The sequence below is a fragment of the Phodopus roborovskii genome, unplaced genomic scaffold (assembly GCF_943737965.1).
Source record: "Phodopus roborovskii unplaced genomic scaffold, PHOROB, whole genome shotgun sequence".
Taxonomy (NCBI): Eukaryota; Metazoa; Chordata; class Mammalia; order Rodentia; family Cricetidae; genus Phodopus; species Phodopus roborovskii.
In genome coordinates this window covers 34,491,488-34,563,250 of record NW_026126416.1, presented here as the reverse complement: position 1 = coordinate 34,563,250, position 71,763 = coordinate 34,491,488, and the positions used below count along the sequence as shown (strand labels likewise).

The following is a 71,763-nucleotide window of genomic DNA, read 5'->3' as shown; positions in this document are numbered from 1 at the left end:
ACACAGATATAGGTCCCTGTGCTTGTGAACACTTAGTGCTCTCTTACAGACTTTCAGTTTCATCTTTAGATTTAGGTTCATTTTTTTTCCCTTCTCTCACAGGAAGTGGCAAACGGGTGGGGCAGAGTTGGGGGGCGTAGCCCATTCTTGTAATCTCAGGACTCAGGAGGTGAAGAGAAAAGAATCAAAAGTTCAAGATCATCCTTGACTACAGTCAGCCTTGGATACATGAGACCCTGCCTCACAAACCAATCAACTAATTGGCCGATTAATTAATTAATTAATAGAAAATATCCTTTCAATGCACCAGGGCCTCCAGAATTACCACATAATCCTACCTTTCCAGCTTGGGACTGAGGAATAAAAGTAACATCAGACCTCTTGGGCTAGCCGCAGATGGCATGTTTATTGGCACAGATTCACATACACTTAGAAGAAAGCAGGAACAATGAGTTAATTAGGTCCCTTAATAATGACTGTAATCAACCTCGATATGAGAAGCTGACCGGTGGGAAGCAGGTGGCAGACCTGCAGGGCAGCGGCGCAGGCCACACACAGGTAGAAACTATTCAGGAACCCCCTGAAAGTGAGGGCCAAAGGCCCAGTGCAGAGATTCTCCCCAGATTTCTCTGCCTTCCCAACCCCTACTTCTCCCTGCTTGAGATCCTGGAGAGACCTGGCTCAGGGGCTCCCTGCCTAAGCACCAGAGGATGCTCACACAGGCACCACAAGGATCTGCACAGCACCCCAGCAGGACAGGCATCCAGAAGTATGAGTCCACGGTGTGGGGCCACGGAAGGAAATCTCCGTGAGGACAGGGAGAAGGGCAGACCTGGGAATGTGTGAGAACTTGGCCCTGATCCATTACTCCTGCTTTTAAAGTTCCATCATCAAAGTCTCATGTTGTTTTCAAGTCTGCAGAGTCTTTTGTTCTCTGGCCATTGCAGAGCAGCTTGGCTCCAGGACAAAGTCAGATTGTTCTAAATTCTGGTTTTCTACTAGCTTTCCTATCCAATGAGTTGTCACTCAGTTCTGCCCCAGAAGCCAAGCAGTGTGTGGAAGAAACCCAGGGGGACAGTGTGTGTGCCAGCATCCACAGCTGGGCTGGAATTTCTCTGGCTTAAAGGGAAGTCTGGACTGCCTTGACCTCCGACCTCAAATTCTACTCTCAAGGAACTCTTTAGCCTTTGAGTTATCCATATCCAAAGAGTCAAGCCTAACTGTAGATAAAGGCTCTGTATCCCCCATGATTCTCCGATTAGGGCCACCCAGACTGGACTTTGCTCTAGTTGTTTTCTCTCTTCATGGGATTAAGCACTGGGGTGACTTGAAAAGGGGCCCAAACACTGTGGGCCCCCGTAGCCTATGATGTTCCTACAATTACCACAACCGGAGCCCTCCTTTGAAGCTTCCACAGGGCCCTCTTAAGACACAGCTATTAAGCCAGGAATGATGGTACACACCTGTAACCCTGCACTTGAGAAGTGTTGACAAGAGGGTCAGGAGTTCAAGGCCAGTCTTAGCTACACAGTGAGTTTTATACCTGCATGGGCTACATGAGACACTAACTTAGAAAACACACACTATGGGTTGGAGGGATAGCTCAGCTGTTAAAGGCTAGGCTCACAACAATAAGTATAAGAAAACACATACAAAAAAGAAAGAAAAGCTAGCAGGGACAAAGAGAGGGGATGTATGTCTTCTATTCCTCTTGGAGAATAGAGAGCAATGAAGGCTGTTTGATTGGGTTTGGAACCAGTCTCAAAGATTCAGTCTTTTAAAGGCAGAAGGAAGAAAGGGACAGTGTGGTGGTTAGAATGTCACTGGCCCCCATAAGCTCATAGGGAGTGTCATTATTAGGAGGTGTGACTTTGTTGGAGTAGGTGTGGCCTTGTTAGAGGAAGTGTGTTATACAGGTTTTAATTAAATCTATTTCTTATTCTATTTATCAATAAGACTCAGAAGTCAAAGGCTGGAGTGAAAACCTGCTACTAAGAGAAGTTAAGAGACAAAGTAGCTGACCTTAAAGAGCACATCTTTCTAGTCGGCCAAAACAAAAGAACCCAGGATATGCTAAGTCCCTCCCTACTACTTCCTGTGCACCTCTCTAGCATCTTACAGACACCCTATGACTCTCTATGATTACTTTCTGTCAACTAGTTGCTAATTTGGCCTCCTGCCCCAAGCTTGATATTATTTAATTGATGCAAACTCAGGGTTCACTACTTGATCGAATAGCCCACAATCCCATTATATAAGAACAGAAGTCTGATTGTAACTGTAGACTTACCTTTTTCCAGTGGTTTCCCACTATAGTGTAGATGTGGTTCTTAGTGTATCTTCCGATGGTTCCTGTGTTGAAATTTAATCCACATTAAGAAGTATTAACAGGCTAGACAGTGGTGGCTCATGCCTTTAATTCCAGCACTTGGGAGGCAGAGGCAGGTGGATCTCTGAGAGTTTGAGACCAGCCTGATCTACAAAAGCTAGTTCCAGGACAGGCTCCAAAGCTACACAGAGAAACCCTATCTCAAAAGACAAAAACAAAAAAGAAGGACAGGAAGGAAGGAAGGAAGGAAAGAAAGAAAGAAAGAAAGAAAGAAAGAAAGAAAGAAAGAAAGAACAGGGTGAACATAGCTAAGGTTTTAAGATGTGATTAGGATAAGATAATGTCATTTGATCTTGAAGACAAGTGGATCCTGGTGGCTTATAAGAGGGAAAGATGCCAGAAGATACAACATACTCCCTCTCTCTGTGTGTATGTCTGTCTCTATCTCTGTCTATTTCTTCCTGTCTGTGCGTTTCTGTCTGTCTGTCTCTCTCTATGTTGGTTTTGTTGTTGCCGCTACTGCTGTTTGAGACAAGGTCTTAGGTCACTCAGGCAGATCTGGAATTTGCTGTACAGTGGAGTGGATCTTGAATTCCTAATCCTGCTTCCATTCCTAAGGGCTGGCACAGACTGATCTGTGCCAACATACCTGCTACAAATAATGGTCTTGGTTTTACTTTTTATTACCATTATTTATTCACTCAGTGTGTGTGTGTGTGTGTGTGTGTGTGTGTGTGTGTGTGTGTGCGCGCACATCTCAGTGTACATGTGGAAATCAAAGGACAACTCATGGACATCAATGAGTCATTTCTTTCCTTTGGCCTGAGGATTGAGCTAAGGTTAGTATTCCAGGTTTCATAGCAAATACCTTTACCCTCTGAGCCATCTTGTTGGCCCTTTAAAAAAATCTGGGTTTTGGTATGTGACATTGCATCATCTAGGGACTGTGCCAGCAAGAAAATAAATCCCAGATATGGCTCTTCAACCTTGGACCACCAGGAACACAGTCAAAAATACTCATATTGCCTGAGCTGATCTCACGGGCTCAAATGATCCTTCCATCTCTGCCTCCTGAATGGTTGGTGTAGCAGGCACTCAGACCTAGTTCAAATATCTTTCCCTCCTTCCCTCCCTCCTTCCTTCCCTCCTTCCTTCCTCCCCCTCCCCACTTTTTCCTTTCTTTTCCTCTCTCACTGTTTCTGTCACTCCTTTTTTTTTTTTTTTTTTTTTTTTTTAATTTCTCTCTTGGATCAAAGTTTCATGTAATCCATGCTGGCCTCTAACTCTGCATGGCCAAGGATGACCTTGAATTTGTAATCCTCCTGCCTTTATCTTATAAATACTGGGATTATGGGCAAGTGTCACCACATCTGCTTTATGAGGTGCTTCGGATCAATCCCAGGGCTTTGTGCATGCTAGTCTAACATTTTACAAACTTATCTACATCCCCAGCCCAATCTTGTTTCTTTGTAATTTGTCCAGTTTGTAGTATAATGTCATTGGCAACAATAAATGGACTAATACATACCCCCATCTGGGTCTTTGCTTCTGAAACAGCTGTATTTCCTTTTCTCTCCTTGAAGACTCATCTTCCCACCATCCCATAACGATCCTCAAGCTGGGCAGGGTGCAGTGGGTGGGGATGCAAACTTCATCCTAAGGCCGGAACATTCGTTAGGTACAAGCATGCAGACAGTGCATATCTTTGTGGTGTTCACATAGCAGTTCACCAGATCCCAGCACTCAGGAGGCAGAGGCAGGTGGATCTCTGTGAGTTCGAGGCCAGCCTAGTCTACAGAGCTAGTTCCAGGAGAGGCTCTAAACCAAACCAAACCAAAAAAAAAAAAAAAACCTGATCAGTCTCTCTGGATCTTGCTATGTGTATCAGGTTGGCCTGGAACTTAGAGATCTGCCTTCCTTTGCTTCCTGAGTGCCTGGGTAGCTCTCTCTCTCTCTCTCTCTCTCTCTCTCTCTCTCTCTCTCTCTCTCTCTCTCTCCTGCTGTCATCCCTGGGCAGGTAGCCCTGGGTTGTATTAAAAAGAAAATCATGAGAACTAGCCAGTATGCAGTGTTCCTCTATGACCTCTGCCTCCAGGTTCTTGTTTGAGTTCCTACCTCTGGCTTTCTTTTGATGATGTAATCCATAAAATGGAAGAAGATGACTCCCAACCCCCGGCCCAGTTGCTTTTGGTCAGTGTTTTATTACAGCAACAGAAAAGCAACTAGGACACTTCGCAAATGGGCATCCTGCCATTGCAGGAGAAGGCAGAGGGTTGATGTTGGGGAAGCCATACAAACAGACAGCTGCTGTGAAAATGCCATTGTCAGGGCTGAGGATGCAACCTGTGCCCAACATGACCATGAATACTGGTGCATGTGACAGTGATAACTGGTACATGGTGACAAAGAAGAATGACCTCAACTGGGGACAAGCTTGAGGGCATCTGCCTCTAAAGCTGCTTTGTGTCCAGTTCCTTACTTTGCTGAGAACTATCCAGACCACAGATGCAGAGGCAGACTACGAACACAACCAGAAGGCTCCTCTGTGAAGTCTTCCATAGCAGCAGCCCCAGGAGTTTCCTCTCCCCACTCCACGTGCCTTCAACTCTGTATGTCTGCTCTCACTGCATTGCAATGGCCTTTTCACAAGATGCTACCCTCAACGATTAGACTAGGGCCTACTTGGAGATCCTACCTAAGAAAGAAGGAAGGAAGGAAGGAAGGAAGGAAGGAAGGAAGGAAGGAAGGAAGGAAGCAAGCAGGCACCCTCACATAGACATACATGTAGGCAAAATACCAATGGACATAAAATAAAAGTAAATTATATATTAAAAAAAAGAAAGGGTGCTAAAGGAAATGTCATCATCAAAAACAGATATAATGGCATACACCCAGAATTCCAGCCCCTAAGAGGCAAGTAGGAAAATCAGAGAAAGTATAATGTCAACCTGGGATACAAAGTAAGTTCCATCCTGGGCAAGCCTGGGCTACAAATAACCAAAAAAGAAGAGAAGGAAGGTATTTTGTCACCAAAGTAATTGTTTCCCCCATTACAACTGATGGTGTTTCCACCTCTCTGGTGTGATTATATATTTCATAATACCATAAGGAACACCCTGAAAGAATCACCCAGTGCTAAAGTGCTAACGCACGGTCCCCACCTCCACCTGCTCCCGCTCCGAGCTGCTCCTTCATCCTACTCCCATCTGCTGCCCTGCTACCCATACCATGTTTTCTTTTCCTTCTTGTTTTGTTTTTCGAGACAGGGTTTCTCTGTAGTTTTGGAGCCTGTCCTGGAATTAGTTCTGTAGACCAGGCTGGTTTGGAACTCACAGAGACCTGCCTGTTTCTGTCTCCCGAGTGTTGGGACTAAAGGCACATGCCACCATCACCCGGCTTCTTTTCCTTTTCTCTCTCTCTCTTTGAGCATCAGCCTCCTTTTTAAAAAGATTTATTTATTTATTATGAATACAACATTCTGCCTCTCTGTATGCCTACAGGCCAGAAGAGGGCACAGATTTCATTACAGATGGTTGTGAGCCCCCATATGGTTGCTGGGAATTGAACTCAGAACCTCTTGAAGAGCAGTCAGTGCTCTTAACCTCTGAGCCATCTCTCTAGTTCCTCCCCCCTCCCTTTTAAGGGTGTGTGTGTGTGTGTGTGTGTGTGTGTGTGTGTTAGTTTGTTGAGATACAATCCCAGTCTGGTCTCAAATTTACAACCCCCTGCCTCAGACTCCCAAGTGCTGGAATTACAGTTATGTGCTGCCATGTCTAATACTGACACTTAAGAGGTGGGAGCTGAAGACTACATATCAAGTTTGAGGCCAGCCTGAGCTATATGAAACCTGCCTCAAAAATCACAACAAATATTTCTTAAATTAGGTAAGAGGCCAAGAATGGATATGAAGCATTTCATCTTACTGTGGTTTAACTATGATATGTGGCTGGAGTGATCGATGGCTTGGAGGTTAGAAGCATGTGTTGCTGAGGACCTGAGTTCAGTTTTTAACACTCATAACAGTCTCAAAAACAGCTGTAACTCCAGCTCCAGGGGATCCAGCACCCTCATCTGGACTCACAGGCACCTGTACACACTCCCTGCAACAAGCTAATAAAAACATAAAGTACATCTTCTAAAAATTGATGTGTGTTCTCCAAAACACATGTTGAAACTTGTGGCAGTCTTGCCAAGCACTGCCTGCAAGTGAAGAACACAGCTCTTGTTGAGAAGGGATTAGGGGATATTTATTCTGAAGCAATAGGGAACCTGGATTCGGGTTACCTTGAATAACATGCCCTACTGTGCAAGGGGTTACACGAACTTTCATACAATACAATACAGTCATGACTCAATGCATTTATCAAACACACCAGAAAGGGCATCAGGTGTGCTGGTTTGAATAAGAATCCCCCCCCACCACCACCACCCTAGGCTCCTGTATGTCAATGCTTAGTCATCAGAAAATGGCACTACTTGAATTAGGAGTTGAATTGGGTGTTGAGATTTCAAAAGCCTAGGTCAGGCCCAGAGTCTCTCTCTTCCTGCTGCCTGCCTGCAGATCCAGTTGTAGAATTCTCAGCTGTTTCTCTAGCAAGCACCCTGCATACTGCCAGATAACAGACTAAACCTCTGAACTGTAAGCAAGCACAAATTTAATGCTTTCTTTGAAGAGTTGTTTGGTCATGGTGTCTCTTTACACAATAGAACAGTGACTAAGACTGGTTATAGCAGAGTTGGGGGAAGAAGGTTTTTAGGTTTTTATATTAACAGCACTGTTAGCTTTAGGGCTGGTGGGCACCAGTGGTCTGCCAAGTCGATATATTCCAAACGGTTTATCTAATAGTCACAGACTCTAGCTCAGATAATAGAGGCCGTGGCAAATAGCTGTTAAGGGGACTGACGACAACAAACATAATTTGGCTCTTGAACAGCAGCATTCTACCTCTCCACACTCATTAATTTTTTTTTCTTGGTTTCTGAGACAGGGTTTTCCTGTGTAACAGCCATGGCTGTCCTACAGCTCACTCTGGCCTTGAACTCACAGAGATCTGTCTGCTGGGATTAAAAGCATGTGCTGCCACTGACAGAGGACAGCCATTAAATTCTAATTAGTCAGCCTGCACAGTCTTCATCTCAGATTGAGTTTCTCCAGAGAACTTTAGTTCACAGGTCGGTGTGAGATAGTTAGGTCATCAAAGGAGTTAATGTTTTCCATGCAGGACAGAACAGAGTTAATTCTTGAAGTAGTGAATGAGTTATTGGTTTTTTTGTTTTTTTTTTTTCCCCCAGGAGACTAGTTGCTGCAGGCATGGGCTGTTAGAAAGTGAAGCAGTTCCTCTCTTGCATGCATGCCCACTTGCTCTTCTGTTTTCTACCACGAATTGAAGCAGTATGAGGTCTTCAATGCTATGTCGTTTCTAGAACAGTGAGCTAAAATAGACCTCTTTCCTACCATTTGTCTGGTCTCAGGTATTTCATCATAGTACGACAAACTGACTAAGACATAATTACTGCCTCCGTTTATATTCACCAGGACCAAGAGCTTGGCTAATTTACTGATGCTCAACAGTAACTCAAGTGTGGTGGTTTGAGAGAGAATGGCCTCCAAAAGGAGTGGCATTATTAGGAGGTAAGGCTTGTTGGAGTAGGTGTGATCTTGTTAGAGGAAGTATGTCACTGTGGGGGCAGGTTTTGAAGGCTCATGTTAAATGTTCAAGATACTACCCAGTGTCTCAGACTACTTCCTGTTGCCTGCAAGTCAAGATGTAGGACTCTCAGCTCCTTCTCCAGCACCATGTCTGTCTGCATGCCACCATGTTGCACCATGATGATAATGGACTGAACCTCTGAAAATGTAAGTTACTCCATTAAATATTTTTCCTTTATAAGAATTGCTGAGCCACAGTGACTCTTCACAACAATAGAAACCCTAACTAAGACAGAAGTTGTTATCAGGAGTGGGGTATTGATGTAATAGGCCTGACCATGCATTTGTCTGAAGGAATATGGGCCTTTGGTTGGAAAAGAAGTTGAACACTTTCAGTTCTGCTTAATGGGACATCCTAGTAGGAATATGGAAGATAGTGGCTCTGAGTGTGATTTGAACTGTGGAGGCCTGGATCAAGAGGTTTCAGAGGAGAATGTTAGTGTGTGACCTAGAGACCAGTCTTGTGATGTTTTGGTGAAGAATGTGGCTACCTTTGCCCTTGTCCAAAAAGTCTGCCTGAGAGTAAAGTGGAAAGTTTTAGATTAATTCTCATAGCAGAGAAAAATTTCAAAACTGCCAAGTATAGATTCACTCTGTCATGTGGTCACTAGTGTTCATGCTTATAAAGATTTATAAAGAGCTGGGTGGTGGTAATACACACAGATTAAGAAATGAACTAAAGGCTTTTTCTCTCAAACCAGGAGATTAAGACTCTGGACCTGCCTGGTAAGAAGAAGGAGGAGCTGCTAAAACAACTAAATGATCTGAAGGTCCCAGCTTTGCGTCACCCAAGGTGACGGGCATCCAAACTCTCCAAGATATAAGTCGTCTGCAAATCCATTGCCCATGTCCTCACCATAATTAACCAGACTCAAAAAGAAAACCAGACTCAAAAGGAAATTCTACAAGGGTAAGACGTTCAAGCTTCTGGACCTTTGACCCAAGAAGACTAGAACCATGAGCCACCGGCCCACCAAGCACGAGGAGAAGCTGAAGACCAAGAAGTAGCAGAGGAAAGAGAGGCTGTACCTGCTTCGAAAATATGCAGTCAAGGCCTGATGAGAAGGCTTATAATAAAGGGCAAGGCTGGCTGAGAAAAAGAAAGAAAGAAGAGAAAAGAGAAAGAAAGAAAGAAAGAAAGGAAGGAAGGAAGGAAGGAAGGAAGGAAGGAAGGAAGAAGAGAAAAGAAAAAGAAATGGACTAAAGGGAGTGGTAACCTCAGGGCAAGATTCACTAAGCCAAATTTCTAACTTGTGAAAAGGAATTAAGGAAAAGTTTAAAGCCTGGTGTGGTGGTGCATGCCTTTAATCTCAGTACTCAGAAGGCAGAGGTTGGTAGATCTCTGAATATGAGGACAGCCTGGCCTTCAGGGCAACTTCAAGGACAGCCAAGCTTAGGCAGTGAAAGTAACCATCAAAACCAGAAAGCTGGTAAAGATGTAATTAAATATGGGGGCCATGTTCCAGCAAATGGCAAAACTTAGCAACTTTGGCCAGGTGGTTCTGGCCTTAGAGTCAAGGACAGGAAACAGGAGCTATGGAATTTGCCTCCATGCCTAAGCAAAGTTGCTGAGGCCAGGCATGTGTTGGGATGCCCCAGAGAGGTCATTGTGTGAAGCTGTGAAGGAGAAACCTGGACTGCCTTGTAGATCCCAAGATGTTAGAGATGACAGAGTCATTGGATACCTGCCAAGGAGAGCTGCTAATGGAGTGGAACCAGCCCAAGAGAGAGAAGTGTGTTGCAGTCAACGAAGCTGAATGGAGCTGGAGGTTTGAAGAGCACTTTCACATCAGACATGGATGTGCAGAGTGTGGAGTTTGCCCAGTCTTGCTTTGGCCCAGTATTTCCTCACTATGTTCCCTTCCCTACTATTTGGAATGGTAATGTATATCATGTGCCATTATATGTTGGAAATATATGATCTGCTTTTTTATTTTGATTTTTATAGGGGATTGCAGTTAAGAGAGTGCCGTGCGTCTCAGAAGAGACTTTGACAACTGAAATAAATTTGAGACTGTTATAGACTATGAGAACTTTTGAAGTTGAGATGAATGCATTTTTGCATTATGATGTTGATACAAGTTTTTGGGGGCCAGGGAGTGGAATATGGTGGTTTGAAAGAAAATGGCCCCTAACAGGAGTAGCATTATTAGAGGGTGTGGCCTTGTTGGAGGAAATGTGTCACTGTGGAGGTAGGCTTTGAGATCTCATATATGCTCAAGATACTGCCCAGGGGGCTAGAGAGATGGCTCAGTGACTAAGAGCACTGGCTGCTCTTCCAGAGGTCCTGAGTTCAATTCCCAGCAACCACACGGTGGCTCACAACCATCTATTGTAGAATCTTATGCCCTCTTCTGGCATAAATGTGTACATGCAGATAGAGCACTCATATACATTGAATAAATGAATAAATAATATATATATATGCATACATACATACATACATATCTTGCTCCTACTAGACAGGAGGAGTGTGCCTTGTCCTGCTTCAGTGAAGTGAGGGGACAGACTTAGTTGACATCCTAGGGAAGGTCTTACCCTCTCTGAAGAGTAGATGGGAGGTGGGATGGGGGAAGGTGGGGAGAGCATGAGGATTAGTGAGAGGAGGAACTGGGATTGAAACATAAACAAACAATTAAAAAAGATACTGTCCGGCCTCTCAGACCACTTTCTGTTGCCTGCCTGGTGTCTCTTCACAGCAATAGAAACCCTAACTAAGACACCAAGCCTTAGGCAATGACACATGTTTAAATCATGGCTGGAGTCCCCATCCTGTGGCGAAAGAATATGGCTCTCAAATGTTTTACATTATTTAAAATTTTCATCTCACCTGGGTTTCCCAATCTCAGCAGTATGAAGCTGATCGGGAGGAAAAGCTAGATACTCAGGTGAGGGTCCCCAGCCCTCCCCATGCCTCCTTCCATGAAGGAAAACCAGTGGTTGATATATCCAGCTGGCCCAACTGAGCTAATGAAGCGGCAGCAGTGTGGCAATGAGCACAATCTACCCCGTGGGCCTAACAGATAGTGGTTTGTAAATGAATCCAGTGGGAACTGAGTGGGGCTAAAGAACAAAGGCTACGGCAAACCCTGTCTAGGTAGAACCGTTCCTGCAAAATGAGTCTAATCTTTTCGGTTAATGAGATTTGGGGGCGGTGATCACAGATAATTGTGTCCTTTTGACATATCTGGGCTTTAAGTAGACCAGAGAACAATCAAATCTCTCCAAGTGCTTGGAAAGAGGAGAAACAAGGGAAGGCTTTTGAGATCCTTAATATAAGGCCTTCCTGGGGCTTCCCAGTTTTCTTTCACTCTGAGTGTTCGAGTTGTCTTTTTGTTTTATTTGTTTTTATTAACTAATTGTGGCAGTTTAAATAAGGATGGCTCCCATAGGCCCATGTGTTTGAAGGCTTGGCCCCCACTTAGTGGAACTCTTTGGGTAGGATTAGGAGGTGTGGCCTTATCGGAGGAGGTATGATGCGGGATTTAGCCTCTTAATAGCCATCTCTCCTACTACTCTCTTAGATACTAACATACTGGTAACTTTCCATAACCCTATGTTAAGCATATGATGCAGCCCGACCCTTAAAGAATCCCAGCTGCAGGCTTATCATATAACAACTTATCTTATAGCAGGAAACCTGCATGCTGCTTAGAAGGACATTCTGCTTCTCTCACATCCTCCCTTTGGCCCATTCCCTCATTTCTCCACTACTTAAACCCTGCAGTTACATTCAATAAACAAGACTTGATCAGGACACTGTCTTGTCTCCATCTCTAGAGTCTCTTGTCCCCTCACTTTCACTCCCTCCCTCGGGGTCCCTGTCCACTGACCCTTTGGGCTGGGGCATTTGGCACCCAATGCCGGGCTTGAGTATGAGGGCTTCAGTGAAGAACGCTGCAGGGAAGAGCTGGCTGAATCAAAAGAAGACAAAGAGAAAGGGGAAGTCATAGATGGGGATCCTGCCACCTCGACAAGACCTCAGTGAGTGGCGCAAATGGGACAAGAAATAAGTCAACATGAATTAATTGTTGAAGGCCTCAGGAAGGCACTCAAGGCACGAGGGGTTAGGCTTAAAATGCAAGATCTCCTCAAATTTTCTACTTTTATTACAGAGGTTTGTCCATGGTTTCCCACCGAGAGAACAACAGATGAGAAAAAATAGAAAAGAGTAGGAGACGTATTAAAAGATTATTATAGGACTTTTGGACCTGAAAAATTCCCCATAACAGCGTTTTCCTACTGGAATTTAATTGAAGAAATAATTTCTCACAAACCAATTGACCCTCTTGTTGCCAATATAGAAGAGGAATAAAAATGTCTTAAACCTTGTGGCTTTGACCTTGAAAAATATTTTGAACCTCAGAAAAAAGATTCAGCGGAACAGCCTAATGAGGAAAATGACTTCATGTCCTTTGAGAGTGGTACTGAAGATATTAAAAAGACTAACCCGCAGACCCAAGATAAAAGTGTAAAAGAGACCCACTCTAAAAAGGATTTGGGAGCTAAGCCCAAGACTAGAGATTTAGGCTCTAAACCAAAAATAAACAAAATATATCCATCACTAAAAAATTTCACTAGGGACAAATCATCCACGGATGACAACCTTAGTGATGGGGATTGGGAGGACTCGGAGGAGGAAGCAGCAGTATCTCGTGAGTCGGACTGGCCTTCGTTAAAACAACGGCCTCCGCCCTATACACCTCCTCCCACAGTTCCTCCTCTAGCTTGCTCAGTCTTAAACCCCCAGAAAGAATACAGGACAAAATTCAATATCTTAAGGGACAAATTTGCTTAGAAAAAGAACACCAAAAATTAACTGCCCAATTAGAAAGACTGGCAAATCCTCTGAGACTTCTCAAAAGACCACCACCAGGCCACCCCTTAAAGGGGCTGTCCCCAGGATGTCTCTTACCCATCAGCAACAGCCAGAGAATATAACTGCCTTCCAGTCTCCGAAACTACAGATGGGGTGGGAGGGTGCATGGCCACATCTTACGGGTTTTGACTTTAATGTAATCAAAGAGGTTAAAACTGCAGTTTCCCAGTATGGGGCCACAGTTCCTTATACCGCTGTCATCATAGAATCTGTGGCTAATACTTGACTTACTCCTTCAGACTGGTATACCTTAACCAGAGCAACTCTGGCAGGAGAAGACTACCTCTTATGGAAATTTGCAGAGGCTTGTAAGGAAATTGCAAAAAAGGAACACACAAGCCAGCAACAGCTGGAATGCTGATATGCTGATTGGAGAAGGAAATTTTGAGGCCAAAGATGTTCAAGGCAATATGAACCTGGGCTCTATGCCCAAATTCAAACAGCTGCCACCAGAGCATGGAAGAGGCTACCCGCTAAAGGGGATATGAACTCTTCCCCTTACCAATATTAAGCAACAGCCCGATGAACCCTTTTCAGACTTTGTTCACCATTTACTAACAGCATCAGGAAGGATTTTCAGAAGCACAGATTCAGGAACTGAATTCATTAAACAATTAGCATTCGAGAACACAAATACTGGCCTCAAACTCACAAACCTCTTGTCTCTTCACATTGTGGGTGGTGACCTATTCATCAATATCTCCAGACTCTAATCACTAGAAATCTAATCACTAGAAATTGCACCCCAATTTCACTGACTTCTGCAGATGAAATGTCTCCCTGAAAGAAAATACATGCCAAAGGACTTTGCTCAGCAAAGTCTGCTCTGTAGGCTCAAAATCTGTAGGATACCAAAAGCTTGTCAGAAATCCTGAATCTCATGCCACACTTCAATACCAAGATCTGGATCTTTAAAACTGCCCTCAGATGATTCATCAATGCAATAAGGTTGGGAAGCACAGACATAGTGTTATTTTGTTTGTTTGTTTGTTTGTTTGCAAGATTTACTTATTTTATGCATGAGAGCTCTATCTGCATGTACAACTTTATGCCAGAAGAGGGCATTGGATTCCACTGTAGATGGTTGTGAGCCAGCATGTGATTGCTAGGAATTGAACTCAAGACCTGTGAAGAGCAGCCAGTGCTCTTAACTTCGGGAGCCTTCTTTCCAGCTGCTACAGCTGCAATGTTTATTAAAATTACCGTTCTTCGAAAAACGTGGGGCCACATGTAGTGTTCCGAAGTGATTGTGGCAGGGAGATGCTGACATTTTGGGTGGGACACTCTGGTATTGTATAGAATTATCCCCCACTTTGCAAGACATCCTGTGAAAGTCCAGTGAGCTTCTCTTGCCCCATAACAAATAGAAACATCCTTTAGCAAATACTCTCTAACACCCTTAGGGACAAATCTACAGATGGACCCAGGAATCGAAGAAGGGCACAGTAGCTAAAACACCATGGTTCTCTTTATTGCATCCTCTCCCTCCCAGCTTGGTAGGGGCAGGAGATAGAGCACAATGCAGGCCTGAGCCTGGACTTCCTCAGCGGTGTCCACACTGTGAGCTGCAGAGCAATGGGACAAGAGAGACCCAGGAGCCCTCCAACCAGTCAGACCAGCTGGGCCAGTTCTCCTTGGCCCTGGCACTCTCAGTAAAGCAAACAAACATGAACAACTTGACATCAGAGAGTTTTGTCTGGGGTGAGGAAGGGAATACATCTTTGGCGTGGGGGCAGTGCCCATCCTGTGCCCTGCCTGTTTCTGCCCCATGGCAGAACTAGGGGATTATCAGGCCCTTTGTCAGTGGGAGGATTATGTGGCTCCAAAGCAAAGCCTGTGAACTCAGGGGAAGAACTCAGTCTGTAGCTAGACACCCTCTTCTTCAACCTAAGCCAAAGGGGCTGGGTTTGCTCTCCAACCTAAAAAAGGGACCAGGTTTGCCAGGCAAGGTTTGTCCTTTGACCTCGTGCTCACCAGGCTGTGGGCCAGGACAGTTCCTGCCAGGACTTTACAACAGAGCTTCCAGAGTCCTACCATTATGACTGCCTGATGTCCCCCAATGGCCAGTGTGCTCTCATTTTGTTTCCTTTAGAATCCGCCTTAGCCACTCACTTTCCAGGGACAAATGGGGAAGAGCTGCAGCCTCTTCTGTGCTCCTAGCTGGAGGCATGTTACAGGTTGTTTCTCTTGGTCACAGGACTTATGCTTTCTTCACAGTTAGATCTCTAGCACCTAGCATAGCAGCTGACACAAAATATTCAAGAAATATGTGAACATATGTTGTTTTCATGATCTAACAAGGCCACATGCTATTTCCCTGTGTTTGTACCTGTTACTCAGCTAACTAATAGTTATTGAGCTCCTGCCTTAGGGCAGGAGCTGAGCAAAACCTGCCACGCCCTGTCGCGTGGTTCATACATTGCTGTCAGGAGACACTGTAGTCTAGAGCATCTGCATGCTAGGACTCTTCTGTTCTATTTATTTGTTTATAATTGTGGAGGAAACCATGGTCCATGGGCTTGCCACTGTGGAGAAGTTTTCCTCATGTTAGCAGTCATAAGTAATTGTGTTCAGCATGAAATCTGCTCCCAGGGTACATCTCATCACTGACGGAAGCCAGCCTACATATTGCACAGTCCCCAGCTAGAAACATAGACCAGAGTTGCCAAACATCTCCACCTCTCTCTTTGAATGCCCACAGCTGTCTCTAACTCCTTCCGGTGGGAGGAATGGTGGGTACTCAATACTCTGAGTAAATTTGTAGTGATTTGTAGTGATTGGGATGTGGTGATTTGAATGAGAATGTCCCTTGGGTTCAGGTATTTGAGCCTAGCCCTAGTAGGTGGCGCTGTTTGTGGAGGGTATGAAACCTGCCCTGCTACAGGGATCCTGGCACTGGGGCAGGCTTTAGGGGGGTCTATAGTTTCACTCCACTTCTAGTTTTCTCTCTCTCCCTGTCCTGCTCCTCCCCCCCCCCACTTCTCTTCTCCTCCCCCCATCCCCTGCTTTCTGTGTGTGGATGGAGATGTGATCTCTCAACATCCTGCTCTATGTAGCTGACCGATGCCAAGCCACCCCCACCATTATTCTGCTCCCTCTGGAACCATAGGCCAAAATAAACTCTTCCTTCTATAAATTGCCTGTGGTCATGGTGTTTTATCATAGCTGCAGAAAAGTAAATGATAACAGAGGTCAAAGCCAAATCCTGGATAGAAAGCCAGAAATAGGCCCAGCTTGGTTCGGCGGGGGGGGGGGGGGGGTGTCTGTGCCTCTCCCCATGCCTTTGGCTGACAGGGGAGGGTGGTTTGGTAACCTGCCTCTGGGTTATCTTCTCCCTGCTCTGGCCTGGAGAATGCTGAAAGGAAGGCAATGACATGATCCAGAAGCAACACACCCCAGAGACCGTGGAGAAGGGAGACTGCTGTGCTTCCTCGCTGGCTCTTGAGTCTAGGTCATCACCTGTGGAGGATCAAGGGCACAGTGGGCCAGGGATCTCCTGAACTGCCCACAAATGCTCTGCATTCAGCGTCTCCAATGGTACTCAATCCCTTAAGGTTATTTCAATGGAAGTTCAATGTCAGACAATTCTAGCTGGGGCCTACCTTCCAATCAAAAGGGGGGGGGGCGGTCGCGGGGTGTGTGTGGACAGGACACCTTTGGGAACAAAGGGTCATATTAGCTTATCTTCTCAACCCTCTGAATCAGTTTCACTCCTACACCCAGCCTATGTTGTTTGTAATAGTATAGGACCTCTGACCTTTCCTCTAGAAAAGCAATCAGGAGCCCAGATTGCCAGGAATGCACCTCTCCCCATAGCCCCTCAGAATGTCAGAGGCAAGCTTTGTACAATGTGCACCAAGCCTCAAGAGTCAATGCCTGAGAAAGCTGAAGCAAGGAAGCCTGCCTAGCAGAAAAGTAGAGAGAGCCTGGATAGATCCATTCTACAAGATTCCTCAACATCCTGTCAGACCCCATGTTGGTCGGTTCTGCCAGGAGTCATCCAGACCAGGTAGTTTATCATTGTCAGCTTCTGGATTAGGGACTGAATAGTATGGTAGGAGTCCTCAGCTATGGAATCACAGGAACACTCCATTGGCTCTTCCCCGGGACCTCTGTGTCCAGGGCCAGGTCTGGCACAGTGTTTCGGGTAAATTAGGGAATCAAGGCTCCTTTGTTGATGGATTTGCAGTGTTGGGGATAGAACCCAGGGCATTTCATATGCTGGGCAAGCATTCTACTCCTTAATTGCATCCACAGCCCCTGGTATTTTGAGACATGATCTTATTGTGCAACCCAGGTTGGCTGAAGCTTACAACTGCAGCCCTCTTGCTTTGGTGCCGGGACCCTGACTAGGGGTGTTGAGGGGATGAGGGAAAGAACAGACTCTAAAGAAGCGACAGGCATGTACAGAGGAGTGGGGTGCTGGAAAACTAAGATTCTGCAAGATCTGCTAAGAGCACAAAAGCGGCTGGGCTGGTGCGATGGAGAAGCGGCCTGACTCCTCCATTTCCTGCCAGTTCCCTGACTTATTTAGCCCTACATCTTGTTTTGTTTCTTTTTCAGTTATGGTGGGGAGGGGCTACTTTGTTTGTTCCATAAAGGGTCATTTGTAGCCCAGGCTAGCCTGGAACTCACTATGTATCTGAGGACGGCCTTGAACATCTGGTCCTCCCACCTCTACTTCCCAAGTGCTCAGATTCAAGGTAGCTGTCTCCTGACAGCTCTGCCCTATGGTTTTGTACGTTCTCAGCCTGTGGTCTGTTCTGACATTTTGATCCCTTTTTGCCAGCTGTCTGACAGTTGAAAACTGATACCTCCCCATTCTGCACAGATAGTTATTGCATGTATCAGTGGAAATTTGGGGTCAAGCGATTTCCAATGTTTTTAAGACAATCGTGAAAGTAGGGCACTTCTGCAGAAAAGCAGAAGTATAACCCAGAAAGGAGTTTCCACCCAACTGAAGAGAAAACCCCAGCTTTTTTGGAGAGTTCCCTAGCATCCTGTCAGCAACAGCTACCAGGGGATACAACAGGGAAGCAGCCAGCAGCCCTCACTCTAGGGCCAATATGCCTTTCCACTTTGTCCCTTCTTGTCAATGATTGGTTGGCTCATAACACCTCTGGCTTATTGGTTCTCTAACTTCGAGACACCTAATCATTGATAAATTCAACCAGTTCCTGTGGTTCTGATTGACCGACCTGCTGCCAGGGTAAAGGCCCCAGAGTGATATTGCTTTCCCAGATGTAGTGTCCTCTGATCCTGAACACTTCCTCTTTACCCCTAATTCTGTTCTCCTTGACCTTACTCCTACCCCCAGGGAGACTCTCCTTGTGCGATTGCACAATTAACATCAATCCAGAGGTGTTCCAGAGACCCCAAGCTTCCCATCTTTGGACTTTCGCCATGCCAAAGCTGGGTTTTATACAACCCAAGAAGGCAAGGCAAAACTAGGGCAACCTGCCATGCAGAGTCAAGAACACACACCCTCACCACACTGTATAAGAGACCATACATAACCACTAGGTCCATCTAAGAGTTACTCAGGAAGGTCCAGCTTTAATTAGAGTAAATGCAAAAAATGGGGGAGCTTGCTAGAACAATTCCAGACTGTTAAAAGTTGCCATTCTGCCTGAAATCCACCAGTTAAAATTTTATTTATTTATTTATTTGTGACAGACAGGGCTTCACTATGCAGCCTGGAACTCTCTGTGTAGACCAGACTAGTCCCAAACTCTACTTGCCTCTGCTCTCCAGATGCTAGGACTAAAGGCAAACACCATTATGCCCCATCAGTAAAATGTATTCCTTTATACATTTTCTTCTCAAAGCTCTGTTAGCCAGGCAGCACAAGCCTGTAATCTCAGCCCTCAGGAGGCAGAGGCAGGCAGATTTAAAGTGAGTTAAAGTTCAGTCTGGTCTACAGAGGGAGTTCCAGGACAGTCAGAGCTACAGAGAATCCCTGTCTCAAAAAACCAAAACAACAACAACAACAACCCCCAAATCCTAAACATCTTATCACCATTTAACGCCTGATTTCTAGATGATGATTAGGTGAGGTAATGGAACATAAGTCAGGTCCAGTGGGAAACTGCCTGAACAGCAGTGACAGAAAGGAGGTGGGAATCAAGCACAGGAACTCCAGCTCTTACAGACTTGGTGTGCCCTGATCAGTAGATAGTGCAGACTCATCCATTCCCTTCAGGTTCACTGTCTTCTGTAGAGACATTCCCACGGGTTCCCTTTCTACCCCAGAGCCTACCAAAGCCTAGTTGCAAGCTCCTCTATGCTTCTGTGACCCCCCTCCCCCTTTATCTGCTTCTGGCCTGGGTATCAATGCACTGAAACTGCTCATTTGTTCCCACTAAAGTTCTTTTTTTAAAGATTTATTTATTTATTATGTATAGTGTTCTGTCTGCATGTAACCCTTCAAGGCCAGGAGAGAGCACCAGAAAAGAGCACCAGAGATCTCATTTCAGTTCCCATGTGGTTGCTGGGAATTGAACTCAGGACCTCTGGAAGACCAGCTAGTATTCTTAACCACTGAGCCATCTCTCCAGTCCCCCACCCCCTACTAAAGTTCTTAGATGGCAAAACATCTGCCTAGTTCACCGAGCTCATCTTCTCTGTCCCAGGCATTGCTCAGCACTTTGGGGCTCTCCAGCTGAGACTTTGTCTTATCCAATTTTCACTAAAAAGGTGTAAAATGGGCTTTGGAAACCTCAAAGCCTCCCCCTAGCAATCCAGCTCCTCCAAAAAGGCCACACCTCCTAATCCTTCCCACACAGTTCCAGAAACTGGGGACCAAGTGTTCAAGCATATGAGCCTGTGGGGTCATTGTCATTCAGACCCCCACAGGTCCTATCCAACTATTGAGCAACATGCCCAGACTTCCATGTTCCAAGAAATTTTCACTGTTATTCTTATTCTCTCTCTCCCTCCCTTTCTCCTCCTCCTGTGTGTGTGTGTGTGTGTGTGTGTGTGTGTGTGTGTGTGTGTGTGCACGCTCACAGGGATTAGACTCAGGGCCTAGACGTGGGCTTTCCATCAAGCCACTCTAACCTCACCACCCTTAAAAGAAACCAAACAAAAAACAAAACAAAGAGACAAAAAACAAAAAAACAACTTTTTATTTTGAAATAAGGTCTTCCTGGAATGGTCTTGAACTCCTGACCCTTGTATCTCATTCAGTCTCTTGAGTAGCTCAGATACAGACTTGTGTCAAGCCTGATCTTTAGCCTCAGGGAAACAAGCAAGAAGCTTACCCTTGTTGTATTGTGTGTTATACGGTAGTTTACAGGACATCTGGCTAGGCTGTTTGAAAGAACAAATGGGGCACTTCCAGGATACCTTAAAGGAAGTTGGTTGAAGTTGAGAAGTTGTGCAGGTGAAAGGGCTTGCTGGGGGAAAGGATGTGAGTGCTAAACGAGTTCTGCTGAAAGAGAAAATGAGAACTAGAACCTAAATTTTTAAAATTCCAGGGTTTGACGGGAAACATCTGGGTGAGAGTGGCCTAAGGACCCTTGGACAGATGTGAGACCTAAGGCAGACAGCAAGACCTAGGGGAGCACAATTACTTGGTCTGAGCAACCCAGAAGAGTCAGGCCAGACACATGTACTCAAAGACATAACACTCAAAGCATCAAAGAAACCCTTGTTCTTATGGTGTCTCTTGCTGGATTCGAATACTTGCCTTGAATCAGAAACTCAGAGCGAACCCACAGACAATTTTAGTGCCAGAGCCTGCAGCAGCACCTCGATCCCGGAACTACAACTCCCATGTGCACAGTGCAGCACGAGCTTTAACCCGGGATAAACTACAGTCCCCAGAATGCTTTGGTAGAGGCGGCGGGGGCGTGGCAACGTCTGCGGCGAGGGAACGTTAAATTTGAAATTTGGCGGTTTAGGCGTGATGGGGCGTGAGGTGGCTGCTTTGCTACCGAGTTGGATGCACGCTTTTGTCTAGGAGCACGGAGAGAAGTCTCTGCAACTCCAGGGCCAGCTGAAGGTTGAGGAAGGAAGGCCAGATAGTCGGCACCTAGGGGAGAAAGTTTTGCGGACGGGCGTGAGCAAGAACCGGGAATGCAGGATGGCGGCGGCGCGGAAGGAAGGGCTTGCAGCGAGGTGAGGACCGGAGTCAAGCTGCTGCAGCTGGGTGCTTGCTTGGTGGGCGACGGGAGGATCGCAGAAGTCGGGAAAGAGCAGGCCCTCCCGAGGCACCTACCTGATGGCATGGAGCCCTACATCCAGCCGCGGGGCAAAAGTGGGAGAGCTTGGAATTTGCCTTGAGATCTGAGTCTGCAACTCCTTTCAGCTGTTTTGTTTGACCTTGAACGTACCTTATATGGGAGTCATGTAGATCCTAACGCTGCTGTAAAGTAACTGCTTTCAATTAATAGGTGTTTCATTATGCCAGTCGCACAGGGACCTAAAAAGCAGAACATTTGCTGTTTTCCCTCGTATATAAAAATACAGAGTAGGTTTTCTAGGTTAGAACTTAATATGCATTTTAATTATGGAATCCATGATAGCTGAGTCATTGCCGGGTCATAAGTTTTTCATTCATGTAACATAAAGTATTGACCACCACATGAACACTGAAGGTTGACAGTAAAAGACACAACATCCAGCCCTTGTGAAGTTCTGGGGAGGAATGGAGATGGGGGAAACAATGAATAAGATACATTTAAAATGAGAAAAGTAGATAGCAATCAGTATTAAAAGATATATATGGTTGTGAGCCTAGCCTTTAACGGCTGAGCTATCCCTCCAGCCAGCCCTGTATTAAAAGGTGTGCAAGAGGTGACAGGAATTTTGCAGTTTCTGAAAAGTTTGGCTCTAAGGTCCTGGGTTTGTTCCCTAGCACTGATAGGGAAAAAAAGATTTGAACAGATGAGATGGTATTTGGATCAAAACTAGAACTAGTCATGGACATGGCTCTGCAGATGGAGTTGATTACTACCAAGACTGAGGACCTCAGTTTGGTCCCTAGGACCTCCACATCCACATGGTGAAAGGAGAGAACGACTTCGAAAAGTTGTGCTCTGACCTCCATTTGCTGTCTGCCATGCCTGCGCTCACACACACACACACCATTTTTTTTTTTTTTTTCAAAGAGCTAATTATGTACATGTTATAGAAATGTAGCAGGGGAAGCTGCTACTGGCATGCTGGTTGTCACTGGAGCTCCATGAACCTAGACATAGACAATAGGAGTTAAGGTGAGTGTGGGCTGCAGAAATGGTTCAGCCATGAAAGGTTAGGCTGACGACCAAAATGTCAAGGTGAGTATGCAAGCACAGTAATGACTGGGCTTTCCATTTGATGGTGATGGAAAATCACAAGGAGGTATTGGCACAGCAATGATCTGACCTCCATTTAAGAGGGATTTATCGGTGTGTAGTCTTGATGGAGACCCACAGACCAGTGAAGACTTCGTTGCACTAACCTAGGCCAGAGAAAGGGGTAGTTGAGCAAGACTGAAGACAGTGCTGACATTGAGAAGTGGGTTCTGGATTTTTTTTTTTTTTTTTTTTTTTTTTTTTTTTTTTAAAGACAGGGTTTCACAACACACTACACAGCACTAGCTGGCCTCAATCTCCTAAGTGCTGGAACTAAAGGCTTGGGCCATCGTGCCTGGTTTCTATTTCTCTGTTCTATTTATTTATTTATCTTTGGTTTTTTGAGAGAGGTAACCCTGGCTGTCCTGAAACTCTCGCTTTGTAGACCAAGCTGACCTGGAACTCGCAGAGATCTGCCTGCCTCTGCCTCCTGAGTGCTGGGATTAAAGGCATTCACCACCACTGCCCAGGTTATTTTGTTTTAAATTGAAAGTTAATACATGGCATATTAGTCTGACTAACACTAATTTCAGATTACACCATATTGTGCCTGTTAGATATAAAACTGCCAGCTTAAAAAAATTCTACTTTGCTAAATTTATGATGCTTTTAAAAAATTATTTTTTCTGGCTTTAACTTTATTCACATAATATTGTCAACAATGCCCTTGCCAAGTTCTCTCTTCTGTTAGGCACAAACTTGGAAACTAAGTAGTAAGCTCAGAAGCTCAAGAGAATAATAATGCTACCAGTGTTCCAGCCCTCTGCATCCAACCCGAAGGTCACAGAAACGCACCTGTTGGAAGGTGGTGACAGCCTAGTACTATAACACCGTTGGTGTCAGGTCACTTCCGTTTCTTGTTTGCAGTGAAGCCATGTCCCTGGAGGGAGATGAGTGGGAGCTGAGTAAAGAAAACGTACAACCCTTACGTCATGGGCGGATCATGTCCACGCTTCAAGGGGCTTTGGCACAACAGGAATCAGCCTGTAACACTACTCTTCAGCAGCAGAAAAGGTATGTGGTATAACTATCAGGGTCCAACTTGTTGCTGTGGTAGAGAGCATGGGTGTGAAACTGTAGAAAGCCCCAAGGAATTCTCTGATTGCAAACTTTTTAAAAGATTTATTTATTTATTTATTTAGGTTTTTGAGACATGGTTTCTTTATAGCACTGGCTGTCTTGGAACTCACTTTGTAGACCAGTCTGCCTTCAAATTCACAGATATCAGCCCCTTCTGAATCCCAAATGCTGGGATTAAAGGCGTGTGCCACCAACGCCTGGTGATTGTAAGCTTTTTAATTGGATGAGACCTTGTTTATTTCAGGATAAAATGGAATGTGTAGTCATACTCCATTCCTTAGATCTTTGAAAGCGGTGATTTTGCTGTGGAGGCATAGTATTCTGTTCTTATTTTAGACTTGTTTTGTTTTGAGACAGGGTTACTTTGTAGCCCTGGCTGGCCTAGAACTCACTGTGTAGGTTGAGACAGGCTTTGAACTCACAAGGGCTGAGATTACAGCATGTGCCCAGTGGTATTTTATTTCTTCCTAATGATTGTTCCTGGCGCCTGCATTGATCCTGTACATAGTTCTCTACTTGTCTGACTGGTGTTGGCCCTGATGTGTTTCATCCCAGTCTCTGCACTCAGCTGTACTTTCATAGCTACATTGACAACTCTTGCCTTTTCAATGTCTATTCGCTGTAACTGCAGACAGTCCCAAGCTTGAGAAAATTCAGCTAATGATACTCATTTGATAGAAGCCATACTTTGAATTTTGATCTTTTCAAGGATGAGGAATATGCAGTAGGACTGCTTTGAGATAGATGCCTGGTGGTTGTAAAGTGACCCATGTCTGAGGCTGAGCCATATGCAAGTTGTGGTATCTAGCAGGATAAATGTATTATTTATTGTACTTTAACCTAGGGTATTTTCTTTTTCTCTTCCTTTTGAGTTTGTTTTATTTATTAATTATTGTGGTTGAATCTTTTCATCAGGACCCCCTGGTCCTCACTAATGACACAGAGACTTATTAATTACAAAAATCTCAGCTGTAGGTTAGTCTTTACTAACTAGCTCTTACCACTTTAACTCATCTCTATTACTCTACTACATATTGCCTTGTGACTCCTGACTCCTGGCTTTACCTGTCCTTCAGCATGTCTTGCTCCTGGTGACTCCTCCTTTCCTCTTCCCAGTGTCCTGTGTCTGATTGTCCCGTCTGCCTATCCCTCCTGCCTAGCTAGTGGCAGTTTAGCTTTTTATTAAACCAATAAGGAGGAACCTTGGCAAAGACACATCTTCACAAAAAGATTATTACACAAGTATTTATTTATTTGTGACAGGCTATTTCTGTGTACCCCTAGCTGTCCTAGGCACTCACTCTGTAGACCAGGCTGGCCTCAAATTCACAGATCCTCTTGCCTTTGCCTCCTGAGTGCTGGAATTAAAGGCTTGGGCCACCACCGCCTGCCTACCTAGGGTATTTTCAACAGTGACAAGTTTAACTGGATTAGTTTTCTGTCAAGATAAGCCACTTTGCCTACTCTGGAGTTTTGTTTGTTTGTGGCAGGGCCTCGCTCTGTAGCCTGGGCTGGCCTTAACTTGTGGTCACCTCCTGCAGTCTCCCAGGTGATGGGCTTGCAGGTGTGTCGGCACGCCCAGCTTATTGTATATACATATTTTATATAAATAAAATTTTATATAAATAAAATCGATAGGTCTTTGTTTTGTTTTGTTTTTTAACTCTTTTGGCTCTTTACTCTTTGGGGGCCCACCACTCAGCCCCACACATGAAGATTTATTCTTTCATGTGAATGCCTGGCCTTAGCTTGGCTTGTTTCTAGCTAGCTCTTCTTAATTATCCCATTTACCTTTTGCCTCTGGGCTTTTATCTTTCTCTATTCTATATACCTTTACTTCTTGCGCATTCCATGGCTTGCTGGGTGGCTCAGTGCCTGGACCCTGATGCCCTCCTCTCCTCCTTTTCTCTGCTCCTTGATCTTTTCATCTCAATTTCTCCTCCTGTTTATTCTCTCTGCCTGCAGCCCCGCCTCCGTCTCTGGCCTGCTTGACTATTGGCCAGTCAGCTATTTATTAGACAATCAGGTGTTTTAGGCAGATAAATTAACACAGCTTCACAGAGTTAAACAAATGGGACATAAAAGAATGCAGCACATCTTTGCATCATTAAAACAAATATTCCACAGCATAAACAATGTAACACATCTTCAAGTAATATCCCACAACATAGAATCACATGGATCTTTCATTTAGTGTAATTTTGAGTACTTTTCATGTTGCATATATCAGTAGGCTATCCCTTTTTACAGCTCTGTTTGATGTTCACCAGTTGTTGGACATTTTGGTTCGTTCTTCAGTGCTTTGTAAATCAAGCTGGCCTGGGTATTTGACAAGGCTTTTTTCAGACATATTCCTCACCCCTCCCCTTTGGATGGAATTGTTGGATCATAGAGTCTCTTAAACCCAGGACCACAAAGGCAGGTGATCTACTGGAAATCTTTCTTTGATGTATTGTGGTTGTTTCCTAGTTCCTACCCTGATTTTCACCTCTTAAAACCTTTACTGGCGCCCAGCCTGGTCCTTTGAAACAACAAAATGTAACAATTATCCCAATTATTCTATTATTAATAAAAACTTGGGAGTCAGCTAGTAGGGTGTGAACCTAGTAGATCCAAAAAGTGACAGAGAAGAGTCCAGCTGACCGTCTGTGCTTTTCCAAGATCAAGAAAGGCTGATGAAACTTCTAAACCCCGCTTCCTTCCTCCCTGTGTCTCTCCCCGTCTGAGTCTACCAGAAAGCCTCTGGTTGGTTTTGTTCAGCTGAGCATGAACTCTGTCCTCTGAGTCAAGGTTCAGTTTATTGACGGCTTTTGGGGACAGTGAACAAATCTCTTGCAACAATAAAACACCTTTACTGTCTGTCCTTGGCAAGTACCACACCTGTTTTGTATTGTTGTTTTTCCCCCCACTTTGGCTTTTTTATGAGGAGTATAATTATTTTGTATCAGAAACTGTTTTGTTTGTTTATTTCTTGTTTTTAGGCAGAACTTCCCCAAATATCCTAAGCCGTTCTTGAACTTACTCTGGTAGCCCAGACTGACCCTGAACTTGTAGGATTTTGGCCTCAGCCTGTATTGTGTTATCATAGACATATGACACTTTGGCTATTTTATGTCACTGGGCCTCATCTTGGTTTTACTTTGTTTTGTTTTTTATGATTTATTTATTTCTTGAATGTGTGGAGGTCAGATGTCAACATGTAGGAATCTGTTCTCTTTTTCTACCATGTGGGTTCTAGGAACCCAGCTCATGTCCTCAGGCTCAGCGGTGAGTGTGCTTGTCCACTGAGCTTTTCTCCAGCCAGTGGGCTCGCTCTTGTGTGTGTCTTGTGCAAGCAACCACAGCTGCTGTGCATGGTCATGTCCAGGACACTGTTTTATGATGCTTCCCTCCATCCGCCATCTCTTAGAATCTTGCCACCCCCTCATCTGTGTTGTCCCTGAGCCTGGGAGAGGGTGATGCATATATTTCCCTAATTAGGCTGAGCACTCGATGGTGACTGGTTCTTAGCACTTTGATCAGTTAGGAATCTACCTTCATTGTCCCACCACAAAAACAAGCATCACTAACCAAGACTGATACATAGTCCCTCTTGGGCACCTATACTTATATGCATATATCCACACATACACAAACACAACTAAAAATAACTTTAAAAAATATAAACAAACCTAATAGGTAGTATTCATTTTACATGTGAAGAAACTGAAAACAGAGAAGTAACTGTCGTTGTCTAAACTAACGACTGCTAGAGTTGGGTTTTGTTTTACTTTTAATAAGCTCTCATGGAGCACCCCTGGCTGGCCTGGAACTCACTATGTAAATCAAGCTAGCCTCAAACTGAGTGCTGGGATTAGAGGAGGCCTACAACACCACACCTGGCTTAGAATTATTCTATTCTTTTTTTCTATTCTTTTTTTGTGTGTTTAAGTTTTAAATTAGTTTTAATTGAGTTATGTGTATATGTGGGTACAGGTGCCTGCTAAGGCCAGAGGCATCAGATCCCTGTAACCTGGAGTTCAAGGTGATTGTGATACACCCTATTTGTGTGCTCTGAAAGATTCTATTTTTGGAAGGGTGGGACTGGAGAGATAGCTCAGTGGTTAAGAGCACTCCCTATTCTTGTAGAGGATTCAGCTTTGTCTCCCAGCACTCATGGCTGTAAGCCATCTGTGCTCCTCTCATATTCCCTTCCAGCCTCCTTGGGCACTGTGCACATGTAGCACACATACATTCAGGCAAACACTTAGATACATAAAATAAAGCTGTAATTGTTGAGAGCCACCTGATGTGGGTGCTTGGAAACTTGGGTAGTCTGTAAGAGCAAGAGGTACACACTTGGTCTCCAATTGCTAAAACCATTTGGGAAGGATTAGGAGGCGCGTTCTTGTTGGAGGAACAGTATCAGTGGGTGTGTGCTTTGAGGTTTCTAAAGCTCACGCCAGGCCCAGTTAGCTCTCCTGGTACTTGTGGGTCAACATCATAAGCTCTTGGTCATGCGCTAGGTTATGCCTGCCTGCTGCCACGCTCCCTGCCATGATGGCCATGGACTCTAATCACCTGAAACTGTTAGCTACCAATAAACTCTTTCTTCTATTAGTTCATTTGGTCATGGTGTCTTATCACAACAGAAAAGTAACTGAGACAGCATTCAACTGCTGAGCCAGCTCTCTAATCTAAACAATATTGCATAATTGGTGTGATTTTTGTCTTCTTTTGGGTTTTTTGTTCTTTTTGTTTTTTGATCTGGCAAAGGAATCTAGGGTCTTGAGCACTGTACCACTGAGCTAAACCCCCAATCTGTTCCTTTTTTATTTAACAAATTCTCAAACTCAATTTGAAGCACTCAAGGAGTGACTAGAAGTGAGTGAGGCCTGTCCCGGCTACCGTCAGAGCTGTATGTGCTAATGTGGTCTGTTTCAATCCCAGGGCTTTTGAATCTGAAATTCGATTTTACTCTGGAAATGACCCCCTGGATGTTTGGGACAGGTGAGTACTGTATATGGAGGGAACAATAGACATGTTCACAGATGAATCTTCTGGGCCTTGTTTCTCAAGTTGAAGGTGTGGAGTGGTGAAAAGAGCAGAAAGTGTTGTGTCTTGGCGAGACAGACTTCCAGAACAGCCACAGTGGTTTTCTGAGGTGTTTGTCTTGCAGGGCTGTAGATAGAGCACAGGAATTTACACATGCCAAGGAAGGGCTGTTCTACTGAGTTAAACTCCAGTTGCCCTGAGGTGTTTGTATGTATGACATAGCTTTGAGGTGCATCTTTCAATCCTTTTCCCAGAACATCTGTTGCAAGTACTTCAAGAGAGTTTGAGAGATGGAGGCTTAGGATATGTCACTGAGGACTGCTAAAGAAACATACTTTGAATATATTAAATATTTTCTGTTGAAAACTCTAGAATAGAGGGCTAGAACAATGGCTCATCTGTTAAGAGCCCTGGCTGCACTTGTAGAGAATTGGGTTGGGTTCCCAGCTCACACTTCTGTGTAACTCTAATCCCAAGGGGGGGGTCTGATGCCCTCTTCTGGCCTCTGATGGCACTGCACACATGTGGCACATAGACACAGGCAGACAAAACCCATATACACAAATAATAAAATAAGCAAATCCAGAATGGGTCGGGTGTGGTTGCATGTGCCTTTAATCCCAGCATTCAGGAGGCAGAGGCAGGCTGATTTCTGTGAGTTGAGTGCAGCCTGGTCTACATAGCTGAATACAGGCCAGCCAGGGCTATATAATAAGACTCTATCTCAAAACAAAAGCAAAATACCCATTCAGAATGAAACTTAGAGCTAGAGCAAAAGTATATATCATTTTAAAATGTATTCTTTTCCTTTTCCTGTTCAGGTATATTAACTGGACAGAGCAGAACTATCCTCAAGGGGGGAAGGAAAGTAACATGGCAACGTTACTAGAGCGCGCTGTAGAAGCCCTACAGGGAGAGAAGCGCTATTATAGTGATCCCCGCTTCCTCAGTCTCTGGCTCAAATTGGTAAGTGGCATCTGAATTCAAATAGCAAATTGGCTTTTTCCTGTAGAGGTATTAAGAGTGAACATTTGGAAACATTTGAACCATTAAATGTACCACTGTGCATATAATCTCTTCACTTGAGAGGCTGAGGCTGGAGGGTCACAAGTTTGATGTCATTCTGGGCTACATAGTCAGATCCTGTTTTATAAAACTAACCAAAAGCCTTGAAAAAACAAAACAGATGTTAAGATTGGTAGAACATCTAAATGTACTATCATTCTTTAGTAGCTTCTATGTTTATTGTTTACAAGATTTTGTTCATTTTTATTTTATGTGAATGAGTATTTTCTTCCATGTATGTACGTGTGTTCTTGGGGAGCACTGGATCCCTTTGGAACTAGAGTTACAGATGTTTGTGAGCTCCCCTGTTGGTACTGGGAACTGAACCTGCGTCCTCTGCAAGAACAAATTCTCTTAACCACTGAGCTCACTCTGCAGCCCTGACTTCTGTGTTCAGTGAATACCTTAAATCCAGACCTGTTAGTAGAGGCCTGTAACGAACTCCTTCAGAGGATGAAGCAGGAGGATCACAGAGCAAAGGCCTGCCTGGATGATACAATGTACTTAAGGCCAACCCAGGGAAGTAAGGAAGAGAGGAATGGGGATTCTCTTATTGGTGGAGTGCTTTTGTAGTGGAAGACACCTGTTTCTGGCCCCCATGTGCACCTATACGCACTGGTACATCAGAACACATATAACACACAGGAAGAGGGAGAGCCAGCCAGACACACAGATACAGGTGGAGGCATGGTCTCACTCATAGCCCAGGCTGGCCTTGAACTCACTATTTAGACTTGAGTCCTAGGGATTATGTTGCTTCTCTCAAGCGCTAGCATTCACTGAGCAGTCACGGAAGCAGGGGAAGTGAAGTGCTGTGTGTTGTAATGGCTGTGGGGCTGTCAGGCTTGTGTAGTCCTTGGAGATACCTCTCCACCCATATACTTTTAACTGTCAGCACAGAGAGCCTGGCTTCCAACTGCCTGAAGGGCTGCTTCCTGGTTCCCAGATGTCAGTGCTCTTTGGGTATTTTCCCCATTGAAGGGTCCTGACTCACCCTAGGTCGTGTCCCCTTTCTGGGGCCTGCAACCTTGGGCTGCTTTATGTGGCAATGGAAAGGCCAGGCCTCCCCGTCTTAACTGGCAGAACCCCTTTAGGTCCTCTAGCCCTTGTGCCCTCCCTGTGGGTTGTACTTCCTGTCCTCCTGTTCCTCCTACTTTCATGCACTGCGCGCTTTAACAAGACTGACTCACAGCTCTGGTAGTTCAGGCTTAACTCTGATTTGCATTCTTTTCTAGTAGTTTATTGGTGTCGCCGTAATATCAGTCACAATAATACAAACTTTATTCTGAATGTGAATTAACTACCTATTCTAACTATTGACTTTATGTGTTAAATGACATTGAGTTATTGCTCGACAAAAATTTGAGGCCAGATGTGGTAGCTCTGTCTGTAATGCTAGCACTTAAGAGCAGAAGCAAGATATCCTGGTCCAAATGGTGAGTTCCAGGCCAGCTTGGGCTATGAATGAGACCTTCCCCCCCACACCAAATAAATAAATAAATATTATGCTTATATGTATATATATAAAGAATACAGTAAAATCAATTTTTCTTATGGCCAGGAAATGTAGAAATATGTTAAAACATTTATAGTATGAAATTTCTATTTTTCCTCTTTTGCTGTTAAAATTTTCTTCACTATACCTGATTACATAGTTCCTTAAATACAGCCTTCACCAAATCTTGCCTTTGCTTTTAACTCTCGGCACAGAATATATTTACTGTCAGGGAGAAGCAGAATCAATTGAATTTACTTTTTAAGACCTGTCATGGCCTTTACTCCAGACTCCCCATCTTACCTTGCCCTGGTAGTCTGTCTTTTCTTCACTTATGCCAGACGTAAAGGGAATATTGTACTCTTCCATCCTATATCTGTTGAAAGTCCAGCTCCCTTTCCAGTCAGTTACATGTTACCTGTGTGAAGCCTTCCCTCCCCTCCCCTCCCCTCCCCTCCCCTCCCCTCCCCTCCCCTCCCCTCCCCTCCCCTCCCCCTCCCCTCCCCTCCCCTCCCCTTCCCTTCCCTTCCCTTTTTCTTGCAAATTAATCTTACTCTACTCCCTCCCTGTCTTGGGTTTTTATTCCATCCAGTATATTTTAATACCAGGATAATTATGTATAAAAAATATAATTAAATTATAAGGCCAGGCACATATTCCTCAGTGCAGGAGTTGCGTATAGTTCCCCTCGTGGTTGTTGGTGCACAGTAGGCTTTGACAAGCAAAGGAAGTTGGCTGACTGTTTCCACTCTTACTATGTTACAGGGGCATCTGTGCAATGAGCCTTTGGATTTGTACAGCTATTTACACAGCCAGGGGATTGGCGTTTCCCTTGCCCAGTTCTACATTTCATGGGCTGAAGAATACGAAGCTAGAGAAAACTTCAAGAGAGCAGACGCAGTGTTCCAGGAAGGGATTGAACGCAAGGCAGAGCCCCTGGAAAGACTGCAGTCCCAGCACAGGTGGGGCTTCCCTGGAGCCTGTCTAACCTTATCGTTGTCTTAGGCAACTCAGTTCCAGAAATCACAAATTCTTCCTCCTAATGGCCATGGTTGTTCCCGGGTCAGTTCAGCCTGGAGTCCTTTGTGGTGCTGTTTTAGTCTGTCTCCTACGTGTCCTGCTGGGCTAGTGTGAGACTTGAGCAGTGGATTGGGTCATAGTTCAGTTCTCATAGCATTTTCTGTGTGCATAGCTCAGGAGTGAGTTTAGGGGCATTACGAGTTCCCAGTCTTCAGTACTCCTCTCTAGGATTCTTCTAGTAGTTTTTGGCCCTCAGAATCCCCTGTTCCCGTTCCTTTAGACAAGAAGATAAGGGTTTCTCAAAGAGTTGTAGGTTTCCCAAATCGCCATCATAGGAGTTCACAGCATAAGAGAAACAGAAGAAACAGAACAGAAAACAGCCAGCACAGGATGTCTGCTCCACACTCCCACAGTTCTTTGCCTTTGTTAACCCTCTGGAGGCATGGGTTTCTCTTTTTATGTGTTTAGTTTTAAATTGAAGTGAAGGAGGGGAGAGAGACTGCGACGCTTTGCTGTGTCCTAGCGAGCATCTACAATCTATTTACTTTTTTGTTCTTCCAGTGTACTTTAAAATTGTAGCAGGAACCACAGAGAAGTTTTGTTTTCAAGGTTTCTGCCAGCCGTACTAAAGTCAGATGCTGTGCTGAATGTAAACTCATTTCATATGTGTAAGAAAAAAACTGCATGGGGTGGATGTGTCAGGGTACTAGGGGTAGGTGAAGGGCATTTGGGTATTTATTCACTCTATACAATTCTGCAATTTTCATTTTTAATTTTCTAATACAAGTTGCTGAGAAACTATGAATTCTACCAATTTTCTAGTCTTAGCTGATGCTCGGGTCAACCTGATGAGGGTATTTACATATTTTTCAACAGACACTGAGTCACCCTGGCCCGGATGTCCTTGTGTCTAGAGTTGCTCCCCTTATTCCTAGAGAACGTGTTTCCTGAGGATACTTGTGTGCTGTGTTGTCTAGTCTGGGTTTTGTTGTGTGAGAACTGGTCATGGTCACTTCAGTTAAAGCCGATTGTTCTTTGTCATGCTTCAGACAATTCCAGGCTCGAGCATCTCGACAAGCTCTCTTGGCACTTGAGAATGAGGAGGAGGAGGTCTTGGGGTCTTCTGTACCACAGAGAAGCACACTAGCTGAACTGAAGAGCAGAGGGAAAAAGATGGCCAAAGCACCCATCAACCGCGTCGGAGGTGCCCTGAAGGGTGAGCTTGTTTTATTATTTTGGATCGACCGTAGTCTCTTGTGGTGGGCAGATTATGTAAGAAGGCAACACATAAGTATACATGTGGGCGCTGCCCTAGTTTTCTGAATACTAGGTAGCAAAAGAAAAACCAGCTAATGTCACAGGATGCAGGTAAGCCAAAGGTGGCAGTTTTGTGTTGTGACTGTGAGTAAACCTGATATTTGAGATATGTCATTTTCCAAGTGTTGTTTTTGAAAGAAGATATGTAGCAATATAGTAGGTATTCTCAAAATAAAGCTTAAATGCATTAAAGCCTTAGAGAATACCGTTAATGTAGTTAAGAATATCTTACTGGTAGTGCATTGCCTTTAGTTCCAGCACTTGGGAGGCAGAAGCAGGTGGATCTCTGAGTTCGAGGCCAGCCTGATCTACAGAGGGAGTTTCAGGACAGCTGCCAGAGCTACACAGAGAAACCCTGTATTAAAGCAAAACAAAACAAAAACCAGCTAAACAAAACTGAAGTATTAGGCAGTGTTGTAACAATGACTGAAAGAAGTTATAGGACTTCTTCTTACGTTATGAACAGAAGACTGGATGGACGTGAGTCATGCGCAGTGATGGGCTCCTTAATACAGTGCTTGGGAGACAGGCAAGCAGATCTGAGTTTGAGACCAGCTTCATCTATATAGTGAATTCCAACCCAGCCAGGGCTTATAGCAATACCCTGTCTCAAAAATAAAGACAAAAAACGGAAGTGGGGGCTGGAGAAAAGGCTCAGGGGTTAAGTGCACTCACTGATCTTCCTGAGGACCTGAGTTCTGTGGGCAGCACCCACATCAGGCAGATCACAGCCATGTGGAAGTCAGGCTACAGGGGACCCGGTGCCTTTGGCCTCCGTAAACACCTGCACTTGCATGTGGATACCCACATACACCCCCTACACATAACTAAAAATAGTAAAAATAAGACTGGAAGTGTTAGGACAAAGGGGAAAGGAAAGAGAAAGTAAAATACATAAAAATGTTACTAGTTGGATCATTGAGAATGTACTACTGCCTTTTATAAAGATTTATTTTATTTTTAGTTATTAGTATGTGGGTCTATTGCAAGCATGTGCAAGTGACTGCAGGTACCAGTGGAGGCCAGGGAAGGATTCTTTTTTGTTTGTTTGTTCGTTTGTTTTATTTTTCAAGACAGGGATTCTCTGGGATTAAAGACATGCGCCACCAGCGCCCAGCCAGGGGAGGGTTTCTAGAGTTGCAGTTATTATGAGCCACCCCATCTGGGTGCTAGGAATTTAGCTCAGGTTTTCTGTAAGAACACTGTGTGTGCTCTTAACTGCTGAGCCATCTCTTTACCCCAACTTAAGGTTTTAAAAGAAAAAAAATCTCTTCAATCTCATTTTGACTCTGTGGTAGAGGGAATATCCTCCTTAATTGGAGCAGACCATGTATATCTTATATCCATGTAAGTTCATAATGACATGCTCATATATGTCTCCTAGCTTCGGGTCAGAGCAGAGGATTCCAGAATGCAGCTCCTCAGCAGACACACAGTAACCGTAGGATCACTGTTTTTGATGAAAATGCTGATAGCACTTCTAGGGCAGAGTTACCTAAGCCTGTGGTCCAGCCATGGATGGCACCCCCTGTCCCTAGGGACAAAGAGAATGAGCTACAACCAGGCCCGTGGAACACAGACAGACCCTTGGAATATAGGGTAAGGTCTCATAGTATTTGCCAATCTAATGAAGATTTCATTTTGGTCTGTCTTGGCTTCTTGTTGTTTGCTTTGTTTGTTTGTTTGTTTGGGACGGGCTCTATTTAGCTTAGGCTTGAACTTGCTGTGAAGCCCAGGCTGGACTTGAACTTCCCAAGCTCGTGCCTCAGCTTTCCATGTACTTGGATTTTAGTCACACACCATCCTGCCTGGCTCTATTTTAATATCTCTTAACTCCTTCACTATTTTATTTTATTTATTTATTTTGGTTTTTCAAGACAGGGTTTCTCTGTATTGCTTTTGGAGCCTGTCCTGGAACTCGCTCTGTAGATCATGCTGGCCTTGAACTCACAGAGATCCACCTGCCTCTGCTTCCCGAGTGCTGGGACTAAAGGTTTGCACCACCAACGCCCTGCAACTCCTTCACTATTTAGGGATTGTCTGCATAAATTATGACAGAATGTAAAATAATCTTTTTAACTCTTTCTTCATTTTTAGTCTCATGGCGGTAATTCCGTCCCTGTAACAGCTGTGCCCGCTTCGCTTCCCAGCTTTACGCCCTATGTGGAAGAGAGCGCTCAACAGTCAGTCATGTGAGTGTCTTACAGATCATTCGCAGTGGGAATTACTAAGGCTGGCACAGGTCCCAGTGGCATCTTCTGGTGGGAGGGACAACAGATGAGCTCTGTGTCTCTGTTGTATTCACTGTCCATGCTAGAGCCGAACAACTGCAATGAACTTAATAAGTGGGTTTATGGTTACATTGATGCAGCAGACGCCACTGCTATTCAAGTGTGACATGCTGCTTAATTATTGAGTATAATTAGAAAGGGGTCTCTTTTCTCCTTCCTAACCCTTACCACTTTAAAACATTTTATGTTTCTTAGATTTAAATGTTCTTTAGTGTGTATGAGTGTCTTGCCTGCACGTATGTATGTGTTGCACATGCATGCCTGGAGTCCACAGAGGTCAGAAGAGGGCATTGCATTCTCTGGGACTGCAGTTACAGGCAGTTGTGAACTACCATGTGGGTGCTGGGAATCAAACCTGGGTCCTCTGCAACAAGTGCTCTTAACTGCTGAAACAACTCTAGCCCCCTAATATTTTTGTTATAAGAAAAATTAAGGCAAATGATAGATAACCAGCTTAAACTTTAGTCCAGCCTTTAAAGATTGTGAGTTCTAATACCAGGTTCAATTCTGTGCTTCAGTGTAAGAGTTTCCTCATAGCTAATATGTGTATTTATTTACTTTTTTCTGAAAGACAGTCTCTGTGTAGACCATGCTAGCCTTGAACTCAGAGAGCCACCCATGTCTACTTTCTGAATGCTGAGGTTAACGGCCCACAATACCATGCCTGAATCTTATGGCTAATTTATCACTCACACTATATGATAGGTACCATAGGAAGGCAAAACCAGTGTGGTTCTGAGCAAAAAAAAATAAAATAAAAAATCTTTCTGAACCAAACATAAAACAAGGGAAGCCATTGGAACCTTTATAGAATTGTTGAGCTTTATACCAAGTCTGTTTTTTTTTTTTTTTTAAATCAAATTTAATTTAATTTAATTTTTTTTTTAAGACAGTTCTCACTATGTACCATGGAACTCTTTCTGTAGACCAGACTAGTCTTGAACTCACAGAGATCCTCCTGCCTCTGCCTCCTTAACGCTAAGATTCTAGGCATATGTCACTACTCTGGCTCCTTTTTAAAAATTTATATTTGACTCTGTGTGTGTGTGTGTGTTTGAGAGAGAGAGAGAGAGAGAGAGAGAGAGAGAGAGAGAGAGAGCGAGAGAGAGAGAGAGCTGTAGGGCACATGTGGATGTCAGGGGACAACTCAATTGCTGGGATTATACTCCAGCTCCCTCACGCGCTCTCAGGTAGTTTTTCTTAACGAATTATAGTTGTTCTTCATAAATTAAGAGGATCATTCTTTGCACCAGAGACAACCAGTGTGTAAAAAGAAAAGGTTTATTTTGGCTTAAGTTTTGGCATATGGTCTTTTGAATTTGACGGCCTGAGTTGCTACTAATTTTCTTCAAAGCAGAGGTAGTTCTGAGAACTCACCCCTCCCGCCCTCGTGCTGGGACCAGAGTCTGCCTTGATACTGAAGGCACTGATATGCCACTGGGCTCTGCAACATAGCTACTGGCTATTCTTGTGGGTTATTTTTAGCCCCATCTTAAAATCTTAACTTTTTTGTTTGTTTTAGAAATAAATCACATGTAGACACAAGGTTGGCATTGTCTGTCTATTCAAGCAAAACTTCTAAGAAATAACTCATTTTGACTTTGGAGTGAATGGTAATTGTTTGGCTTTCTTAGGACACCCTGTAAAATTGAACCTAGTATCAACCACGTTCTCAGCACCAGAAAGCCAGGAAAGGAAGAAGGAGACCCCCTGCAGAGGGTGCAGAGTCATCAGCAAGGGTCCGAGGAGAGGAAGGAGAGGATGATGTACTGTAAGGAGAAGATTTATGCTGGAGTCGGGGAGTTCTCCTTCGAGGAGATCCGAGCTGAAGTGTTCCGGAAGAAGCTGAAAGAGCAAAGGGAAGGTGTGTCTTTTCTGTTCTAAGAGAGATTGCCTCCGCTATTTGTACCTTTGTGTGGTGTTTCTATGCTGGACAGTTTTTCTCTGTGTGTACATGTATATACTGTATGTATGCTGAGCTCTTATTGCCACTGCAGGGGCACCTATTTACAATAGAAGAAGCAGCCGGGACCCTAGCATGCATGCAGGTGCACTCCCCTTAAGTACCTCCCTTGATGTTGCCTGAAGTATGAGGCCTCAATTTCTCTGGCCGTTTATTTATAATAGCATATTCAGTCATATCTCAGGCACTTAGAACAGTTATTTATATTATCATTCTGAACGTAAGGGAAGATTTGGAAACTGAGGGGAATAAGAAGCAGTTCCTGTTCTGGAACTGTCTGTTCTGGGTTAAGAGGGACAAAAGGGACTGATAAAAAAATAGGAAAATGAATATTGGAGACTTCAGGGCATTAATTAGACTTTAGGGATAAAATAAATTTCAAATGGCATATTGAAAAATGGGCTCTGTGTCCAATGTGGGAAGGAGCCATGATTGCAAAAGCAAGGGGCCCGCTGAGTGAGGCCTTTTGTTTTTTGTTGTTGTTTTTGAGATGGGGTCCCATCTCACTGTGTAGACTAGGTTGGCTTCAGCCTCTCAGGTGGTGAGATGAAAGTTATGTGCCACTACACCAGACTGAGTGTGACCTTCTGAAATCAGGAACTGAAGGGATGGGGGATGGGGGGATGGCTCAGCAGTTAAGGGCTTTAGCTGTTCTTACAGAGGACCCAGGTTCTCTATCTACCTAGCATGTACATCAGAACTCACTGCCATCTTAACTATTATCTGGGGATCTGATGCCCTCTCCTGGCCTCTGTGGCACCAGGTATACAAGTAGACAGGCAAAGTCGGTACATGTTACTGGGTAAAGGAACTTGCTGCACAAGCCTGATGACCTGGGTTTGACCCCTAGGACCTGTATAAAATGTGGAAGGAGGGAATTGACTCCATAGAGTTGTCTCCTGTGGCAGGCACATTGCACACATCATTCACACAAAATAACAATACAGAGGTTTTCAAATAGGAACTGAGCTGGAAGGTAAAGCTCGATGCTAAGAGTACTTGTCTTGCATGTGAAGACCTGGAGTCAGTCAGTCCATGGCACAGAAGACACCACCAAAACCCCCAAAGAGCCTGTCAACAAAGATTAAATGAGGTACTTAATTAAAAAGGGAAATTTCTAGTTCATACCTCCTATACAAAAGTGATGGAATGCATTTTATTCTCAGTCAAAGAAATCCCGGTGCTGAGGTTTTGTGGGATTTGTGTGGATAAATTCAGTCTTGTCTCACATGCATTTTAGTTGGGACTGGCTGACCGTTTCAGAGGGTTAGTCCATGGTCATCATGGGGGGAAGCATCACTGCACACAGGCAGACTTGGTGCTATAGAAGTAGTGAGAATTCTACATCCTCACCCACAGGCAGTATGACGAGACACTGGGCCTGGCTTAAGCTTTTGAAACCCCCAAGCCTTACCCTCAATGACATATTTCCCCCACAGGGTCACATCTACTCCATCCAACAAGGCCACATTTCCTAACCCTTCTGAAGTAGTGTCACTCCCTGCACACCTTTACGTATGTGTGTGTGCTCACATTTGTACATTGGTGTGCAGACCCGAGGTTGACACTGCGCTTTTTTCTCGATCACTTTCCACCTCTTCATTGAGGTGGGTCTTGATGGAAGCCAGCGCTCACCCATACACTGGTCTGCTCTGGGAACTCCCTTCTCCCCACATTCCACGTATTGGAATTACAAGTGGGCCAGCATACTCACCCAGCATTTATTTGGGTAGTAGGAATCTAAACTCCAGTCTTTGTGCTTGCAAAGGCCAGCACTCTAACACTGACACCCTTCAAAGTATAGTCAGTCTTCTTTGCCCAGTGTACTCTTAGGCATTCCCTTTATTCTTGTCAACAGCTCTGGTCATGGTCATCTTCGGTGCTACCAGCAAGCTGGCTGTCCTTTGCATTCTTCAGTACAGTGGTCTTCCTGTATTAATGAGCTTTCCCCAGATCTTTGCTTGACTGGTCTTCATCATCCAGGTTTTAGCTTTATCACAACACTTTATCAAAATGATTACTGGTCACTGGTCTTTAATAGCCATGACCTTCATACCTTCATCCACTGTACACAGTACTGAGTATTGAGCTTCACTATAAGCCGAGTGTGCTCTGTCAGTGGCTAGAGCCTCAGTCCTGCGTGCATGCCCCCTACTTTGGAGGTTTCTTGGTGTTTGCTTGCTTATTTGTTTGAGAAATAGTGTAGTGTCTTGTGTAACTCAGGCTGGCCTTGAACTCACTATATTTGAGGACGACACTGACTTTTGGAGCTTCTGTCTCTGCCTCTTAAGTACTGCAGTCCTGGGGTTTCATGATAGGCAAGCACTCTTCCAACTAAGCTATGTGCCCTGTCCTGCTTTATGTATGGATACTTTGGGTGCTTTTGAGAAAGTCTTGCTTTGTAGCCCAAGCTTGCTTAGAATTCTAAATGATTTTCTTATTTCTTTGTGCATTTCTGCCATATTTGGATGTTAGCATCGTATGGCCAAGGAGTTGGTACCATTGGAACCTGTTTTCACTACTTGTGCATGATAGGTATTGCTTTTTTCCTGATCACATACACAAAAGAATAGAGACACAGACGGCAAACTGAGGCCTCATTCTCCCTTTCCCATTTTCATCAGTGTTAACATGAGGCTATGAACCACAGGCAATCTTTCCAGGAGGAACTGTTGTGAGGGGCGAATGCCTCAACTTACTTCATTGTTTGCAGCTGAATTGCTGACCAGTGCAAAGAAGAGGGAAGAAATGCAGAAGCAGATTGAGGAGATGGAGAGAAAGCTGAAGGAAATCCAGACTGTCCAGCAAGAAAGAACTGGCGACCAGGTAAAACATTTTTCTTTTCTTTTCCTTTTTTTTTTTTTTTTTTAAATACAGCAAACTCAGGCATGCCTGGCAAGAGTTCTAGCTTTGATCTACATGCCCAATCTAAAAAAGACCTTTTTTGATAGTTTTTTAGTTGCGACTAGCAGGAAAGTAATTTAACAAGTGATTTCAAATGGGATTTATGACATGTGAGATAAGTAATATAATTCACTGACTTCTAGATTATATTTTTATTAATTCTGATATTGACTTTCTATTTTAGTTATGGTCCGTTAAAATGGAGTTAATTTTTAAAATTTGATATATAGTTGCCACTGCTCAGTTGAGTACAACAGTACCAATTTGACTAGGAACCTAGATTATTGGAGAGACCTTTTGTGGTACTGACATTGTATTTTTGTATGGGGGACATTGGTTTTCTTTATGTTAACATAAGCAGCAAGAAGAGAAGGGGCCTACAGAGGAAACAGCCAGACTGCAGATTGCTTCAGAGTCTCAGGAAATGCTGGGAACATCTCTGTCCCGTTCTGTCTGCCCACTAAGCTCAAATCCCAGGTAAGACCACTTTGGTGGAAGGTGTGGTATTCACAGGTCAGAACAAACTTTTAGCTCTGGTGACTTGAAGTCTCCTTAATTTTTTGACAGTACTAAGTCACGAGTTTTACAAATTTTAATATAAGGTTTCACTAATAAGGGAATATATGATATGTCTTTTTCCTTGGTGAAAATAAAAATAAATGCTTCTAGAGCCTTGTACATGTACAGTGACACATCCTGTAACCCTAACACTTAGGAGATGATGTCAAGGGGGACAGGAATTCAAGGCTAGTAGCTTTTGAGACTGGCCTGGGATACATAAAACCCTGTTGTCGTCCGTTGCCTGTTCCCCCCCAACCCCCCCTCACACACAAAATATAAATGGTAGTACTCAGGTGGTTAAGGCAGTAAATTATCAAAGCCAGTCTAGCCTACACGGTAAGACCTTATCTCAGAAATGTACTTAAATTTCATTACATACGTGTATGGAATGTCCTTATGTAACCCAGTGCTGTGTACAATGAGCATATACTAACTAAAATCAAAGCTCAAGAAATTACCACACAAGATAACTACTGCTATTCACACCAATAGGTGTCTTCTTTGGTACTGTTATTTTTGTCTTATAAAATTGGTGGCTTACCATTTTGTAATCTGCTTTAACGGTTCTGGTGTTAATCAAATTTATTTAGAGCATTTTCAATGCTTGGATTAGTAGTGGTAGAATAATTTGTTTCTCTTAGAATGAAGATCATGTTTAATGGAGAATCCCCAAACTTTAAAAACATTCTGACTGAGTATATGGCAGATGCTTATAATCCCATCTCTTGGGTGTCAGGTCAGGATCACCACTCACTGTAGTTAGTTAAGGCTGCCCTGGACAGTGTTTGGTCTAGCTTCTAGAACAGAAGGCTCATCCTGTGGGTATTGAGCACACTTATATTTTTTAAAACAAATTTCTTCACAGGGAAACTTTACCAACTAAAAACATTTTGCAAGAACAGCCTGACTCTAAAGGTAAGTTGTATTTGACAGCATTGGGAGGAGCCCTAACAACAAATGTACTATGTAACAGTAAATGCTTTTCTTCGTTACAGTAAAAATGAACAAAAGAGGACAGGGGACATAGAGTTTTGTTTTGCCTTTATATAATGGAACTCATTGTATGTGATTTGAGAGAATATTGTCATAAGATTTCTCACTACTTTGAAATACTTAGTTTAGGGACAGCAGAATGACAGGTAAAGGTGCTTGCTGTTCAACAACCTGAGTTTGACCCTCAGAACCTACTGGCCTGCATGTAACAGGCCTTTGGACTGCCAGCTCCCAAATAATGACACAGAGACTTTCTTCTTAATCTTGAAAGCTTGACCTTAGCTTAGGCTTTCCCCAAACTAGCTCTTAAAACTTAAATCAACCTGTTTATATTAAGCTATGTTCTGCCATGGGGCTCATTACTTTTCTTCTGTACCATATGTCTGACTTTCTTGCATCTGGCTGGTGAATCTCCTGCCTCAGATTCTTCTTTTTTTTCTTACATATCGATCCTAGTTCCCTCTCCCTCCCTCCCAAGCCCCTCTACCCACATCCTATCCCATCCTACCTCCCACTCCACAGGGAGAGTGATGCCTTCCAAGAGGGATCAACAAAATCTGTCAAGTCATTTGGAGTAGGGACTAGGCCTCCCTCCTGCCTCTAGGCTAAGGGAGTATCCCTCCATGAGGAATGTGCTCCCAAAGTCCTTTCGTGCACCAGGGATACATCCTGGTTCTATTGTCAGAGGTCCCTTAGACTGCTCAGGCCTTCTAACTGAGACCCATGTTCAGGGGTCTGAGTCGGTCCAATGCTAGTTTCCCAGCTATCAGTCTGGGGGTCCATTAGCTCTCCCTTGTTTAAGTCAGCTGTCTCTGTGGGTTTCTGTAGCTTGGTCTTACCCCCATTTTCTTATCACTCCTCCCTCTCTGCATCTGGATTCCAGGAGTTCCGTTCAATGTTTAGCTGTGGGTGTCTGCTTCTGTTTCCATCAGCTACTAGATGAGGGTTCTAAGTTCTGCCTCAGATTCTTTTCCAGAGTTCCTATCTCTGTCTGGAAGTCCTGCCTAGCTATTGGCCATTCAGCTCTTTATTAAATAAGAAGGTGCCTTAGGCAGGTGAGGCTAAACAGACTTATCTTCACAGTGTATAGAAAGATTATCCCAACACCTTCATCCCAGTCGTCAAGACATGTGATTGCCCAGATATATATGCTAAATAAACAATTATTTTTCAAATCTTCCACTTTATTACTCTGCACTTAGACAAGCATTAACAAGAGTACCAGCAGCCAGCCCTGTAATGAAAGTAGCTCTTGGAAAGGGGGAGGTCTTGAACATTCAGATTTTTTTGTTTGTTTTATTTTTTGGTTTTTTGAGACAGGGTTTCTCGGTGTAGCTTTGGAGCCTGTCCTGGAATTAGCTCTGTAGACTAGGCTGGCCTCAAACTCACAGAGATTTGTCTGCCTCTATCTCCTGAGAGCTGAAATAAAGATGTGTGCTGCCACCACCTGGCTTTTTTTTTTTTTTTTTTTTTTAAACCCATTAATTTTTTACTGTGTATTGGTCTTTTGCCTGCATGTATGAGAATGTCTGAACTGAAACTTCAGAGAGTTGTGAGTTACCATGTGGGTGCTGGGAATTGAACCCAGCTTAACCAGGCTTCTTTGGAAGAACAGCCAGTGCTTTTAACCACTGAGCCATCTCCCCAGCTCCAGATCGGTTTCTTTTCTGATAAGAATATAATATGTTAAAAATATTCAGCTTCCCATCTGTTGAGTTGAAAAAGATTGCACATTTTCCCTCTTGGTTTCTTTTTGCATCAATGATTATTTTTGTATAAAAGCTATCAGAGAAAAAAATGTAAGGTATGAAAAATATAAGTAAAATGAGACCTCAGAGCCAGTTAAAGGCCCTTGCCACCCAGCCTGGTGACCCACATGGTGGGAGGAATGAACTGACTGCCACATGCTTGGCCACGCATAGACACACAAAAATATGTATTAAACAAACAGACAGACAGACAGACTTAAAGCATCCTAAAATGTTCTATGTGCTAAAAGCATAAATATCTACTTAGAAGTAGTTTTGTTCTGATTGTAGCCAAGATAATAGGGAACATAAAGCAGAGAGATGTATCTTGAACAACAGAGGGAAAATAACTGGCAAAATCTAGTATGAAGTGACCAGAAATAAATGAATAAATAAAAGATTTAAGGTTTTGTTTGTTTATTTTATCTGTGTATGTGTGTGTGCATTCGTGTCCTGGCACATAGGCAGAGGTCAGGACAACGTGCAGGAGTAGATTCCCTCTGCCAGCTCAGTTCAGGGATCAAACTTAGGTAGTGAGCTTTTGTGGTGGGCAAGAGCCTTTTATCTGAGCCATCTCGGTAGCTCCAGAGGAATAGCTTTAGAGGCATTTGGATCATTGACAATTTATGGATCTCATTATGCATTTCCAGTTCAAATACATTTAAGACATTGTAAATAATCACTGAAATTATTAGTTACATAGATATTATATCTTAAATAATAATAACAAAAAGAACCTTCTGAAAGGCTTACAAAGACACTGAAATATTTGTAGTTCAAGTGTTCTGGTTCTGCTTCAGGGCCGTGTTGGGTTGGATCTGGGGGACACAGATGAAGTAAGATCATGCATGTTTAAATAATTAGGAAATGATCTCACTTTTATGAGTCTTTTTCCTTATAAAAACAAATCAGGGTGGAAAGATGCCTTAGTGGTTTGGAGTGCAGCTTGCAGAGGACCCAGGTTTGATTCCCAGCACGTGTCATGCGTTTTCAGGGGACAGGATGCTCCTTTCCATCCTCCTCAGACATCTGAGCTCACTGAATTGCATGAACTGTACCACACACAAGATGCACACACATGTACATAATTATCAATGTCTTTTTTTCAATTGTGCCTTCTCTCTCAAACAACACAGCATTAATTACTTCCTATGGTTTTCTTGAAGAATCAAACACCCCTGAACCCCTTTCTCTTTCTATAGGTCCCAGCATGCCTTTCTCAATTTTTGATGAGTTTCTTTCAGACGAAAAGGACAAAAGGTGTGGTTTTACTGTTTTTTGGATTTTTTAGGAGTAGATTTTACTATATATGTACATTTTTTTAATTTAAAATTTTAGATTACTAAAAATTAAAGTATTTTTTATTTGTATGGTTGTTTTGCCTGCATGTATATCTCTACACAAGCTGTGTGCCCAAGGTGGCCAGTAAAGGGTATTGGATCAAGCAGTTGTGAGCTGCCATGTGGATATTAGTGACTGAACCCAGGCCCTCTGCAAGAACAGTCAGTACTCTTAACTACTAAGTCATTTCTCCAGACCCTTATCTTAAATTCTTTGAAAAATTTTGTAAATTTTCTCATATGAAAACTTTTATAAATTGGTTATCTCTTTATTACATTGGGTCTCTGGGATGGAACTCATTAGCAGGCTTGAACTATAAATTGTTACCTACTGAGCCATATTGTCCCTAGGATTTGAGTCTGTGAGTGAGGGTAACTGGATGCTGTGGTGTACACAGGACTGGGAAGAATGGTAGAGATAGGGAGATCGTGAGTTCAAGGCCAAACTGGGCTACCTAATACAGCTCTATCTCAACAAACAACCAAAAAGGCATGAGTTAGGGTTGCTGTTATTTCTGCAGATGGTAACAGAGAGTGCTAACTGGAATATGCCTTTTCCCAGTCCTGCAGATTCTCCACAGGGTCTCAGAGCCCAGCGAAGACCCCTTGCAGTTCTCAAAACTACAGAAATCATTGCCTCAAATGAGGACATGTCTCCTGATGTTTGTGTAAGTTAACATAAGTGGGCTTAGTGAATTAGTGCACGAAAGTCTCTCAGAAGTTTAGCATTTGCCTGCTTAGATGACTCAGCAGGGAAAGGCACCTCCTGCCAAGCCTGAGCCTGAGATTGATTCCCACTGGGTCGCACGTGGTAAAGGAGAAAACTGACTTGCACAGTTGTGCCTCTGATCCCCACCGCCATCCCCACACGGGCACAAATACAAATAAATGTATTTAAGTTTAAAACAAAAATTTAGGGTTAAGTGCTGAGCAAGCGTGTAGTGGTATCAGTGGGCGGTGCACGCAGAGGGTCCAGAGTTCACCATCAGCCCAGGCTACGTGAGTGTGAGTGAGTCCAGCTTGAATACATAGCTAGACCTTGTTCAAAAGAAGTGTAGGGTTAAAATCAAAATCACTAATTTGAACTAAGCACATGAAAAGATATTCATTGTACCCACTAGAATGTCTATAATCAAGAGAGAAGTAATAACAAGTGTTTGAGGGTAAGCATGCTGGAAGAGTCATTTTGGAACACTTGTTGGCCATTCTTTAAAGTGTTAAACCTAGGGCAGTTAAGTGCAAGCATGTGCTCAGAAGCATGTGCTCAGCCGGGCGGTGGTGGCTCACCTTTATTCCCAGCACTCAGGAGGCAGAGACAGGCGGATCTCTGTGAGGCCAGCCTGGTCTACAGAGTGAGTTCTGGGACAGCCATGGCTACATAGAGAAATTCTGTCCCGAAAAGCCAAAAATAAATAAATAAAAATAAAAATAAATTATTTTCCATTTACACGAAGTGTCCAGGATAGAGCAGAGTAGTTGGGAACAATGGGGAAGGCAGTGGGAAGGGGCTGCTTGCACTGTGGTTCCTTTCTGAGGGATGAAAATCTGAAATAGCACGCTGGTATAAACACTAGAACACTGAGAGATGCACACTGTAGAGTGATGAATTAGATCCCAAAGTTGTAAAAGGTGGGGGGGGGGAGTCAATAATTTGACAGCTTTTTCATACTTCCAATTATTTCTTTTTTAATCCAACATACATGGTTTTGGGTTTTTTGTTTGTTTGTTTCCTTTTGGTGTTTTGAGACAGGGTTTCTCTGTGGCTTTGGAGCCTGTCCTGGAACTTCCTCTTGTAGACCAGGCTGGTCTCAAACTCATAGAGATCCTCCTGCCTCTGCCTCCCGAGTGCTGGGATCAAAGGCATGCACCACCACTGCCTGGCTTATCCAACATATATGTAAAATGCATTTTGTGGCAATGGAGAAACATTATGCAGACCAACCATTTTTCCTTCCTGTTGTAGTTTATTTATTTACATTTGTTTTGTTTTTGCATGTGTGAGAGTGCTTGTATGTAGAGGTTAGAAGCTCTCTCTTTACACCATGCGAAAGTCCTCAGGTTTGGCTGTAGGTGCCTTTATTTATTCACTGATCCATCTTATGGTCCCCTTTCTGTTGTTTTAAGTGCTGTCATGATAGGGTCACTACCTGATGATACCCGGGTGTACAAAGGTACTTTATAGGCTTTCAATTCAAACTTTAAAAATAAAGGGCCTAGGCATTGGCATTTTGTTGAAACTTTAGGGAAAAAGAAGGGTGCTTCTCGGCAAACGGCACCCAGGCACTTGGGAGGTTGAGGAGGACTGATGTGTTTAATTTGAAGACTTTTCTGGGGACGTGATGAGCAGTGTCTGTGACAGTAGTTACTCCACATCCAAGGAAATGAGCAGAGTCATTGGGAGACATTTTTTAAAATACAGTTTTCTTATTATTTACTTTTTTGAGATATATTTGCTATCTAATAAAGTTCACAGGATTGTATAGCTGGATAGATTTTTCACACGTGGCTATCAATGCTATTATATATCCAAAAGATAGAGATTTCCAATGATTCAGAAGTGCCATAGGGGATTTTGATTGAAAGAAGACACTCAGGCCCCATTCCAGTTTTATGTGATTTAAATTTCTGGAGAAGGAATCTACGAATTATTTCCCCTTTGTTTTAACTAATTTGGGAAAGTTACTCTGTAGTTCTGATGCAGTTAGTTTCCTGGTTGCTATGAAGCGCAGTGGTTGAAAAGAGTAACTAATGCATACTTTGTTCTGAAGAACCCCAGCCAGTATGTGGTGGATTGGGTAGGGTGGGTTAGGCCAGTTTCTAGGTTCAGCTACTCGCTGACAGCTTGGATATTAAAGGGCTCTCCTTCTCACCCATAGTCTGTCTTTCTCTTTCCCTCCCCCTCCTCTCTCCCTTTCTCCCTTGCTTTCCCCTTTCCCTTGCAATCACTTGCTTGCATTTGTTAAGAAATATCTACCTGAATTTTTTAGCTTCCCTTCCAGTCATATTTAAAATTTCTAAACTAATAGATAGATCCATAAACAGTAGTTTATTTTAATTTTTTTGTTTTTGTTTTTCCAGACAAGTTTTCTTTGTGTATCCTTGGTTGACTGGAACTTTTTCTGTAAACCAGGCTTGCTGCCCAGTTAAGCACTTTATCATATTTATCGTATCAATTTATGATCATTTCTTTTGCACCTGGCGGTGGTGAGGCACACCTTAAATCCCAGTCCTATTCTAGGGAGGCAGATCTTTGTCAGTTCAAGGCAGCTTGGTCAACTGATCGGGTTCTAAGAAAGTCACCAAAACTACAGAGAAACCCTGTCTCAAAAAAAACAATGAAATTTTGTTTTTTCTTTTGCTTTTTGAGACAAGCCTGGCTAGGCTAGTGTAAATCTACGCACTGTCTCTTTGAGGTGTATCTCTATTTTTTACTTCCTTAATTTATTTGAGTCAGAAAAAGTGTCAAGTATGTCAAATTGTAGATAGTCTAGCAAATTAGTATCTATGGGTTTGAATAAAGTGGCTATTTCTTATATTGTAGGTAAATATATAAAATGGTTTAATCTTTAGGGCAGCTAAACAATACATGTTAGGAAAAAAACCTTAGTGTTTTTAACCTTTCAACTAGCTAATTATTTCAGGAATATTTAGCCTAGGGATATTTAAATATTCATAAAAATTGTATATATTTTAAAATAGCTTCATGTCGTAAGAAATAGGGAATAACGCGGAAGCCTTGACGAAGTTTTCTTACATTTTCCTTCTAGTCCTCAGGTCACTGAATTACAGCCCTAGCCCCTTGACTAATTTCTAATCAATAGACATTGTGGGGCCAGCTAGATGGCTTAGTGCCCTTTGCTGCCAATTCTGAAACCTGAGTTCAGTCCCTAGGACCCATAAGGTAGAAGGAGAAAAATGACTTAAACAAATTGTCCTCTGACCTCCATATGCCTGCCATGGTTCACATGTGCTCACACACATGCCCAATTTAATTATTTAATTAAACAATACAACCAGTATTGTGACCGTCCTGGAATTGGTTGTTTTTCTTTTTTCTTTTCTTTTCTTTTTTTTTTTTAAGCTTGGTTTTTCAAAATAGGGTCTCACTATGTAGCTCTAGCCATCCTGGAACTCACTACGTAGACCAGGCTGGCCCCGAATCAGAGATCCACCTGCCTTCTGAGTGCTGGGCTTAAAGTTGTATGCCACCACATCTGAATTCAAAGGCTGTTTTTAAAAGAAGTATTTTTATCTGTGTGTACATGTGGTTCTGTAACTGAATGCCATGTGTGTGGTGGGTACCTGTGGAAGCCAAAAGAGGGTGTCAAAGCCCTTGGAGCTGAGCTGAGCTGCCCTGCATAGGTGCTAGGAACTGAACCCATGTCGTCTGGAAAGGTGTCCAGTTCTCTTTGAGCCATCTCTCTAGCCCCCAGAATGCTCTTTAAGGGAGAAAAGTAGTATCAGTGCTTCTTCAGCTTTCAGGTAAGATTGTTTGGAAGACGACGTTAAATAGTTTTTTCACATGTGGAGAGGCCTCACAGTCTATTTTTTGGTGAAGTACAAAATTGCTTTCCCTGAAGCTGTACTATACTTTTAAAATTGTCTTTAACTAGACATCTTGGTATGTTATTTCTAAATCTCATTTCAAAGATTTAATGTCTAAGCATACATATATTCCATTTACATGTTGGTTGACTATCTCAGCTAAACTATGTTTTGTTTTATTTTTAATTTTAGGATGAACTTACAGGAATTGATCCTTTGAATGAGGATGCCACCATCCCAAGTTTCAGGAATGTAACCATTTGTCCTAACCCTGAGGACACTTGTTACTTTGCTAGAGGGCCTCGTTTTGCATCTACCCCTTTCCATGAGATACCGTCCTTGCAGAGCATCCCTTCCGATCCTGAGAGACTATTGCAGGAAGAGGATCTAGATGGGAAGACCACTGAGGGCCATCACATTGCGCTGGCCACTATTTATAACCAGACCCTCAGCGTCAAGAAACTGAGGTGATTACAGCGTTTGTTCTCTTGGTCTGTGAGCTTGTCAGTTACAGTGAGCAGTCATCAGGCTCTTACTTCTGCCAGATGCTTAAAAAGAAAGTCAGTCTGTCCCAGGTATAATGTCTGGAGTGTACAGATTGTTCTGGGTTTGAGGATTAGAAGATGTAAATTTTGGTGGTAATAAGACTCAAAGGTATAGGAGAGATGGCTTAGCAGTTAAGAGACTTGTTCTTTTAGAGAACCTGGGTTTGATTCCCAGAACCCACATGGTGATCACAACTCCTAACTCCAGTTCTGGGGTGTCCATTGTCTTCTGACTTCTCCAGGCATATACATTGTGCATAAACATGTGAGCAGAACACTCATATATAGGCAATAAGTGAATAGTGTTTTTCTATCTATTTCCTGTTTTGGGAAAATGATATGCTTTAAAAATGAGACTAATAAAAATCAGAGCAACTATAAATTATTTTAAAATAAATTTTTTGTAAAATTTATAAATTAAAAAAGTTGGGGGCTAAAACGATGGCTCGGTTGTTGAAAACACTACTCTTGCAGAGGCCCCAGGTTCAGTTCCCAACAGTCAGAGCTCACAACCCCCTGCAACTCCAATTCTAGGGGACCTGGCCTGCTCTCTTGGCTTCTCCCTGCTCTCACATCGGTGCACTTCATATATGCAGGCGAACACTGAAAAGAAATGCATCTTCATTTAGACATTTTTTAAAGTTCTAACGTAAGTTGGTGTATACTATCCCTAAGGACAGTTGCACTTTCATTTCTTGCAGCCCAATTATTGAAGACAGCCGTGAAGCCACACACTCATCCGGCTTCTCTGGATCCTCTGCTTCAGTTACCAGTACCTCCTCCATCAAAGGCCTTCAGCTTCCTGAGAAGCTGGAGCTAACTAATGACGCCACAGGTAGATCCATCCAGCCTGTGGGCAAGCTTCTAGATCTGCATGGTGGGCATTTACATCCCTCAGCAGACTGACCTGTTGACTAGTGAGGTTGCCACAAACTGATATTTCTCAGATAAACCAGCAGTAACACAACATAATTCATAAGTATGTAAGGCAACTGAATGTGGGCAGATGAGCGGTGCTGATTTTGTAATCTTGTTGGGGTCTTTTCCCTGCTAGTCTTTTGTTTGTTTTTCTGAGACAGGGTTTCTCTCTCTATGTATCCCTAGAACTCACTCTGTAGACCAGTCTGGCCTCAAATTCAGATCCACCTTCCTCTTCCTCCTGAGTGCTGGGATTAAAGGCATGCACCACCACTGCCCAGCATTTTGTAGGGGTGGGGTAGGGGTTGAGACAAAGTTGAGATAGTTTCTCTGTGTGGCCTTGGCTTCCCGAAACTTCCTCTGTACACCAGGCTGGCTTCAAGCTCACAGAGGTCCACCTGCCTCTTCCCACGTGGTAGGATTAAAGGCATGTGCCACCACTGCTCAGGTTTGTTTTTGTGTGTTTGAGGGGGTGGAACAGGGCTTCTCTGTGTGGACCAGGCTATGCTGGAACTTGCTCTGTAGTCCAGTGTTTCTCAACCTTCCTAATGCTGTGACCCTTTAATACAGGGTTCCTGGATGTTGTGGTGACCCCCAATCATAAAATTGTGTTGTTCCTTCATAACTTTTAGCTACTATTGTGAGTCATAATGTGAATATCTGATATGAGACCCCTGCAGGTTGAGAACCATTGCTGTAGACCAAGTTGGCCCTGAACTCACAGAGATCGGCCTGCCTCAGCCTCCCAAGTGCTGGGATTAAAGGAATGTGCCATCACACATCTCGCCTTAAGCATTAGTTTCTATGTGATGCTTATTTCAACTTATTTTCTCCACAGAAAATGCTAGTCAGTCACCCTGGTGTTCACAGTATCGACTACAACTACTAAAGGCCCTCCCAGAGTCAAGTGCTTTTGCAGAGTTTTCTATGGAAGATAGACCATTGCCTACCCTGGAAACGGGGAAGGAAATTGAATTAGGTAAGTACTGTTGAATACCTGCCTTTTGCATATGACAGCATACAAATAAGTGATTTGAACACCACAAACCCTTGAACACTATAAACATTCCTAGGTTGTAATAAATAGCATTATAGAGGTTAACACATTGGTAATTTCATGCCAAAGTAACAGCAGCCTCCTTTTGTTTTTAAATATCTTTTAAGATTTATTTATTTACTTTATGAATGTTTATTGCCTGCATGTATGTGATACCTATTGGTTCTCCTAGAACTAGGTTTCTATATATGATTGTGCACTATCGTATGGGTGCTGGGGATCAAACCCAGGTCCTCTGTAAGAACTAGTGCCCTTAACTACTGCACCATCTGTCTAGCTCTCCTTTTGATTCTGAAAAGTGTAATAGATGCTACTCACTGGCAAATACACTAGCACCTCTCATCCTTAGCCGGGAGGTAAAGTGTACAGACTTATATATGTTCACCGTGACTTTTAAAGTAGAATCTAACTTGTCAACAGGTAACGAAGACTACTGCATTAAACAGGAATACCTAATATGTGACGATTACAAGTTATTCTGGGTGGCACCAAGAAACTCAGCAGAGTTAACCATGATCAAGGTGAGACTGACTCTGTAATTTCATTACTTTGTAAATACCTATCTACTGGCTTCTTACTGGGAAATCGGTGAACCATTCTATGTCAAGACGGGGATCAGAAAGGAGGGACTATTGTGTAAAGACTGTCGTATTCTAGTCTTGACATACATTAGTGTCACCTTAAAATCTCCATTTCCTTCCCTGTAGGGTTCTGTCATTACTTTGCTTATATTGGACATGCAGAAACCCATTTCTTTCTTAGCTTCAATCCTCTTATTTTGGAAGAGTACTTAGTAGCTTTCTGAGAAAAAGGAGGCAATAACATGTTTTTTTTAAAATCCTCTGGGTCAGAAAATTCCTTACTCTACATCTTTTCTTGATTGGTGGTTTGACTGGATATAGAATTCTTTGTTAATTTTTTTTTTCTTTAGAATTTTAAGCCAGGTTCTGGTGGCTGCACACCTTTAATTCCAGCACTTTCTAGCACTTGAGAGGCAGAGGCAGATGGATCTCTGAGTTCAAGGACAGCTAGGGCTGTTACACAGAGAAACCTTGTCTCAAAAAAAGAGAAGAAAAAAAAAAAACAAAACAAAACAAAAAGAATTTTAAAGCCTTCTTTTGTAACCTTGCTTGTTACAAGGCTTCTGTTATTGTTTGATTGACTGGTTTTGGTGTTTGGTTTTTCTTCTGCTGTTCTAGAAACATTATATAGGCCTGTTTTCCACACCACTGAGCCACACAAACCCCAACCTTACTTCTGAAGTCTTTTGCAGTCCTAATCTTTTTTCATTGTTTTAATGCTCAGCAAAACGATTTTGTGTGCAAAAAAGGGTGTGCTAGAACCCAAACCACGCTCACCTGGGCATGGACACTTAGTTGGTTTTCATTCTAAAGCATGTGATGACTTTTGTTTTTTCCCTGTTGGCAGGGCTCCAACCTCACAGTCTTTGCTTTTACCTAGTTTTAAAAGACCCAGCAGGTCTCCCCAGCTGTCCTTTTAATTCCAGTACTTTGTGTGAAGTCTCTCCCTATCTCTGGATCCTATAGTCTTGTTTGTCAACCCACTTTGATATAAGTAATATTGCCTACCTGCTGGGCAGATATCACTCAAGTCAGTGAACATTTCTGCCTGGAGACTCAGACTTGACATTTTCTTTGGAAAAAACTGGTTTCTTTCAATTTTCTGTTTTCTCAATTTATAATTTCTCATACTAGATATAGGTCTTTCCTAGACAATCATTTGTTTAGCATTTATTTATTGTATGTGTGTCTTTGTGGCCTGTGTGTGTATATGTGTGGTGTGTGTGTGTATGTCTGGTGTGGGTGTGTCTGGTGTGTGTGTGTAGGTCCAACAACAAGTTGTGGGCCTCACTTCTGTCTCATCATATGGTTCTGGCTTGATGAAAACAAACACCTGTACCCACTGAGCCATCTCACCACCCTGTATTTCCTCTATGTCCCTCCCTCCCTTTCTCCCTCCCTCCCCCTCCTCCCCTCCCCACTACCTTCCCCCTCCCTTCCTCTCCCTCTGATGGGGCTAGAGAGATGGAGTTTGATTCCCGGCGCCTACAGCCGCCTGTGAGCTCCAGGGGTGTGTGGTCCTTTTCTGAGGACACCTGCACTTGAGTGTCCACCACATAAGAGACAGACAAAACTAAAATGTTACCATTCTCCCTCTAGCTTCTCCTTTGTCTTTCTCTCTGTAGTGCAGTCTCTCTCTGTAGCTGCAGGGGATTAATTCTAAGACACCTCCCTCCCATTTGAGATAACCAAACCTGAGAATACTGAAGTCCTTTATACAGACTGACATAGTATTGCAAATAACCTGCACATACTCACTTTAAGCTCTAAATCCTCACCGGATCACTAACATAATGTGCATACTATGTTATTTATTGTGTCTTACTCTCCCCCACACACACACCTCAAGTATTTCCAATCTGTGGTTGGTTGAACCCTGCAATGTACAACCTATGGATTCAAAATGACTATTTTATCAACCATATTTTCAGTCTCTTTATAAGTTTTATTATTTCTTTCAAAGGGGGAATGCTCTTTATCTTATTGAAATATTAATTGTTTTTCTTTTGTTTGTTTTATTGGTCTTTGTTTTAAGACAGGGTTTCTCTGTGTAACCTTGGCTGTCCTGGGACTCACTCTGTAGACCAGGCTGCCCTTAAATAATGTGTTTTTCTTGGATCAGCAAGCTGGCCCAGTGGATAAAGGTGCTTGCCACCGAGCCTGACAACCTCTGAAACTGGCATGGTTGGACATTGCCAACTCTCCCAAGTTGTCTTGTCTCTTTCACACCCATGCCATGGCACGCTCATGAGCGTGCACACACACACACACACACACACACACACACACACACAAAATAAATGTTTTCTTTAAAGAGAAGAAAAAGGTGTTGTTCTACATCCCCCTCCCCTGCCTCCCCCCTCCCCCAACCTGTCTTCTTTTTGTCTATTTAAAGTTCTGTCTTTTCATATTAGCAACTTGGAGTGTTTTGCTCTCTTTGGAGTTAGGTGTATAAAAGCTAGTTGGAAGCTGTGTGTACATAGAGAGACCTTGGCAGTGTGAGCATCACTGTAGATGATGTAGTTTTGACATTTTATTGGAAACCCACCAACATCTTTTCTCTTGAGCTGATTGGCTCACTGAAAGAAGGCTTCTCGTTCCCTGCCCAGAGAATGTGAGCCTGACTGCTGGAGCGAGCATAGTGTGGAAGAGAAGTGACATGGATGGTGTAACCTCTGATGTATAAACTTCCTAGTTTCCGCCCCACCTCACAGTGCCTGGCTTCTTCTAGGCCAGTCCTTCTGGAGAGGGAGGGAGGGGAGGAGTCATTGTCCCGCTGGCCTACAGGGTCAGGAAGGAGAATTTGGAGACTGAATTCCTCTGAAGTGTGGTTCAGGCACTCTTGTGGCTGCATCCAGACCCTACCTAGCTGGTGCTTCAGGGTTCCTGCAGTAGGATCTGTGTACCAAGGCTGCTCTGTTCCTGTGAATCTTCTAAGTCGTTAACTCTATTCTCCTCCCAGCTTTTAGAACTGTATTTATTGCTCCTGTGTCCTCTTGTATAGCTTATGCTTTGGTTTTTGTTGGTTTGTTTTGGTGTTTTATTCTGAACTCACAGAAGAGTGCTGGCATTAAAAAGGTGTGCTGTGTCTGGCCAGATTGCGCTTTTTTAAAAAAAGATTTATTTATTTTTTCAATGTATAAGAGTGCTCTATCTGCATGTATGCCTTTATGCCAAACGGGGGCATCAGATTCCCCTATAGATGTCTGTGAGCCACCATTGGATACTGGGAATTGAACTCAGGATCTCCAGAAGAGCAGCCAGTGCTCTAACCAGTGAGCCATCTCTCTAGCCCCCAAAAGTATGCTTTTTAAAATTACTTTTTACTTTATATTTTCTGGACTATCAGAAGGTCTGTATAGTGATTTGAATAAGGACGGGACCCCATAGTTTTATATATTTGAATGCTTAGTCACCAGGGGGTGTAATTCTTTGATAGGATTAGAAGGACTAATAGGTGTGGCCTTGATGGAGGAAATATGTCACTGGGGGTGGGCTTTTAGCTTTCAAAAAGCCCATGCCAGGCCCAGAGTCATTCTCTCTCTGCCTAAGCATCAGGTTGTAGAACTCTTAACTACTTCTCCACCAGCATGCCTGTCTGCATGCAGCCACGCTCCCTGCCATGATGATAGTGGACTAAATTTCTGAAACTGTAAGCCAGTCCCCCAATTGAATGCTTTCTTTTTATAAGAGTTGCCTTGGTCATGGTGTCTTTTCCTAGCAATACAACCGGGACTAAGACAGGCAGTAAGAAAGGGTTTTGTTGATTTTGTTTGTTTTAGACAGGGTCTCGCACTGAAGTCCTAGCTGTTCTGGAACTCAATATGTAGACCAGGCTAGCCTAAGTTTATGTTAGTCCTCCTACCTCTGCCTTCTGAGTCTGCAGTTTTTGTTGTTATTGTGTTTTGGGTTGGTTGGTTGGTTGGTTTTAGCATAAAAAATAATGTGTAGGAGTGTGTGCGTGCATGCATGTGTGTGTGTGTGTGTGTACACGCGCGTGTAAACAATTGTACTTTACTTATACTTATAACGTGTAGGGGTGTGGGTGCATGCGTGTGTGCGTGCGTGCGTGTGTGCGTGCGTGTGTCTGTGTGTGTGTGTGTGTGTGTGTAAACAATTGTACTTACTCATACTTGCTCCCCTTCTGCCACCCTCTCCCCATTGCTGCCCCCTCATAGTCTCCTCCTGCTTTCGTGCATGTATAGTTAAATAGAAAACAGGGCATTTGTCTTTCTATGTCTGGCTTGCTTCACTTAACATAATCTTCATTTCTATTTTCTTACAAATAATATGATTTTGTTCTTTATGACTAAGACATGTATTTTCCAGCCTAGCATGGTATAGAATACACTTTTTATCCTAGGAGGCAAGAGTCAGGTAGATCTCTCTGAGTTCAAGGCCAACCTGGTCTGTATGAGAGTTCTAGGCCATGGATAGGTAGTGAGAGCTTGTATTTTCAATCTGTCAGCCATCACCACGTATTCTAATTGCCCTTACATGTTAAATATTATGTCTTACAGGCATCTTTTCAACCTGTCCCATGGGATTTGTATATCACCCTCAAGTTAAAGGAGCGTCTAAAGGAGGACCGTGACCAGCTTTGCAGCTATTTTCAGTACCAAGATGGCCATATCGTTTGGTTCCAGTATATAAAGTGTTCCACCCTTCAGGTTTGTGATGATACTCAAAACATACAACTTAAGATGTAAAGAAGAAGTTTACACTAGATTTATGAAAGACATTTCATATAGGGCTGGTGTGGTGCCTCAGCAGGTGGGGAACTTGCTGCCAAGTCCAATGACCTAAGTTTGATCCCCAGGACCCAAATTGTGATGAGAGAGAATTAAATCCTGTAAATTATTCTCTAGTTTTCACTCTCATATCATGGCATGTGCAAACACACACATAAATGCAATTAAATTTTTAAGATATTTAACACAAAATTCCTTTCAATCATCTAGAAATAAGCCAGTTTTTAATTTTATTTTTTTAACATTTAGTGTCTGTGTATGTGTGCGTGCGTGCTTTGGTGTACATGTGGATACTGAGGATAATTGCAAGTTAGTTCTCTCTGTGGGTTCCTTGGATCAGCATGCTTGGTGGCAAGTGCACTGACCTGGCTGGCCTTGAACTCACAAAAGTGCTCCCAATTGCTGTGATTACAGGTGAACACCAACACATCATCTCTAGAGAAAGAAAATTTAATTGCAATTTAAAAGTATTAATGATTCTTTTCTCAGGTGATACTTTGTTGGCTGGTTGAGTCATTTGTTTTTGTTTTAGTTTGTTTTGGTTTTGTGAGACAGGGTTTCTTTGTGTAGCCTTGGCTGTCCCAGAACTCACTTTGTAGACCAGGCTGGTCTCAAACTCACAGATTCTCCTGCCTCTGCCTCCTGAGTACTGGGATTAATGGGGGACACCACCACACCTGGCATCTTTTTTTTTTTGAGGGTTCTGGTTGGTGTTTAGTGCTGAGGATTGACCAGAGCCCTGTATATCTAGGCATTTGCTCTACACTGAGCTGCCTCCCCAGCCACCTTCTCCAATTGTTTTGACAAAGTGTCTGTTGGGTATTTTTTTTAACATTTTTCCCTAGGGGTTCCAGGGGATGAATGAATCACCTAACTAGAATAATTATTAACTTATTTAAGGCAAAAAAAAAAAAAAAAAAATTGTCTTGATTATTCTGCCTCCCCTGCATCCTTTTTAAAATACAGGCATGCAATATATCAAGTTTTTTTCTTTGCTTTGTTCTTTAGTTCTCACTGCCAAAATTAAAAAACAAGTTTTGCTTTATGTGTGTGTGTGTGTGTGTGTATGTGTGTGTGTTCACATGTAGGTAAGCTTGCACATGCATGTGGCTTGCAGGAGTCAGTTCTCTGTCCACTGTGTAGATTGCAGGGATCAAAAGGGTCTCTTGGCTTGGCAGCAGGTACCTCTCCCTTTTCTGCATGCTCTTCATCCAGTCTCATCAAACCCTTCCAGTCTGCAGGGGCCTCACTTAAAGCTGGGGCCAGGGTCCAGCCTGCATTCTGGCGGGGAATGGAAAGAAATGCACACAGCATTGGTCATCAGGGGGCGGTGTTGCAGGTGGACCAGCTGGAGAAACAGTTTTCTGTCTGTCTGTTTCCAGGATCTTCTCCAACACAGTGAGTTTGTGACTCATGAAATAATAGTCCTGATTATTTATAACCTCTTGACAATAGTGGAGAAGCTCCACAAGGCTGAAATAGTTCATGGAGACTTGAGTCCAAGGAGTCTGATTCTAAGAAACAGGTGGGTCCTTTTTATTTTCTTACATTGGCCACTTTTTTTTTTTAAAAACATGGATAATTATCATATTTATGCCTAAAATAATTCGAGGAAGTGTCTTGCCCGCTTGTTTGTCTGTGCACCACTTGCATGCCTGGTGCCCACTGAGGCCAGAAGGAGGGTCAGGCCCTCTGGAACTGGAGTTACAGATGTTTGCAAGCTGCCGAGTGGGTGTTGATAGTGGATCCTGTGTCTGTGCATGTGTACGTGATAGGGTCCTTGCCTTGCATGCATGAGGCCCTGGGCATGCCAGGAGAAAAATAAAAGGACTTTATCTTATTTAACAAATTTGACAGGATACATTTTATAGTCATAAGATATTAAAAGCAAGAAAACCTTTTTATTTTATATATGTACATATTGTGTACATATATATATATATGTATATATGTTTTTCAAGACAGGGTTTCTCTGTGTAGTCCTGGCTGACCCTGGAACTCACTTTATAAACCAGGGTGGCCTTGAACTCAGAGATCCGACTGCCTCTACCTCCTGAGTACTGGGATTAAGGCCTGTGCCCGGAAGTAAAGTTATGAATGGTTTTTTTTTTTTTTTTAAATTGAACTCAGGACCTCTGGAAGAGCAGCCAAAGCTCTTAACCTCTGAGCCATCTCTCCAGCCCCAAGAAAGAGTCTTTTGAAGTCACTCTGTTTATTGTTTACAAAACTTGTGAGGAAGATGAGATGGAGGGGTGAGAATCTTGCTTGGTAGTAATGAGATTGCTAACCTGGGTTTGATCCCCAGGGAGAGGAGGAGGAAGAGAGGTTTTGCCCTTTGCAATGTAAGTAGCTGAGTAGAAACAGAACTAGAGGGCAGTCATGCTCTTCATTAATCTGGAAACTCTAGCGCACAAAAAATGTTTTAAGTGACCACAGTTTTAGAAAACAAAATTAAGTTGGTCTATGCCAAGGAAAATGGGAGCTGCTGTAAACTCAAAAACCCTGCTGTAGAGTTGTGTGAGCCAGGTCTCGGGAAGCCTGGATTTAAGTAAGACCTGCGCCTCTTCCAGTTAGCAACTGGAGGAACTAATAGAGAAAAGAAATGTGAAAAGAGTTTTTTTTGTTTGTTTGTTTTGTTTTTGTTTTTCCTCTGGAGCAAATTGTTACAGTAACAGTAAGGGCAGTGTCACCTGCATGGGGCAGAGCCTACTTCTAACTTCAGTACTTACTGCATAGTACAAAGGTTGAGAATGTCCTGAGGTGGCCATACACTGTGGTTTACATTTAGGTAGCTTCTGTGTGGCCAAAACCAACTTAACCCTTTGGGCAGGCACTGCCATTACTTCTACATGTGCATTTTCATAACTAACCACTGGAGGGCACTGTTGGCAAGGATAAGACTCACCTGTAGTTCTGAAAGGGGGAAAAAAAAAAAACTGAGCAGCCGAGCAGCTGCTTTCATAGCATGTTTCTATTATCTCCTCTTGTATCTGGCCTCAGAATCCACGATCCCTACGATTGCAATAAGAATGATCATGCTGTGAAGATCGTGGACTTTTCCTACAGTGTTGACCTGAGGATGCAACTGGATGCTTTTTCCCTCAGTGGCTTTCCTACTGTACAGACCCTAGAAGGACAAAAGATCCTGGAGAACTGTACTCCCTACCAGGTAAGTGGAAAAGCCCGTGCAAATACGGAGAGCATTTCTTAGCCTCTTCCGTATCTGGATAAGCTATGAAAGCTAGTATTACTGCCATTGACTTGCCTAGAAAAGATGACCTCATTTCCAAACATTGTATCACCATGCAGCTTAGATAACAGTCTTTCTGTCACAACATTCAATACTGTCACAACATTCAATACTATAAATGTACACATGCAAATACATAACTCAGTAACTAAGTGCTCGGGACATTTCTTTTACTCACCGAACGTGCCAAAACGTGCCATTTCTTATGAATTATTCTCTTTACCTTTTCACTCTACAGTAAAGATAGTAGCGACTTGGAAAGACTAAATGCAATGATGTATATGAACAGAACATTACAACAAATGTGAGGTGTCTTATATGATTGTATTATATGCAAACATATCCTCTAGACATGAGATACTTGCTGATTGGACAGGTAGCATGTACCTGAAGTGGCCACATGGGCCACAGTAGATCACAGCTGGAGTCCATGAAGAATGGATGGAGTAGGTATGCTGGTGTGATTTGGTAATCCAGGTCATTTGTTGTCTTTAGCTTTTAAAAATAATTCTTTAGCCAGGTGGTAATGACACAGGCCTTTAATCCTTGGCAGGCAGAGGCAGGAGGATCTCTGTTAGTCTGAGGGCAGCCTGGTCTTCAGAGTGAGTTCCAGGACAGCCAAGGCTACACAGAGAAACCCTATCTTGGAAAAACAAATAATAATAATAATAATAATAATAATAATAATAATAATCCCTTAGGTTATCTCTGGTCATTTCTTTGAGGGGCTTCTCCCCGTAAAGATAAGAACATCTACTAAAATATGTTATAAAATACACAGTTAAGCTTTGGTATGCTTTTCAACTTTTATATAAATAAGTTTATAATAGAAGCATTAATGACTTTAGCTCATGGTATGTTTTGTGATTTCAGGTAGATCTATTGGGTATAGCAGACCTAGCACACTTACTGTTGTTCAAGGAACACCTACATGTCTTCCAAGATGGACTCCTCTGGAAACTTAGCCAGAGTACTTCAGAGTAAGTACCAGATCCTGCAGGGTTCCCACCCATCCCTGTACTTAGTTCCCTCTTTCCTCAGTGCCCCTGCTGTGGAGTAACCTTAGTTTCCTAAACCAGGTACTGTGATTCCAGTGATCTCTCTGTGTTTGCTAGAGAGGGGGAAAGAATTACCAACTGAAACTAAGTCATAGACTCTTCCGACTTTAGAGAATTCTGAACCTTCGTATATTATGTAGTAGTATGGGAGCTTCTTGTTTTAGAAATATTAGAAACCTTTTAGAAGAATAATTTTCTAACCATTGGGGTTAGTCTTTTTAACAGCTATGCTTATCAAAAGTTGTCTTTTGAAGAGAGTTAAGTTCCCACGTTAGGTACTAATTTTAGACTTGTTTATTTACGGAGTAGGTAGAACCAAACCATAGAGCAGACTCTCCTGGTACGGAAATAAATGATCTCCCAGACCCAGGGCTCCCCGGGCCTGCTTGTGAACCGCTCAGATGCCAAGTGCTGTTTAAAGTCACCTCCACCAATGGCTTCCCAGCGGAAGTTCAGGAAGTCATGCTTTACTGCCTTTTCTTGAGTTTGTCTTCATTTTAAATCGGTGTTGAAGATTTAGTGCCCCTTTCCCACTTTCCTCTCCAAAACATTAAGTTGCACATTCTTCTTCATTTGATTATAACTTGGCCAATCACATTTGTCTCTCTATAGGTGTAAGCCTGAGATAGTGGCTCATGCCTTTCATCCCAGCACTTAGGAGGAAGAGGCTCAGGGCCAGCCAGGGTACACAGTTAGACCTTGTCTCAAACAGCAGCAAAAATAAATAAGTTAATGAAATGGCTTGAAGCATACTTTAAGATGTAGAAGACTAATAGGCATCTCCAGTTGGCTGTGGACCAGCTACGTGTAGCTAACATAAGCGGAGACAGATGGGGTGACTTGGCTTTTCCTAACACCCCTGTCCTCTACAGTAGTGGATGTTTTCAGATAAAGGGCAAAGAGAATAAGCAAACAAGTTCCTTTAGTCAAGTTGGATCCAGAGACCTATGAGGGTGACAGACCCCTGAGGTGGGAGTGGGGAAGGCTAGAGGGGAGACAGCTTCTTTGTGCCATTTGTAGAGGAGAGACACTAGGAGACATTACTGTGTGGAGAGATCTGCAGGCTCAGGTGAGAGCGTGGCTCTCCCTTTATATACATTTCACACCACCATGGTAGACTTGTTTTGTAGTTTTCAAAAGAGTGAGTGATCTCCAGCCCTAGATCTCGGAGTATTATCCTACATCACTTTAGCACATTCATGTACAGTTAACCTGAGATGGAATTCTAGTCTTCATCTGCCTAATTTTGGTAAAAATGATTTTCATATTTCCTTAGGCTAAAGGATGGTGACTTATGGAATCAATTCTTTGTGCGGATTCTGAATGCCCGTGAAGAGTCCACAGTGTCTGTTCTGAGGGAACTTGCAGCAGAAATGAATGGGGTTTTTGACACCACGTTCCACAGTCAACTGGACAAAGCCTTGTGGAAGGTGGGGAAGGTAATTAGTCCTGGAGCCTTGCTCCTTCAGCAAGACCGGCAGTCAAGCCTCTCCCAGAGCCCTGCCTGAGCTGTGCTGTAGTTGCTCTCATTTAATTGGAGCATATTTATACACACTACCAGTCTTTTTCTACCGGAACTTTTCTCTCAGTGGCAGTTTTTAACAGAATGCTGTTCCCTGTCAGCCTCACCTGTTTGATTCAAAACGAATTCCATACAAATGGGTACTTTTTAACCCCTTTGTTTCTACTTTCCCCTCTGCTTTTCTCTTTTGTAATTTTATAACATGTACTCTTGCACTCACCATGTATTTTATAATAAAATGGTTTTTTTTTTTTTTTTTTTGTTAAATCTGTGCTTCTGACATTTCATCTACATTTGCAAACTAAGGTGGTAAATGGTTTAATTTTAGAGAGGAATTATTTTACCATGGAAACTTATGTGTCCTAGATTTAGAACAGCTGCCATTGGATTATGACAGGCCAGCTGGCCGGCCATTTCTTCAGGTTCTCTGGCCTTTTAGCAGGTGTTCAGATGGAGAGCAGGTTAAATGATGTACACAACACCAACTTTTCTGAAGTTTCCAAGTTGTGTTTTGTGCATGGCTCACATCTGAGTTTTTGTAGTTGCTGAACGCATTTACCAACCTTTTGGAATAGAATACTCACCTTCCTGTCATTTTGTGTAGAAGGAAACAAGGATTGCTGAGGGGATAGAAGATGGTTTTGCCTGACTTGAGGAAGCAGGGGTCAGAACATAAAGTGTGGACTGATTTGGAAGAGAATAGTCTGATGAGCCACTGGGTACCCAGAGGGCAGTGCCAGCTGCACTTGGCCCTGAGGGTTTTGTTTTTTCAGTAAGGGTATGAGAACCATCTAGTCGTTTATTTCATATTAAAACATCAAAGTTATCTGATGTTCCTCATGCTAATACCTGATTTTCCCCTTACAGCTGTCACTATTGTTGCTCTAAGAAAGCAGAAAATCCTGAGTAAATGTTTCAATTAAAAATATTAAGCCATAAAACATGATTTGGATCCGAACGATAATTAAAGTAGTACTTTCTCTCAACCAAAATACAACTCTTCAGAGATGTTTAATTTGCTTCTTATGAAGATATAAAATGATGAAACTCTATCTGACACTCTGTAATCAGGCTCCTCTCTGCCCTCCTCGGTTCTGTTCCCTACACTGACCAGGAAATTTAGAGCCTTTGGCATAATCGTCCGTCTAGTGAATTCTTCAGCAGGCTAGACACCCAGTTGCTGCATATGGACAGACATTTGTTTCTAAAAGTGCACTTCTCCTCCAGTCCTGTGGGTGGCTGACTGACTTCCTTCACTGGCGCCTTCTCAAATCTCTGGACTAGAGTGGGCCTCCCTGACCCCCTTGAGCAACCCTGTCACTTCCTGTCACTTTTGCCCTTTGTGTTTCCATAGCACCTTTTGTCTTCATGTGCACACAGGGGTGACCCTCAGACGGTCCTGTATACACACACCCCCTTTTCTGTATCCCACTACTACAATTTTAACTCTTTGAGGTTAGGAACTTACCTAGTTCTTAACTCTAATACCCAGAACAGCACCTAAATAAAAACCTTTTACCAAAGTACAAAAAAATGAAAGAAAACCCGGAGACAGGAAACAAATGACCTATTAAGACATATAAGTGAGCCAGGCGATGGTGGCACACGCCTTTAATCTCAGCACTTGGGAGGCAGAGGCAGGAGGATCTTTGTGAGTCGAGACCAGCCTGGTCTTCAGAGTAAGTGCTAGGACAGGCTCCAAAACTACATAAACAGAGAAACCTTGTTTTAAAAGAAAAGACGTATAGATGAGAACTTCAACATATGAAATACATCATCATTCCCAAGGATGAAGATAGTGTTGGTGAGAGGCTGGGGACATGACTCAGGTTGAGAATACTTGTTGCTTTTCCGGAGGACCTGGGTTTGGTCCCAGGACCCATATGGTGGCTCACAAACCATCTGTTTCTCCATTTCCAGGTGATCTAGCACCCTCTTCTGACCTCTGAGCTCATCAGGCACTCATGTGGTGTGCATACATACATGCAAGCAAAACCCTGAAAGTCTAATATGTATATTTTAAGTATGTAAATTATATATATTAGAGAAAAACACTAGTGAGATTAAGGAAACAGTCGCTCATTAGCAGGTTCATTCTTAGAAGCCAATTTGACAATCTTTTCTAAATGTAAATATTCTCTAAGCTAAGAAATTACTCTTAAGAATTTATATCACTCAAACATTGGTATGGTGAGCTGACACTGACCTCATTGCTTTCAAGACTCATTTTCCCCAGTGGGGTGACCCGTGTGACCAAGACATCTTGCCTTTAGGACCAGTTTGCCCTGTCAGAACCTGAGGCAAGCTTGTGTTTAAAAGAAAAGAGGGTGCCAGCCATAGTGGCACACACCTTTAATTCCCAGCACTGGAGGCAGAAGCAGGCAGATCTCTGTGAGTTCAAGGCCAGTCTGGTCTACAGATCGAGTTCCAGGATAGCCAGGACCCCATCTCACAAACGAATGAATGAATGCCTGGGAAATTTAGGAAGCTTTATCATTTTTATTTCTTTATTCTTAGAGATTTGTTTATTTTACAAGTATGAATTTTGCATGTATCTCTACTCATCACATTGATTCAGTGCTCGTGGAGGTGTTAGACTTTTCAGAACTGGAGTTCCAGTCACTAGCTGCCATGTGGGTGCCGGAAATCAAACCCAGGTACTCATTATTTGTTTTTTTTTAAGATGTATTTTATTTTGATCTGGGTGGTGATGGCGCACGCCTTTAATCCCAGGAGGCATAGGCAGGTGGATCTCTGAGTTAGAGGCCAGCCTGGTCTGTACTACAAAGCTACACAGAAAAACCCGTCTCAAAAACAAACAAGATTTATTTTATTTTATGTGTTTGAGTGTTTTGCCTGAATGTATGTCTGTGCACGACATGTGTTCCTGGTGCCTATGGGAGTCAGGACACCAGGAGCTGAATTGAATCCCTTGGAACTGGAGTTAATGGATGGATATGAGCCATTATGTGGGTAGTTTCTAGAAACTGAACTCAGGTCTCTACAAAAGCAGGAAGTGTTCTTCACCACTGAGCCAGCTGGTCCTCAGTTCTTAATCTTAAAGTCACTAAAGATAATGCAGCCAAACTTGTAAATGTAGCATGCTGAAAATTCGTTTTTTGAGTCTGAATGTTTTGTGATCTGTTAGACACACACTTCTAAAACCATTTCTGTCACTACACCCTTTTGTCTATGAACAAAGGATTGAGTGACATACAGTACTTTTCCAAACTAAAATATTTAGTTGGGTAAAGACACTCTAAGCTTGACATTCTTGAGTTCAGTCCTCAGGATTAACAGGGTAGAATGAGAGAATCAACTCCTGAAAATTGTCCTCTGACCTCCACTCATGTGCTAATGACATGTGCCTGTGTGTGTGTGTGCGCGTGCGTGTGTGTGTGTGTGTGTGTGTGTGTGTGTGTGTGCGCGCGCGCGTGCGTGCGTGCGTGTGTGTGTGTGTGTGTTGAAATGGCTCAGCTGGTAATAGCCCTTGCCACCGAGCCTGTTGACTTGAGTTAGATCCTTGGGGCCCCCATGGTAGAAGGAATGAGAGTTGTCACAAGCTGGTTCTGTATGCTTATGAAAGGTTCGTTGATGGCCGTCAGGTGAACATCTACAAATGGGCTGTTTCCCCACCAAACATCTGCTTCTGCTATTGCTCTTGGGAGGCCCCTGTGGCTGAATTGATTGCTCATAGATATTGTTCCCCAAGTTTATGTCAGCCTCTCCCTGACACTGAGGTTGTTGCCCAAGCTTAGTTTTCAGACCCATTGTAAGCAAGGGACTTTGTGTCTCCTACTCTGTATCCAGCAATGTGTGTAATTCTCAAAGGCAGAAATACTGGGAGGGGGTGGCTACAAATTCCAAGACCAAGTATATTGGTGCTGAGGTTAATGTCTGGTCTTGGCCCTAGATCTCACTTTTGTATGCCATTTTATTTTGCTTCTCTAGCATGCTGACTATTAAATTCACATTGTGATATGCCTCACTGTCTGGGTTATACCTTTCAGATTAAATTTATGCTTGGTATGGCGATGCATGCCTGTAATCCAGATGCTGAGCAGGACCTCGAAGTTGAGGTCAGCCTGGGCTACATATAGAGACTATCTCTAAAAACGTTATTTCAGAAGTGTGATCTTTGTGGCGGGTGCTCTTTATTTCAGTTCCTGCTAAGCTGGGGTTCCTGTTCAGCTGAAGCGGTGGGGTGCCACTGAGTCCTTTCAGCACACCTTGGTCATGTGATGCTTCTAGATTTGCAAAGTGAGATTGTTCTTCGTAAAAAAACAAATACTGGACCAAGGGCGCACTCACTTGGTAGAGTGCCTTCCCTGGCATGACCCATATCCTTGTTTGAGTCCCAGCACCACACACCAGCGTAATGGTACTACTGCAATCCCAGAACTTGGGAGGTGGAGGCGGGAGGGTCAGATGCTGATTTTCCCAGCTACATAGTGAGTTTGTAGCCTGGATTGGATGTCATAAAATAGCCATGCTTGGTGGCGTATACCTTTAATTCAGTACTCTGAGGCAAGCTGAGCTCTGAATTCCAGGTCAGCCAAGTCTACACAGCAAAAGCTCATCTATAGGTAAATAAGACCACTTAAAATGTGTAAAGAGGTGAGTATGTCCTCGCTGACTTTTGTAGCTGAAAATTTGTAATGCTGACGTGAAGTGCTGATAAAGGTGGAAAGGATGCACAAAGGAAGTTTCACCTAGGTCGGCTTGGGAAGTAAAAGCTAACGGTGAGTGAATGTGGTACAGGGGGGCGGTCAGAGAGATGATCGAGGCACAGAGAACAAGGTAACTGTCTGGTAGGTTCTTCCATATCAAGGGCATGCCGTCACTACATACATAGACAAGAAAGCCGTTGCTCGGGATTGACAAGCATGGACTAGTGGCCAGCATTCTATAATTCGGCCCATAGCTATAAGGCCACCCCATAGCTATGTGCTTTTGCTCCTTCGTGTGCTGTATGGTTCTTTGCATTTGCCTTGTATTTGCTTTGCATCCCACCAGTGGAGGTGGATGGGTTCCTTCTAGTACCCACTTAGGATTTACATTGCAGGGGTCAGCTTTACAAGTTTGGACCTGCCAGGCAAGACCAAGTGTGGTGGTCAGAAAGCTGTCTGTTTTTGTTTGTTTTTAAGATGGCCTCGCCTCACTGTAGCACCAGTAGTGTAGAACTCTGTGAAGATCAGGCTGGACTTGAACTTATGGCAGTCCTCCTGCTTCTGCCTCCCAAGCCTGGAATTATAAGTCTATATCACCACACCAGGCCTAGAAATACCATCTTTGAAATCAGAATGATTGAACTTGAATCTTAGCTGGGTATCTTAACTTCTCTGAGCCAATGTCATAGTCTAAAATGCTGATACCCCAAGAGCCCACTTCACACAGTGTTAAAAACTGGTGATCTCAGCATATATGTTTGTGTTGATTTAGTTGTAATGATCAATGGCCTGAGGTTCTGGAAAGACCTTAAGTAGGTAGGTTGGGATCCTGGCTAGTTGATTGGAGCCTTGCTATCATGTATACAAGTAGTCTTCTGAACTTTACTGTAATCTTTACATCAAGATACCCCACAATGCTAGCAGGTTTCTCTCTCTCTCTCTCTCTCTCTCTCTCTCTCTCTCTGTGTGTGTGTGTGTGTGTGTGTGTGTGTGTGATATATATTACAGGACAACTTACAGGTATCTGTTCTCTCCCACCATGTCGGTTCAGAGGATTAAACTAGAGTATCAAGTAGCCAGGTTTGGCAACAGGTGCAGGGCCACCTAAATAGTTTATTTGGAAAAACTTGGGTTTGTGTGTGTGCATTTGTGTGTACTCTGGGATTAAAGGCATACATCTTCACACCCTTGCCCACCCTCTTTTACAGCGTACTTTTTGTTTGTTTGTTTTTGTTTTTCGAGGCAGGGTTTATCTGTAGCTTTGGAGCCTCTCCTGGAACTTGCTCAGTAGACCAGGCTGGCCTCTAATTCACAGAGATCCTCCTGCCTCTGCCTTCTGAGCGCTAGGATTAAAGGCATGCACCACTACCACCCAATTTACAGCATACTTACAAGCCTGTTTTATGAGGTGCTGAGCATCGAACCCAGGGCTTTACATGTTCCTCAGTTCACATAGCACACTTTTCAACAGCAATTGTAACCTGGTGGCCTTGTATTCCTAGATACAGAATCTATTTACAGATAGAAGAATAAAGCCACTAGCTTTTATATATCCTAGCCGTGCCCAGGCTTTAACTAACTTGAGTTCTTTCCTTGGCAGAGTAACACAATTTAAAAGGAGCTATACTATATACAATAAATATTACCATGTCTTAAAAAGTGAGTGGCTTGTTATTGGATGGGTTACAAAGAAAGGACAGATGGATGGTGATGGACAGTGGTTGTGGGAAGGGTAAGTTCTCTCTCACTGGCCTTTCTCAGGCCTGCTTGGAGGCTGGTGGTTGTCTTGCTTAGGAAGATGAGGCTGGTGGCTGGGTTTGACACCTCACTCTTTACCCAGGGCAATGGAGGTGACAAGTCCAGTCCCCAGTGCTTTGAAAGCACTGGCGCTTGATTGGCACCAAATTCTACAACCCTCCCTTTCACTTCAGTGAGGTATGTTGAAAAACGTTTGGGAGCTGGAGATGTATGTCAGTGATGGAGTACTTGCCTAGCATTTGCGAGGCCCTAGGATCCATCTCCAGTATCACGAAAAATAAATGATTAGTTTTTAATGACAAGTGTGTTGGGACCAGGGTGTGGCTCTGTGACACAGCCCTTGCTTTGCACACAAGTAAGGCTTTAATTTCAAACCCAGCAGCACCAAAGCAAAATACAACAGCTTGGGAAATTGTTCCTCCAGCCCTGTGGTAGCCACCTTCTAAATCACCGGGATTCCTGTTGGCAACGAAGGTGAGGCTTGGAACTGTGTGCCACATCTTCCAGGAAATAAGTTCTCTGGAATTTAAGCCCTCAACAGCCAGCACTGGCCTTAGAGCTTCCAGCTGTGAGAACAAAACCCTCTCTGGGAGACTCAGGTGTCAGGAACACAGCTGTCATGGTCTGTCAGTGCTTCAGCAAGCCAAGCTGGGGCCATGAGAATGCAGAAACGTCTGGATGCAGACAGGGATAAGTCAGTCTGAGCTGTGGGGAGCAGTAGAAGGAGCAAGAGCCAAGGGACAACGAGCCTCATGGATAGTAGAACACCCACAAACCATCCAGAGAAAGCCAGAGACTCTCGAAATGGATGGTGTGCAAGAGGCAGGGGAAACTGAGGCAGAACCCTGCACCCCAAACATCCCCCAACTGCCTTTTGCAGAGCTGTATGTATGTGGCCTGAGCACAGTCAAGGACCCTAAAATGAGGAACACCACAGACCCTGAAATGGTCCCAGGTATTGGCAGTTCTCAGTGTGGGGATGTGGGAAATGTCCTCGAAGCAAACCTGGGAGGAAGATGTTGTAGTCAGCCCTCTACAGGTACAGAAGCAAGGTGAGGAATAATGTATTAAGTGACCTGTAAAACAGTGACAGCTGCTGAAATTATCCCTCAGGTGCTGAGAACCGGGCAGCTTTGGTCCTTGGAGCTGGAGCAGTCCCACCATAGCTGTCTCTCACTGGTGGGGAAGGGAGGCAAGGGCACAGTTTCTCCATCTGTAGGATGGGGTGGGTGCCTCAGTAGACCCAATCTGGCTACTGGGAGCCTGGGGTTCTCCTGGAGAGCTGGTGGTTCCTAGTCTATGAGGGAAGCTGGGAAACTTTCTACTATGAGTGAAGGATTCAGCAACAGGGAGAATCAAATTGGCCGTGAGAGAGAGGTCATGTAGGCAAAACGTGAGATGAACATCCTTCTGAAATGACCTTTTTCATATGGGCTGCCCCCTGACGGACCCTCCCACAGTCGGGGTGTGCCTCCCCACATCAGTCCCCACATTAGTCAAGGTGATTCTAACGTGTGACAAGTTGATATTGAAACCAACCATAAGAGAGGGCTCAAGTGGTCTGTGACCAATTGAAGCACATGACATGGCTTGGCCCTCTATGCCACATTCCCCTCTCTCTGTGGTATGGGCCGGCAGGGTGACCAGGACCTGCACCCAAGTCACTCCCCTCCCCATTTTCTGGAGCACTAGGCACATCTGCTTTCTGGCTCTGCTTGGATTGGCCATTACCCACTTACTCTGTTTTGTTTGGCTAGCCCACTGCATCAGTTTCCCTGTTACTGACAGCACACCTATTGCCCTGTAGGAACACATGGTGCCTGTAACCTCAGTTCCTCTTACCTTCAGCTTGAAGAGAAAGTCAGCCCCAGGGGATAGAGGTCTCTGTGAGTAGACAGGCAGGTTCTGTTGGGGGAGGGCCCATATTCTCCCACCCCACCCCCAGCACTGGAGGCAGCCTGTGGCTGAGTTTTTGAGATGCTGGGAATGAACCCAGTGCCTTCTGTATCCCAGACACATCCTCAGCCCACTTACTGTCTTG

General features: G+C 43.5%; 1 protein-coding gene across 1 annotated transcript; it reads left to right on the top strand.

The window, feature by feature from the left end:
• The first annotated feature begins 20,937 nt into the window (after positions 1–20,937).
• On the top strand, positions 20,938–63,296 carry Bub1b (BUB1 mitotic checkpoint serine/threonine kinase B). Its single transcript, XM_051183706.1, has 23 exons — positions 20,938–21,039; positions 23,124–23,270; positions 28,266–28,325; positions 29,192–29,336; positions 31,696–31,892; positions 33,000–33,166; positions 34,652–34,866; positions 35,365–35,459; positions 37,193–37,422; positions 40,235–40,347; positions 40,787–40,902; positions 41,852–41,901; positions 44,930–44,987; positions 45,630–45,735; positions 49,805–50,079; positions 50,859–50,992; positions 51,914–52,054; positions 52,553–52,653; positions 57,234–57,383; positions 58,847–58,989; positions 60,465–60,633; positions 61,588–61,694; positions 63,049–63,296. The coding sequence occupies exons 1-23, from the start codon at positions 21,005–21,007 to the stop codon at positions 63,278–63,280; spliced, it is 3,186 nt and encodes a 1,061-aa protein (XP_051039663.1). The 5' UTR covers positions 20,938–21,004; the 3' UTR covers positions 63,281–63,296.
• The last annotated feature ends 8,467 nt before the right edge of the window (positions 63,297–71,763 follow it).

Bases quoted from the DNA above. Each gene is read 5' to 3' on its own strand.
- Bub1b (XM_051183706.1), top strand. From the start codon at position 21,005: ATGGCGGCGGCGCGGAAGGAAGGGCTTGCAGCGAG. The intron at 41,902-44,929 runs GTAAGTTGTATT...CTCTTTCTATAG, and splicing joins AGAACAGCCTGACTCTAAAG to GTCCCAGCATGCCTTTCTCA. The intron at 57,384-58,846 runs GTTTGTGATGAT...GTCTGTTTCCAG, and splicing joins TAAAGTGTTCCACCCTTCAG to GATCTTCTCCAACACAGTGA.